The sequence below is a fragment of the Convolutriloba macropyga genome, chromosome 15 (assembly GCF_964194025.1).
Source record: "Convolutriloba macropyga chromosome 15, txConMacr16.3, whole genome shotgun sequence".
NCBI classification, from domain to species: domain Eukaryota; kingdom Metazoa; phylum Xenacoelomorpha; order Acoela; family Convolutidae; genus Convolutriloba; species Convolutriloba macropyga.
In genome coordinates, this window is record NC_134482.1 from 6,299,759 (window position 1) to 6,371,847 (window position 72,089).

Here is a 72,089-nt window from a genome sequence, read left to right on the forward strand (position 1 = left end):
GGTCTGGACACCATTGTCGTGGTCGATAACACAGTTCAAAGAATTCAATAAGTTGAATTTTCAATTAAATTTTGAACTGAAAATATACAAAAATCAGCTTGTATTTATAGTAGTTATGCGAAAATATACAGAGAAAATTTAGATTAGCTAAAAATATTTTACATGATTGTCATGTGAATAGATCTTAACTCCGAATCCCGAAGGTGACTTTCTATTTTCATCAACATTTCATGAGAATCATATATGGCTTGGGTACAATCGAGTTCATTAGTTGGAGGTCGGTGGATGTTAGATTCAGATTTCTGTTGGTGGGAGAATTTACTTCTGACGTATGATTGATAGGTCAATAAGATGATGATAGCGCCAAAACAAAATTAGAATTGAGTTTAGTTTTGTGGCCATTACTTATCGACACAGCAATAAAGTTCGTCAGGTAAGTTCTTCTTTCGTTCTTTGAAACTTTAATAAAGAAAACTTCTAAGTTTCTTGATGTTTCTTTGAAACCATCACAATTTTTCAAAACTTTGTTTCGAAAAGCTGCGTTTCAATTCGAATCGTTCAGATAGTTAAAACCCTTGAGGAGACAAATAAAATCCTTGTCATAGGTTCGCGGCTAATGAAACAATTAATCGTCCAGAATAAAAGTACAATTGTTGAAAAAAAACTATTAATTGATTAAAAATGTGCGCAAAATGACGGCTAAATTACTACTTTTCACAATAAATTCAATAACTTCTCCAAAAAGATGAAATTCGGAAAATCAATAAAACATTCTACAATTGATTGGCTTTCTAATGATATTACTCAAAACTCTCTACGATAAACAAATCGATCGGCCAAAATTGACTAACCAAAAAAACCCAGTTGAGCATATAGTCCAAAGCGAAATCGAAACAAATAATTCTTGATTCTTGAATTGTCAGCATGTAGCATTAACCACACGGTCATTTTTTTATTTACAAGTTAAATTTTTAAATAGGATATAATTAAGTAACAAAAATATTCGATGTAAGCATACTAACATTTTCAACTAAAATCATATTACAAATAAAGAACTGTTGCGCCCGACATTTTGCGCTCGATTATGTCGAATACATTTGATATATTCTTATATTTGAGGACAATTTCTTCGGACGTAGAAGCAAAACTTAAATAGCCATTCAGTAACAAATTAAGTTTTGCGTGCGCGTCCGAAAAATTTACTAAAATATCAAAACGAAGATAAAGCGATATATATGGCACAACATGCGGCTTTCTGAAAATCTATTTTTAAAGATCTTCTTGAATACCCACTCTTCATTCAAATAATTTCCGAATACGGTAAAAGTCTATCTTATTCATAACTTTCAACGTCTCGCTGTATCTTATGCGCTCTTTAAAGCTAACTTCCATGACTTAAGAACGCGACTTGTGCAGTTGTATGACATCAGATATTTTCCATTTGTGCCCCCCCCCCCCCCCTCAGCTTAGTGGGTGCATATTATTTGCACCCCCAAAACCACGTGCCATATTTTTACTTAATGATTTACAATGTAATGACACGTGCTCTGTAACTGGGGGGAGCATAACGTACTGGGGGGGGGGGGGGGGGGCACAAACAGAAAAGATCCAACTTATCTGCGACTTAAATGGGTAGAATAAAAAAGTGAAGGTAATTGAAAAATAAATTGCTTTGAACCAAAAATTATACAATAATTTGGGAGAAAGTATTGTTTTAATAACAAGTACAAGTTATAACACTGTTCTCGATATGTCGGGTGGTGGTCAGTTATTGTCAGGCTAGTCTGCATGTATTAGTAGTATATTCTCTTCTCTACTTTAATCACACACATGACAAGACAAAACAACACAGTTCATTTTAAAGGTAGACACGTTATAGCTACACACGTTATAGTACTCAGACCATCTATTATTAATGACAAAAATCACAATGAATCATAAAATCAGAAAAATTTTGCGGCTCTTATGCGAAGAGCTTTTGGGTCCCCCCCCCCCCCCCAGCCTACCTAGCTACCTAGTGGTCAATAACCTATAGCCCCCAATCATAGTAAATATACCATTATGGGGGGCTATAATGGGAAAGACCCAAGATTTTATAAATTAATAATTTATGACAATAGATGGTCCGATTAGGACACGCAAGCAACAGAGATCAGATACTGGAGTTACTGAATTAATACTGATAATTAACAAATTAATCTACTATTTGAGCAACAATTCATCATGGCTGCAATTTGAGATATTCGTCAATGAAAATAGAGGAGGAAATTTTGACACTAAATAAATGTATTGCAATATTCTCAATGTATATTGTGCATACATCCCCAATATGATCTACACATACGCAATTTTCAATAGCAAATAACACCAATTGTGGCTAACTAGTCGCCGCTTATCCAGACCACCCCCCCCCCCCCCCCTCGCTTCCCAGAATATAACCAACTAAACGAAACCAAAAACCGTCGATTTGAATTATATCGGCGGCCTATGTAATGCATAATAAAAGATCCCAATGCACCCAGAATGTCGAGTATTAAAAATACTTCCATGATTTTGAGCCCGTAATAGGAGGCTATTCTAGATGGATTTTTAAACAAATAAGAGGGGTGAGGAAGCGGCTGTGAGGAAGCAGGACATCTCACTTTATGAGATAATTACAGTTACAGGATGCTAGAACACGTAAGTGCAATGAATGCAATAGAATAGATTGGATGACTAAAACTGCACACTAATCGAAGCCAAGTTACTTCATGATGCAATAAAGAAAAGGCGGGTTTTTGGGTTTGAGGTCAACCAAATGTTTCGTACAATTATGGCGCGGGTATTAAGAGAACTCGATAACGGGATCTTTTCCGTTGGTGCCCCCCCCCCCCCCCAGTACGTTATCCTCCCCCCAGTTACAGAGCACGTGTCACTACACAGTAAATCATGTAAAAATATGGCACATGCTTTTGGGGGTGCAAATAATATGCACCCACGAAGCTTGAGGGAGGAGGGGGGGCACAAACCGAAATGGGGCACATCCCGAACGCTAAATCTCAACAAAAATTCAAATAGAGCCAATATCGGCTGCTAGCTCCCAGCTTAGTCTTCAGATTGCTGTTTGTGCCCCTCCCACAATTCAGAGCACGTACCACTACATACATGCATAGGAAAGTGTTTATAGCACTTGCTCTTATGGGTGGTGAATTATACGCGCCGCGCCCACTAAGCTGTGGTGGTGATTGGGGGGGGCACAAACGGAAAAGATCCTCACACTGATGATTTGAAGGTCGTAAAGCAAATACGGACTGGTTAGTACTTGATCGAAACAAGCGCTGTAAACTTTTACATCCAACTGTTTCCTCTCAGATGTCTTCCTTGATTTTTAGCTGTTCTCAAATGGAGATTCATTTTGTAACAAATGTCTAAAAAAATGTTATCGTTTCTCTAATTCGTAGAATACCTAACTGGATAATTTGAAGAAATTCACACTATTATTCGCACATTGTTCCTTTCGATCATCATTTTGTCTAGCAAAATAAAAAACTAAAGTTAATATTGTCCTGTTGATCATTAACGGTGGGACGTGAACTCAATCACAGCTTACTCAACCGCTGAACTCAATCACTACAGAGGAACACTCAGACTCATCGATTACCATCTAACGTAATCATTCTAACGGAATCAGCCCTTCGCTAACCTAACCAACACATCAACTGACAAGTCTTGTCAATGGTTCAATACAATCCATTTCTGAAAAGTTTTAAGAGTTATGCGGAACTTCCAATTTTTCAGCACAAAAATTATCATCCATTTCGAACCCATAAAAAAAAACAATTGAGAAGCATAAACATAGATTGATCCAACAATCATGAAGTTATAACACTGAGAATGATGATTATAATAACAGTAAAATGTTTAACTGTGAATGTAAATTTGTTTAACTAGTTGCTACTGGTAATACTTTTTATTCAATTCTCAAATAAATTTACAAAAAAAAGATGAAACTCGTCAATTAAAAAAACGTCACGTGAAATTCCACAGCATAGAAAATGTTGTTTGGAGAGATGGATTTTGCTCAATTAAGAAACAAGAACTAAAAACGCAAAAACTTCGCAAAACTAGAAATGACGTGATGAGAGCCTATAGGCTTTCCTTTTGCGCATGTGCATGAAAGCACAAAAAATGTTCATCTGTGCACTCCGCACAACCAATTTCGTCATTTTTACGCTACTGTATTTAGCCTGATTCCTTTTTCAGAGCTTAAGCGACAAGTCCATTCACGAATTTTAATGCATTTGCCTTAAAATAGTCCCCTGCTTCAGCCTGGTACTGTCGCCAGTTCTGAGGTATTTTTATTAACCTTTATAAGTTCGACTATCGAAGTAAAGATCCTAGTAAAGTTGCTAGCTTCATGCGGTACAACGCAACCGCTTTTCATTTCTAAGCTCCCCTGAATTCCTAAGTCTCGTTTATGTTTTCATCATTGGCTGGATGATTTAGTAGTCCTTCAGAGCTAAGAAACTGACTACTTAGTTGTGACTAATGAAATCTCCAATCAACAAAAAGAGCGTCATGTGAAATTTGACTAGCGGAACGAGACCCAATACAAGCGTATAATATTGAAGGTTTATCGAAATTGATTGCAATGAACAGGGAAGGAAGATGTGACGGTGGATTGGCTTCTTTTGTTAAGGAAAATGTTGTTGAAAATATTTTTTGATTCATAAACACACAACCATCTTAACATTTTACCGATTTAACTATAAACATGGACGATCTTTTCGGACGAATCGACTTAAATGATAATTAGGTTTTTATGTGAGGAGACTCACTCTCGAAATCAAAGACACTGCAGAGAAAAAAAACTATGAAAAACTGTTGGACATTTTCAGCCCTAGGAACCAGGTCATGGAACGCAAGCGAATTAGCAGTACATCGGACTTTTGTCTAGATCAAATTTTTCCTTTAGGTTAAAAGTAGCTGTTATTAAGTTTAGCCTTAGTGATCATTTCGCTGAGCAATTTATCAAAACTAATTTTCCCATAGAAAAATAGCATCCTCTATGTTTCTACCATTCAAGAATCTCAAACTGAATGGCAATCGATTGACCATGAATTTTTAATACTCTTTTACACTCTTACACAAAATACAAGAAGTCAGTTCAAAAACGTTGAATGAGAATTTTGAATTGGCTAATGAAATTTGATGGTTTTTCATAAATTCTGTCCAATAAATTATAACGCCGACGAGAAAAACAAGGTTGGATAACGAAACTGCATCAAGAATCCACTAGGGAAACGAGATAATATAAAACAACATTTCAAGGAAACTGGCTTTCGGAACGAGTAAAAAGAGAATCAACAAAAATTAGGAAAGAGATACTAACTTGAACATCGCAATAACTTGTTGTCGTACTCAAATGACCCAAAAAGTTTCAACATCTTTGAAAAAGTATGCGGGAAATAGAAAAATGCCACAAGTTCGAGTTGCTGAATGCTCATTTCAGACATGTAGGTGAAAACGTTTCAGATGTCGGACAGTAATATCTATCCTAGTCCTTTTTACTAAGAAAATTCATTTATAACACCGGCAGACGCTACGAAAGTTTCTGATTTCACACGGAAAATGGAAAACAAGACTTCTACTTATCAAAATATGAGAAACGAAATTTTCAAAAATTTTAAAGCATTCGTTTCTTGTGGATTATTTCAATGATGCGATAAAAAAGTGCGCCATTTTCCGGTAGCTCTCAGGATAGTAAAAATTATTACACTTAAAAAATTTGGAGACCTGCACACTTGCTCCTATTGTACTTAGCGGGCATCATTGTAAGAACTTAAGTAGTTAATGTGATATCTTCGCTGTTAGCAACGTTTTCTTGCAGTGCATCAAAATAAATTCAAATTTCAATCCAACATTTGAGTACAGAGAACCTAAATTCTTCAGTCCTTTTTTAGGAAACAAAACCAATCAATATAGACTATCTTATGTAAAAGAAGACAATTCTATTTTCGATTCACCAAGCTTAACTTAATACCCGCACTCATTAATATAGAACATGTCGAAAATATCAGAAATGTGTCTTATTTTGGAACACTGTTTAAGTGCCGAATTTACATTACAAATTATGCATTCGTTTTCAGGCAATTTACAAGTTGTTTTTTGTGCATTCGTTTTAATTCCCATTTCATAACATTACTTCCATCTACTGGCATTCAACTGAGACTATCGGTAGCAAAAATTAGAGAACTCTTCTCAGCAGAATTGATGGTAGTCAGTTTCCTAATGTTCCATAATGAATCTTTACTCAACAATTCACTTTTGACTTTGGCCGGTAACTTCTGAATACATTCTCTTCGTTTGCTGCAAGGCGTAACATGCTCGATAGTCCAATCAAAAATAGAGCTCCTAATTGACTTCGAAATACTCGCTGCAAAATCTTCGCTTCTAATTACGCATTTATCAGCCAACGGGTGAAACGACACGCACTTCAAATTGCTTCTGATGTAGATTGTAATCAAACTATTTGAATGGATGTAAAATGAGTAAATTACGTAATTCAACACCTCAGAAGTTGCGCTTTCATGGTTCCCTTCCGGTTCTGCATTTTGAGATCGAATTAATGATGATATAAATTCTTCACTAGCTTGTTTGAGCTGATCAAAGCTTCGAATCGCGAATAAATAGATATGCACTTGTGGATGAGATTGAGATTGCAAATTTGGGTGGAAACTACTTACATTAACTGCAGAACTGTAAGTCAATTCTTTCGAATCGTACCATTTATTTTGAACACTTTCCATGTTGGCTTCCTTAACGTTGACCGGAAATGTATTATACAGAATGTCGCAATAAGAACCGGCTGAGAATTTCAGACTGTTAAATTTGGACGAATTTTGTTTAAAGATGTCATTCGATTCATGCAAGGAATCAACAAGCATTTTCAAGTTTTGATTAAGTCGAGCCTCTCTTTGGGCAAAGTAAAAACTGTCAGTGTTGTCCCTGCTAAACTTTTGGGCCATTTCGTCCGATGGAATGTAAAACACATTGACCAGCTGGGATAGTTTGAGGGGCAATCGTTGCATAATCTCATGAACATCAGAAATGCTAGAACTTTTCCCGCAACCTTCAGCAGTTCTGAAAGGCAGGTGTTCCAAGTTCGAGTTCGATTTGAAGTCTTGACTTTCCACTTTAGTTGGCGTCAAAAAGGGGAATTTGGCCACAAACTTTTTGCTGTGCAACATTGGCTCAACTGGCAACGGTTCCGCGTAAATCTGGGGAAGCTTCACGCTTCTCGAATTGTCACAATTTCTTTCCGATTCGATGGATTGGTTAACAATATTGCAGAATTGGTCGTCATAGCAAGACTCGTTAGTTAAGGAGGACAGTTTCACCTCGGGTTCGCAAAATATTGCATCGGCTAGAGGTTCAGGAATGAATGGAATTTGTCCTGGAATGTAATCCCACATGAACGAATTATGAGCACCCAACCGTCTCGCCGGGATAATTGTGGCGGTCGAGGGCCGTTCTGCGTCAGAGCTAATCCGATCGAAGACTCGGAACGATTCGTTGCCAAAGGGAGATGAAATTGACAACGTCAACTCCTCGTTTCTCCTATTATTTTCTTCAGCTTCTGCCGAATCTGAGCCGCGGTCTTCTTCGATATGAACAAATCTTTCCTTGCCCGACAGGTAATAAAGATCTAATTTATTGCTGCTACATTCTGTTTGTTTATTTTCAGACTTCTGTAACTTCTTTTTTCTAGTTCCTTTTCGTTTTGTATTTATCAAACTGTTAAGAAGTAATTCTGCCGCGTCATTACACCGCTGTGAGGGAACGTGCTGTGTTTTCACCTCTTTGTAGACCAAAGCATCGTTAGACTGGGATTTTGATCCAGAAATTCCGTATTCAATTGAATCTAGAACTGGTTTGTACAATTTCTCCGAGGTAAATATGGTGGGCCTGTTTTCCAACCATAGAGCTATGGTTCTATAGCAAGACACGATTAAGGAATGCAACGCGGTTTTATGATGCCTCGGAGGTTTCTGCAGCAGTTTCTCGATAAGTTCACACAGTTTCGGAATGACAATAAACCTGTAACTCTCATAAGTGAAGTTAGATCTCGCTAATGTTCTCAGAAACGCCAAAGCTGTCAAAATTGCCTGACCCTGGCTATCTTCACTCCACTCCGAGAAAGCCCGTTTGATAAGTAAGTTGATTAGCTTGCTATTGGCAGATTCGCGGTAGTAGATCCCCTCAACACTAAGCATTGAACCCAGAAAGTCGCGGTTGTTTGACATCTCGATCAAAGAATGAAGTAAAGATATCAGAAGTGAAATGCTCGCAGGATCCGTTTCTTGACTCAATCTTCTGTAGCAAAAGTTGGTAACTTTATCAAGATAAGCCGGGAATGGTAACTGTTCCGAATGTATATCGTTGAACTTGATAAAATAAGGAAAAGTTGTAAGTAGAACATGATAACACGCTTTCCAAAACATGGAACTAGAAACGTGGCATCTAATCGAACCACCGTTACTTGCTTTCGATTCCGACGATTCAATGGATGAATGAAAACTCTCCTCTTCGGAGCAATACTGGAAAATCCGGTTGACGTACGTTGGCACCAACTGGTTGCAAAATCTCGCTCCGTTGCAGAAAAGATTGCACGAGGATAAAATTACGTAACAAGTTACGTCACAATTCGCTGTTTCAAATTGCAAATTTAGTGCTCTGTAGATACAACAGTTAAATATCGAGTAGTATTGCAGGCTTATGGTTTCGGTGTCGCGTTTCCAACCGAACAATCTCAAAAGACAAGTTAAGGCTTCTGCCTGTGCATACACTAGTTCGTTAGCAATGCCAGGTCCTGTTAGGCAAATTTTGAAGAGGAAATCGCCAAAAGCATTGAGAAGACTTTCAACAGAAGTTTGAACCTCGGAGGATGTTACAAACAAAGGGTAACTCGATACTTTTGAACTTCGAACTTGCTCTATTACTGTTGCACTAGCAGCCAATGCATCATTCACGTTTTTAAAAGAAGCGTTATTTCTGTTGGAACGGCGGCTAGAAGCTGAGCTGTTAAAAGCTTGGTTTGTGCTTTGACCAGACGTAGCTGTTGGTTGAGTGCCTACACCACTATTAGTACCATTAGGCAAATTGTTGACAGTCGAAATGGACGCTACTAGTAACTGAGATCTTATAACGGAATCGCTTTCAATGCCCATAAATTGATAAACAGCGCTTGCAACTGTGCTTGCAACTTTCAGCGCCAACAACGAGTAAAATTTGACTTGTTGTTCCTCATCCTGTGGAATTTGAGCTGCCAAATGGTCAGGAAATTTGAACTCCAAAAGTAGGGCTGGATTTACAGGGAAGTGGAAAAACCGGTACCATGTATGAATTAACTGCTGGGAGTTAAGAAGCTCAATTGCTGTAACTTTAGCATCATTTTTCTCAACCTCAATTCCATGTTTGCTAATTTGCTGGACCAACTTTTGATTTAATTTCAGGAACTGTGAACTCCAACTTCGCAACGTATTGTAGTGAAGCGAGTTATGTTTCAAGATCCTGTCCAAGGATTTCCAAAAAGTGGATCCGGGATACTGCTTGCAGCACGCGAGAGTCCAGATGTCGAAGATGTTATCCAGGAACTTATCCAGACCATCCTGGGCATTATGGCACTTACTGGATCCGAGGGCTTTGGCGAGAACTTCGAGCAGCAGCAGAAAAATGGATTCCCAGGTTTCCTCGGATAGAGAGGGAGATCTGTTGTTGAGAGATGGCAATTGGTTGTCACTGACACAGTTGGACGAGGAGGTAGTTGATATGTCATCTTGCAGAGAGCTCTCCTGAAATAAAAGCCAGAATAATAACAACACAGTAGTAAGAATGCCAGAAAATAGCTGTGATATCTTTATAGACCTGTAGACACAAGACACAAATGAAAGGATGAGACTTAAAAATTTTGAAAAACAGTTTCATACAAATTATCGGTAATTTTTTAGACTTAAGTACTCTTATATGCAGCCCTCAAATAATCCTCAGTTAGGTTAACATATTCTCAGTTGACCATAACTCCTCTAATTAAAGTTAGAGCAAATCAATTTGAGAGGAAACGTCAATTTGAGATAGGTATCGCACGTATGAACAAAAAATATTCACGCTAATGAACACAAAATTCACTCGAATTAGTGGGAAAATATAGCAGAACAAGTCCTAAAACAATTCAAAAGAATTTTCATTGACTAAACAAATAAACTGGACCTAGAATGGACTATAAAAGGAGTAAAAACCACCAGCCAATGGACTATAAAAAGAGTAAAAACCACAAGCCAAAAACTTTTGTTCTTTGAATTTTTGTTCAAAGAACGTTTTCTCACTACTTTAAAACAAAGACAGCGCCCCAATACAATTCAAATTCTTTGAATTGTAAAAACAACGCCATTCACGCAACTCAGTTAGAAAATCCCACGCATGAATGAACAAGTTTGTTTGAAGTAAGCGCAAAGTCACGCGATCGCAACAAAATTTTGACCAAAAAACATAGCAGGACAAGTCCTGAGTCACAATTCAAAGAACTGAACAAACTAAACGCCGGACTATCAACCTCCTTTAAAGAACACCTTTCGATAGTAATCATCATATAATACATAAGGAAACATTAGAAAAATCTCTTGAAATATACATTATTTTTTTTCATAAAATAGGGTTGTCAGAGTTTAGTTCCGATAACAACAGCCTCATAAAATTCCAGCAGTAAAAATTCTTTAGACAAAAAACTGTATAAAAGACTGAAAACACAGTGAAATGAGGCGACGCGACATTTGCAGAAATCAGCTTACACTAGTGTCTTTGAAAATAAGTGGCGTCAAAGTCAATAAAAAAATGTTATATCATTTAGAGCATATAAAAGGTTTATTCAAAAATAATTCAAGATACGATAGAACAAGAGCAACAAATGCAGGCAACAATCAAAATTCGAAAAAAAATATGCAAAACAAATGGTGTCACAGCCAACAGAAGCTGCCATCATAGCACAGAGACAATTATGACTCCTCAAATGAGAGCTATAATTATTGAGACTTCGCGACAGACACAAGAATACTACAAAAAACACATTTTCAAAAAAACAGGTATTAAAACCGTTGAAGTTAGAATTCACAAAAAATCAAATCAAAATACAACTAAGAGAGCGTATGAGGCCTCCCATAAGGCCATGTGACAGAAAAACAGCAACTACAATTTCAGAAGTCAACCAAATTTTAGAAACCAGGTCGTGTCAAATTCAAATAAAACATAGCCACAGTAGTCAGAAAACAGCCCCAATGGCTTCGCAGATCTGCAGTCTCAAAAAGATGGTAAAAACAAACCAGAAAAAATTCTTTTATTATATGCTGAGATAAATTTTTTCATTTTTTTGATTAAGAATTAAGAATTTGATAACTTATTGCGGCTTCTCATAGCTATACTTAAATCATTTTCAATTAGAACGATACAAAATAAAAGAAATTGGACGTTATTTTTCAGAGTGAGGTAAGTCATATGTGACCAAAAATTTACAAATGAACAAATTTGCAAATGAACAAAACAAGTCGCTCCACTAAGGGCGGAAAAATGACGTCAAAAAAGAAGAGAAAAATTATTGAAAAGAATTTTGTACACACAAAATTTTAAAGTGCGAACAACTTTGATGTCATTTTGGAGCTGAACATACTCCTGTTTCCTAGTGAGACAACACAGGGTCTAGTACCAATACCAATAAGCATTTGAGATGATAACTAAGAACAAAGTTTGAGCAACGTCTTAAAACCATTAATTTCCCCATGATGCGATTAAATAACAACAACCGCAACTATCCATTATTGGAACACCTGTGAATCACCATTTAAAATTACTTGTACAGAAAACAAAAAAAAACAGCGAACACAGAAGTTAACGTCATTGTTGCACGTGCACAAAAATTCGCTCACAAGAACGAAAAATCTGTTCCAACAACAATTTCTCACTCCTCTGCAGAATCAGTTTCAAACAAATTGACGCCTTAAGAATGCTCGCTTATCGCTCTATTCGCTTATCCAGCGTCACTAAAATTATTGCCCCAATCTGACGTCTCTTTGAAAAATGAATCGGAAAAAATGTGAACAATCTTTAAAAAAAAAGACAGCACAGCAACACCACTCAAATTGGCTGCACTTTAAAAAAATCCAGACAAGTCCTGAAGTTCAATCCAAAAAGAAACTGGATGACACACAAGAAAACCCTTGATGTGACCAGCTGAAAACTTAACCAATACGAGCCAAACAGAAAATTGTTCGACTCTGTCAAATCCCAATGTGAGTGAAAATCAAATCTCTTCTTAGCAGAGGCGCGCTGTCATCTTAACGGGCTTTAGTTGCTACAACTTCCGGCAGGAAAGTTACGCCATACTTCTAGTTTCTCACTTCATTAAACCGTTGTTCTAATCACGCTAGTTGCAGGGTAATCAAGGTACAAAAAAGATCACGCATCAACATAGTTGATCTCGATTATTAGCTGACAGATTTTCCTTTGAGCTGCAATATATGTTGCGCCTTTTAGATCTAGATTCCGGCAAAAGCTATTTCTAGCTAGTAAACCTCAAGCTATATCATATACCAACCACGAAACAATGTTATGTCAGAGATGAAATAGAAATACACCCTATTTGAGGTTCTCTACTTTCAAATCTGAGGTTCTCTAAAAAAAGAAGCCATTCACTACATCTGCTTTATTGATTTTCAAGGCAGACTTCTAGACTAAATTCATAAGCCCCCGATAAAAAGTAGATCTGAGAGCCCTAAGCAAATCATTCTTGCAAAAAAAACAAAATATCTCACAAATAGAAACTGTCGAGAAATATGGTCAACCTACCTGTTGCCGAATCGAAGACACAACACCTCGTTTAAAACTTTTTCGAAAGATCTGATTGAAATTGACAGCCAAGCAGGTCATGGCAGTTGAAAAGAGTTCGAACAAGTTTAACACAGTTTTATTTTCAGTTGCTAACTGAACCAAATTTCCCACCAAGCAAGTTTTACTATTAAAGCAGTTCGCACGCTTCATGTAATTTACACAGCAACTATAAACACGCGTCAAAAAGCACTCGTGATCTTTATATAAAACAGCTTAATGACCACCACTGGTGGGACCTCCAGCAGTGCGACCAATAAATAGCTTACTAATTTGAAATAAAAACAGCAATCTATCAATTTTTGGGCTCCGCTAATTGCTTATCTTGCATGTGGTAACTTTCATGTTGGTCAATATGAAGAGCTTTTACGGAAAAGATGTACAATTTAGTGTCTATGGCACTTACTTCATAAACTCAAAACTGCTGAACCGAAATAGGCTGTAAAATTTAACGAACTGAACCAAATATATTCGTCTAAAACGCTACAAAATCTGTAAATCTAAAGCTCTAAACAAAACCTAGTTCAAAACCCAACAGCAATCACGTGTCAAAATGGGACCAGATTCTAATGCTAACCAGTTCTGCTCAAATATCGCCGATCATATCTTAGAACTGATCTTTTGTTTAGAAGAACTAATAGTCGAATGGAAACTTTTCAATTCCCCCGGTTTCCTTTCCTCTATAATTCACATTTTAACAGTTTAATAATATGAGATATAAAAAACACGATTGACCTGAAAACCTATTCAAAAATCAGTCAAAACGGACGTAGCGCAGCTGCCGGGGAAATAGACGTCATCAAAAAAGTCGCATATGACTTTTTGGCGCGTGATAAATGGAAAGCACTATCGGCTCTGAACGCCTCATTTTTTTCAAAAATCTCAAACTAGCCTATCAATAGTTGATTACATCTATGATGACACGCTAAAAATATATAAACATAACCGACGAAAAATATATAAACATAACCGACGAATGTCAGCAGCCAGCTACAACTGGAGGTTAACTGTCGTCTGCATTAGCGGACGACTGGTAATAATATCACACTGGGGTTAAATTATGTTAAGGCTTCTAATTGAATTGACCGTAAAAAGGATTGAAATATAAAAGGTAAAACAAAAATTGGCAGAGTTTGTCCATTAAGTTCTTGAACAGAAAAATGAGAGGGAGTTCATTATTAAGATGATGCCCCGTTGATTATAGGGCCTAGAAGGCCCGTCGAGCGTATAATATCTTAATAGGTTTTTTTCGAATTTGATTTTTTCTCGACTCAACCTTCTTCATTTTTTACGTTAATTTTGTTCACTTATACAGGAATTTTTAATTTATTGTTGCGTAAATACGGTAAAATTAAGTAATAATACATTTACTTGTTTATTATCTACTTTTTTATTATCTAAATTATTTGCAAACTCTTAAAGGTGAAACCCCTCTCAATTTTCGGTTCAAGAACTCGATGGACAAATTGTGCCAATTTTTGGGTTACCTTTTATATTTCAATTTTTTATGGTCAATTCAATTATAAGCCTTAAGATAATTTACCCCTGAGTGAAATTCTTACCAGTCGTTAATCACAAAAGCTATACGGCATTATACAAACCCTTTTTCTGCATTGTGTAGCAATGTTTTGCTAACTTGGCACCGTATCAGTTAACTTCAGCTACTGTTGGTACCATTTTATACTAAAAAATTTTCATTGAGAATTGTTCCAAATCTATACTGCAGAAATAAGGGGCTACCCAAATACTGCTAGATTTGCACGGAATCAATCTTTGGAGGTTAATAGATGCATTTCATCAGCTTTAGTCTATTTCTCTTGTTTTTACTGTTTTCGCAGACTATCATGATTGCATCAAATTTGGATTAAATTTTTAGAAACAGGTTTCACATTACTATTATCTCTAGTTAGTTTAATCTTTCATAAAAAATGCGATCTTATTAATTGCTGGCTTAAAACATACCCGGCAGATTGCCGGAAAATAGCCGCCGTTGATTCCAATAAGCATAACTGGGATTGAAATAACAGAAGATATCGAAAAAAAAAGATTTTCGTACAAAAACATTTTTTTAAGTCCGATTTATTTTGATGGCATTTCGTAGTTGAACATACTTCTGTTTCTTAGAGAGAGATTACAGGGGCTACTATCAATAACAATAAGCATTAGAGAGAGGTAACTAATACCTATAGGACCGACGTTCAAATAGCGGGCATCTAAAATTGGGCTTTATGGGTTTATCCCGTTTCTATTTCTGACTTCAATTTTTTATACTGACTGTTCATTTTGAATTGCTTTGCTGAGCAACTGATGTTCAAAATCACTTTTAGCAGAATGAGAGAAGAGAGAAACTAGCCTAGAGAAGTCAAAAAATTTCACGCAAAATGTTGAAAAGGCGGCAAAATGAGGTAAAGCGAAACATTTTTTTATTCGACGAAGTAAAAAAAAAAATAGGAGCGCTATAATAGCCGGCTGAGAAGATGAGGGCGGCTATTAACAAGCCCGAATTACAGGGTTTGGATAAGAAAAATACCGAGCAGTTCCTAAATTTCTTTTTGGACTTTTCTATCTTTTCGTTTTAAAAGATCGAATTCATTCACTGGGCTATACACCCCTATTAACGAAATAGTTTCTTCGGCAATGAATTGGATTTCACCGGAGCAACCTATAATCATTCAGATTAACGGACAATCTAGATAATTATGAAAAACAGCCAAAATTCATGAATAACGGCTACTATAGGCTAAGTAAATCAGATTCATTTTTATTTCATTGGGATCTCTATCAAACTTGACACTACTGAGACTAAGTGACAAGGCAAAACAAGGGCAAATAGTAAAAATCAATAATTTTCGGCAATGAACTGAATTAAAAACCATGAGCTATCATATGAAAATGTCAAATCGCTTCACCCTAGCTTCATCAAAAAGCCAAATGTACTTATTGAGAATTGAGACTAAGGGATAAGACAACAAAAAGAACGATAAATAAGCGCAAAAGTCATAAAATTATCAGTTTTTCATGAAAACGATTTTGTTTAAATGATATTTTAGTCAGTTTCCGACATTTCCTTATTTATTGATCTTTTTGTTGTCTTATAAATTAATTTCATCGAGGACATCCGGCTTTTTGTTGAATTGTTTGGAAGTTTTTAATTCATAGCTAATGGTTTTACTTTGAAAACATTTTCAAAAATATCCATCGACTTTTAAATTTTTAACCATGTTGTTCTTATTGATACCTCCTCTCTTCAACAATAGGCAATTGAATCCATAAGAAAAGTTTCTGCAACGTAAGCGCTGTAAAAATAAATTATCGAGTAGATTCATTAATGCTTGAATATCAATCAACACCTAGACTATGTACCAACATAAGAAAACAAACAGCAAATACACGCAAATACGACTTCAAAAATTACCAAATAAATAGTTAAATAAGTGTCAAGAGTGTCTAAACTGGCCGCCTATCAACTGGTACTAATAAATATTCTGGAAAATTCCTCATTACTGTAAAACATATCATTACTGAAGCTAAGTGACTGAACAATAAAAGTACACCAAATACGGACAAATTAGCAAAAATTTGAAATTTTATTTAAAAAAATTAGCACCGAAGTTATAAATACAGTAAAATAAGGACTGAACTTTCTTTCTAAAGACTTATCGGTGGCATATTAGAAAACCAAAGGCGCTTTCATTAATGAGAGTAAATAATACGACAAGATCGGACAAATTCTCATTCCACTTAGCTGAAAATTGAAGTTCATAACACCCACGTTTACAGATAACGCCTCTTCAGTCGAAAGAACAAATTCCAGTACGATAGAAATCCCTTGGATTGTTAAAAACCTTGATGAGACCAATCATAGCCTCGTTGAGTTAATAGAAAATTCAATTAAATCTTTTAATACTCAGAAGCTAATCAAATTACAAACTATGAACTAATCTTTCTTTTGCTTTCAAATATCGAATTCGGTTTTCTTCGAGCTGTGATGAGATGCAGTTGGAACATTTTGTGCGCACGCACATTACCGAGCCTCCTTTTCGAAATAAATTTCCTATAAAGATCTTTTCACTCTCTGACGGATTTGAAGAATCTTTTTTGACTCTGAAAGAAAACTAACGCCATTGAATTCCACTAAAAAAATCAAGTTGAGCGAGTAAGGCATGAAGTCACATATGATCTTAAGAAAATGTCAAACAATTGACCTAAAAATCACATCAGAACGTAAAAAATGAAATGAATTCAATTATAGACGAGTGGAAATGAACAAAATTCCTTGTTTGTTTTAGTGCGTGATTAAACAACTTAACGAAAATGATTCAGACAGCGACTTTAGCAAGGCATTGAGAAGACCGTTAAAGACAATTGATTCAGAGAACACACATTTTACAACTATACAACGTTTTTAATTATTACAAGACCGATTCCATATAACATATAGAAAACTGAGGAACATAAAATTGATCTCTAAAGTGCATTTTTTTCATTAAAATTTCACATTTATTTTTGACTACAAGTACTTCACGAAAGATTTATTCATAGCATTATTTTCTAATTTGAGATTTATAAATTTCGACATCTGAAGTGAGACAGATTTGAGCTCTGCCTCAAGCGCTATTGCTCTACTATCGTACTAAATCAATCAACTCGCACGCATTTTTTTCGGCAGAGACCACAATGTAAAAAATTCTTTAAAATCAGCGTTTTGAGTAAAAACCAGAGATAGAAACAAAAAACGTAAAAGACATCGTAACACACTTTAGAGAAAAATTGGTGATGAAAACAGAACCAAATGCACAATGCGCTTACGGTGTTTGACCCATGATCCGACAAGTAATCGCAACTTGACAGCCGGTGTTTTCCCTTCCTCCTCAATTGAGGCACTCCATTAATCGGGGGAGCCACATACTGACCCGGCTGCACTTCCTTGCACAATTCCTGCACTTGTATCAACACATGCTGACATAAGAAATCGCGTCCGAGGCCAGAGATGTTATTGGCAACGTGGCTCAAGTTTGAGAGAAATATGCGAGCGTAGTATTGCGGGTCCTCGCGTACGGGAGAAGGAATGCCCTTTGCTGACCCGTGAGGGGACAAAACTGAGAGCCATTTTACGTAACAGTAAACACAAGTACGAAAAGTATCATAATCAGGCGGATTCTTCAAAGCGTAATTAATAGCATGCAATGACCACTCAAGCTGTTCTTTGTCGAAACATTTGTCAGCTTTATCTTGATTGCCATCTGCTTGCGTTAGTTCGCCGATGAACCCTGCTACCTTCTGGGAAATCTCGGCCGCAAGGGCAACTGGGAAGCAATCGAGGGAAGTTCCCTTTCTCTGCTGTTGAGCAGATATTACAGCATCTTCAATATTGTCGTACATACATGAAAACTGAAAACAAGCATCTTTTTGAAGCCTTGCCTCTTGCATTTTTGAACAATAGAGGGGGGATAGGGACTATCGGAAATGTCTGTGGTCGCACATTAACTTCCAACTCAAAATGTAGTTCCATTTCAAAAGTAAAGTTTCAACTAAAAAATCAACTCGTAAAGTTCAAACTCCAAATAAGAAAAACTTTGCGACAGATTCGGATCTTGGACAAAAACCCTCTTTGATCAGTCTAGCGAAAAAATTTTCATAGATTAGCGCAGCCTAAACAGTAGAATATATTATGAATTTTTTAACATGGTTGGCAGGTTGCCAGAAAATAGCTACAATAGCTTTGAGGATCTGCAGTCTCAAAAAGATAGTAAAAGAAACAGACCAAAAGGAGAAACTTCTTCATTAGAAAAATGAGATGTTAAATTTTAATTTTAAAAATGCTTTAACTTATTAAATGCCTCTATTAGCTGCTCTCAAATAGCTTTCAACTAGATTGACACACACTAACATGACTATCTCTTTGAATTAAAGTAAAGGAAAATCAATTTCAGTGTGAGGAAGTCATTTTTGAGAGTGAGGTAAGTCACCTGTGACCAAAGACTTAATCACGCGAATCCATAAAAAAACTCGCTGCACTAAGAGTGAAAAATGACGTCGCGCACGCAATTCAGTTGAGATTGCATGAACGAATGAACAAAAAGCAGATGTGATTGTGACGTCATATGGTCGTAACAAAAATCTTGACGACGAATTAAAAAACAGCAGTCCTGAAAAACAATTCAAAGAATTGAATGAAAAACTTAGAAGTACTCTACCTGAACATCAGATCAATTGAACAATGCCAGCCAAAGCAGAAACAAAATCGTCTCAAAAAATTGAGAAACAAACAATCAAACAAACTAAACAAAAATATAATCATTGCTAAAACTTTGAAGCCTTTACCCCTAGGGCAAAATTTGATCCCTTTAAATAAACCTATTTCAAAAATACGTTCAAAACCAATTTTTGTTTCTGAAATTGCTGCAGTATTAAATCTGCAAGGCTGAAAAACATTGGCCCTTGAAGATCGGTTAACTCGAAAATGACCAAAATTTTTTTTAAAAATCAATTGCAAGTTTTAATGAAATGTTCCCGAAAATTAATCTTGATATTAATATCTTAAGAATCATTTCTGTATCTCTAAAAGCTATCCAGTAACCCAATTCTAAGCCTTAAAAAATTAATTGGTTCAATGATCGAAATGCAACAATTTTTGTATAAAAATTTCAAATTTCAAAAAATAGAAATTCGTTCTATTAAAATGTTGAAAACCATTCAATTGCCCCCTCATCTATTTAATAACATACTATCAAACCCTGTATGAAATTATCTGGATACTTCGGCAAGAAAAACTGAAAATACAAATGTTTTGAAAAACTAAAAAAAAATTGCGAATTTTATCAGAAAATTTTTAAAATTCGAAAGATTAAATTGATGAAAAGAAATCCGTTGAAACTAACAACCATGCAGTATAATTGACAAAACCTTTAAGAAACAGATTTTATCAACAAAATGCCAAATTCGAGACATTTAAATGTTGAAAACCAATCCATTGTTACTGGAAACTATACAGTGCCCTACTATCAAACCTTAAAAAAGTCCCTGGACCCTGAACCTGAAAAAACTCATAAAATGACAAAAATTTTCAGAAACGTGAAAAAATTGCAGAAATTAGTATCATTTTGCTTGTTTGTGTTTGTCTTACCAAAACATATAGCTCATAAAATGGTCATAACGAGTAATTTTGTCTCGCAAAAGGCCTTCATCAACTTTTAAAAACTTCAACTTCAGACTAATCAACAAAAAACTTAAAAAATCACAGAACATGAAAAATTGCACCATTTTGAGCCCAAAAACTCCTTAAATGACCTTCTATCCTTAAATTGAGGCCATCCCAGCAGCTCCACCACTCTAAGCACTTGAAGGACTACAAACGTCCGCTTTGGGCCTCTTATGAAACTCAATGCCCGCTGGGCTTTACCTGTTTATCCCGTTTTGAAAGATCAAAGTCATTGAAAAGTGAACACATTTTTAAAAAAACAACGCTCCAATACAATTCAAATTCTTTGAATTGTAAAAAAAAAACAAAGAAAGACTTGACCTAAAATTCCAATAAAATTCACTGTCTAAAAAACTAGGCATGGAATGGACTATAAAATAGTTCAAAATGACGCATGTGAACAAACAAACCACTAGCGACAAAGCGAAATTTTGTCCAAAGACCGCTTTATCACTCGACCGCTTTCAAATTCGAGTGAAAAAAAATTCGCGCCTCAAAACCACTCGCTTTTTCGCTCCACTTCCTGTTTCAGCGTGACCAAAATCAATACTGCAATTTGACTTCAAAAATCGTCAAAATGTGGGAATAGATCTTAAGACCGTGGCTCAATGCATATCAAACTCTTTTTGAACTGTAAAAAACCATGAGAAGGCCAAAATAGCCCCAGCTATTGCTTCTCGGCTATCTATATAAAAACAATTTTTGCTGAAGCTTATGCCTTTACAACATTTCGTTTGATCCTCATCAGACTTGCGTATTACAACCAATTTATACAATGTCGATTTGTATACAATTTATACAAATTGTTTTCTGTGCGCTATAAACATTGTCTGCTAAACTAAACTTTTCATCAGATGCAGAAGAGCAAGAAACCTGCATACTTTTATTCGGTAATAAGTTCTCTTTTTGATACAGTAAAGTAACAGTAACTGTAGTATTGAGAGGGCAACACAATTAGCTTTTTTCCGCATAGAGGCATCAAAAAATAATTATCGCACTTTTGAAACTACTAAGTACAGATCCTGATTGAAAAACATAGGCTCAAAAAATACCGGCAGAATGTTTTGCGTACACTGGAGTGCAGGAAATTCTCAAAGCAATTATTGAAAAAACGCATAAAATTTTGCTTTCTTTGAAAAATTAGGTTTAAAAACTCCACAACTGGCATGAGTTTCTTTCTTTTCTTTTCGAATAAGCGCTAGCCATGGTATTTTCTGTCTGAGGTACAGTAAAAACAATCAGTTGGAAAAACAGCATTAATTAAAACCAATTATAATTACATAAGAACGGCTATTGCAGCATAATAGGTTTTCTTAAAAAATTAGGTTTGACATACTTTTACAAGGTAACGTTATTTTTTGCTATCTCTGGAAGACTTAAATTTGAGATGCTTTAGAAACAAAAACTCATCTACGATTTGAGATCTGGAAATAATATAACCTCCTATTTATTTTTTTCGGAATGAAGCTCAAACACTATTTAAAAAAGAAAAAACACGAAAAAACCTAAATTCTTGATTCCACAGCATTACTTTGAAGCTTTGGATAAAAAACGCAGAGCTTCTGAGAAACCGCTGTGTTAATTCCCAGCTCAAACTACTTGCAGATCACAAATATAGGTGGCAGATAATGCGACATCTTTACTTGATTTATGTAAAGCTGCCTTCAATTAGAGTACACCAATTTAACTACAAAGCTGGAAATATTGCCAGAAAATAGCCGTGTTAGCTTTGTAGATCTACAGTCGCAAAAAGGTGGTACAAAACAGCCAAAAAAACTGAAATGTTATATTTTGATTACGAATCTCCGTCACTTCCACTAACTGCTCTTAAACAACCTTCAATTAGAGCTACACATACTCATCTGACCTTTTCTCATTAAAATTAAGTAAAGAAAAGTCAATTTAAGAGTTAGGAAGCCATATTTGAGGAAGGTTAATCACGTGAGACAAAACGTCATCACGCAAATTAACAAACAACTCCTTCCAATAAGCGTGAAAAATGCGGACACCCAATTCAGTCAAAATTCCATAAAAGAATGAACAAAAAGCCGCTTTTAAGTGACTGCGACTGGTCATCAAAAGGTGACAAGATAAAGAGAAGTCCAGTAATAGCACCGCTCAGCTATCGCTGTCAAAAGCATAAAAATAATTTTACTCTCAAATTACTCTCAAGCAAGAAAAGGGCGCGCTACCTTCAGCTGTAGGCTGCTTTATGGGATGGGAGTTTAGCAGCCTTTAAACACATCATTATAGCATTCTTTAGAGCGTTACTAAGACTTAGAAGGAAATGAAACTAATTTCAGAGCACCTTCGATTAGATTTCATTATTTGCCACGAAAGTAGTTTGCATCTTAAATTCTGAAAGACCAATGTATATCACGCAAAAATCAATGGGCCCAGCGTAAAAAAGTCACTTGAAATCTCAAATCGCTCAAGCGAGCTAAACAAACATACCCTGCAGATTGCCGGAAAATAGCCGCCGTTGATTCCAATAAGCATGATTGGGATTGAACGAATAGAATATATTGAAAAAAAAAAGATTTTTGTACAAAAATATTTTTTAAGTCCGATTTATTTTGATGGCATTTCGTAGTTGAACATACTTCTGTTTCTTAGAGAGAGGCTACAGGGGCTACTATCAACACCAATAAGCATTAGAGGTGGTAACTAAGACTTATAGGAACGACGTTCAAATAGCGGGCATCTAAAATTGGGCTTTATGGGTTTATCCCGTTTCTATTTCTGACTTCAATTTTTTATACTGACTCTGTTCATTTTGAATTGCTTTGCTTAGCGACTGATGTTCAAATTCACTTTTAGCAGAATGAGAGAAGAGAGAAACTAGCCTAGAGAAGTCAAAAAGATTTCACGCAAAATGTCGAAAAAGCGGCAAAATGGTAAAGCGAAAAAAAGTTTGACGAAGTAAAAAAAATACGAGCGCAATAATAGCCGGCTGAGAAGATGAGGGCGGCTATTAATAATCTAGAGCAAAGAGCAAAACGGCCAAGCAGAAAAGATCAGTGTAAGAATGACACCCATTTTGAAATTAATTGCTTCAAACTTCGTTCGAGAGCAATTAATAAAAGTCTTCAATGGTTGAGTTGGTTCTCATTACACGAAGTTAAAAAATGAACTTGCACTTAAACCTTTGTAAAACAGTAGAACTTTACAAATCAGAACCAATTGTTTTGTCAAAGCAGTCGACTAAGAACCGAAAACATAGCCAACAGATTGCCGGAATAGCTGTGGCATACTTGCGTGCCGTATAACTGATAGAAACAGATAGAGATCTAGGTTGGAAAACAATCGAAACCATTCCGCTAAAGGCTATGTAAAAATCATTCAGCGCTAAACTAATAAAGCTTTTTTAATAAGCTATACTAACAATGCAGCAGCATTAGGGACCTTTATTACACATACAAGTTAATAAAGGTTCCTTTTAACTTTAATTACAGAGTTCCTTTTACCTTAATTTAAATGAAATTAAACTTAAGTTTAAAAGTACAAAGTCATTTCATGGAGTGAGGTAAGTCACGTATTATCAAAACCTATGACTTTAAAACCTCTACCGAGAACGCAAATTTTGGCCAAAAAATTAACGCCGCAAAACCACTCTTTTTCGCTCCGCTTCCTGTTTCTGTGTGACCAATATCATCACTCCAATTTGGCTTCAAAAATTATGAAAACGTGTGAATAGATCTTTAAAGACAGTGCCCAAATACAATTCAGATTCTTTGAATTGTAAAAAAAGCGCAAAAATCTGCTGAGAGGCTCAGCACGGCTACTAAACAAAACATACCCGGCAGATTGCCGGAAAATAGCCGCCGTTGATTCCAATAAGCATGATTGGGATTGAAATAACAGAAGATATTGAAAAAAAAGATTTTTGTACAAAAACATTTTTTAAGTCCGATTTATTTTGATGGCATTTCGTAGTTGAACATACTTCTGTTTCTTAGAGAGAGGCTACAGGGGCTACTATCAATATCAATAAGCATTAGAGATGGTAAATAAGACTTATAGGAACGACGTTCAAATAGCGGGCATCTAAAATTGGGCTTTATGGGTTTATCCCGTTTCTATTTCTGACTTCAATTTTTTATACTGACTCTGTTCATTTTGAATTGCTTTGCTGAGCAACTGATGTTCAAATCCACTTTTAGCAGAATGAGAGAAGAGAGAAACTAGCCTAGAGAAGTCAAAAAGATTTCACGCAAAATGTTGAAAAGGCGGCAAAATGAGGTAAAGCGAAACATTTTTTTATTCGACGAAGTAAAAAAAAAATAGGAGCGCTATAATAGCCGGCTGAGAAGATGAGGGCGGCTATTAAAAACATAATCCCCTAAAGTCGCACGAACTCCTCTCAAACAACGTCGCGCGAATTCCTCGACTCGTAGAAAAAGACAGCGCTCCAATACAATTCAAATGCTTTGAATTGTAAACACCAAGAGCACCGCAATATAGCTTCGTTCAGCTTGCAGCTATAATAAATGACGTATTCAAGATAAATGACGCACAGAAAATTTTGGTGATAAGCGGTCGAAACAACTGAAGAAAATTACTGTTTTCAGCCTTTGAAACGTAATCCAATGGAAACATCATCGCGATTGAAACGTCTCAAATGACAGAACATGAGCTGCAAAAAACCTTGCTCGGGTTGGCACATTTGATTGTTGAAATTTGCCGGAAACTAGAGCCCTCGCTTAAGATATGCTAAATTGGAATCTGAATGTGCTATTTGAGTTCTGAAGTACATGCGAACAGGAATTACTTGAAAGACGTCATATCGGTTCTGAAAGCCCAGTAAGTCTGAAATATTTAATACAGATAAAATCATTGATGCTCAAAAACAATATCTTCTTAAACGAAGAAAAACTACGTTTTGGACGGCATATTACACTCTATTCTTTGGCATTCATTACAAAGAAATTCCATCTAAATTTTCATTCACTTTCGCCAATGTTAAAGGCTTAAGTTCTTTCAAATTGATAAATCAGAAGGTAAGCATAAATATTTAAAATGATAACACATGACGCAATTATATTGAAAATCAAAACAAATCATTAACAATTTACAGCTAATTCATTACTAATTTACAGCTAAGAGTTCAAATAATAGGAACACCATAATCAGGAGTTCAATTAATCAGGTATCAGACCTTCCCGAGTTTTTCTATTCGGAACAAAACTTTCAAGAATTCAGCGCACTATCGAAGTCATAAATTTTTACGTGTCCACTTCCAAGGACAGAGGGGAGAGTGAATTTTGTATTACATTCAAGGAAGCGTAGCGAGTCGCGCCAATTTTGCTTTTAACAGCCTATGACCATGTCATAGGTTTGACTTCTGCGGTTAATTTATTCAATTCATCTGTCCATCCCAACAAGGATGCCAGCTTTTCTACTCCCGCGTCGCAAGTAGTCTGCACAAACACATCTCTGTATGCGTGGGATGAGTCGAAGTCCAGTCCAGGGTCCTTGATTCCCATCATCTTCCGGATGAACCAGCCAGAGGGCACGTCCGGATCCTGGCCCACCTACATCACACATCGGACTTCACTAATACAATTTAAGAGCACCTTCTGAAGTTTCTTTTGAGATATAGAGTCTCTGAAGATGACCAAGTAAAGTTAAACAAAAAAACAGACTAAAATTTCAACGAATTAATTTCGAGTGATGGACCGCGACAAATCAGAAACTATAAAATGAATCTTGGTATTGCAATGCCAAAAATAATATGTGAAAGCAGAGAAATTTTAACAAAGTCAATTAATCGCTTTATTGGAGAACAGATAAATGTAACAATCTGTTGATATTTTCTGAATTTAAATATTTGGAATCCACAAAAGCTCATCGAAACAATCTTTAAGTTGTAAGCAAAGGGAAGAGTCACTTCTAACCTCACAGCCGTCAACCAATCAAAACCAACAAAATATTATCTCTGAAGAAAGACTACAACAAAATTTCATGCTGATTCGACAAATCGAGATCTAACTTGGACGTTTATACCATCCTATTTGAGCAAGCTGATTTTCAAACATTCGGAATGCAATAATTCTAATTTTTGTTGCTCTTTTTCCTCTTTCCAGAGCTTGTAATGCAGTACATTTGCAATCCTCAATATCAAAGAGAGTGTGCCACAATTACTCGCCTTCATGAGGTTGATTAGAAGTCTGGGGCAGGAGGGTTGTGTGTAGTGCGGAAGGCCACAGAAGGGGTACACTTGTAGAGAAGTGCCCATTATGATCAACAGATCACACCTGCCCATGTCACTGTTGCTGGAACAACTACACCAGTAAATGCATTGAGTTTCATCTTACGTACAGACCTACACGATAGTCGCAAAGAGATACGTCAAGGTCTGGCATGTAGAAACTGATGAATCCTGTATTTTTAAGCACACCGATTGTTACAAACTCTTTACTGTGATAGAAGAACATTAAAAAAGACAATAAAGCAAAGCGTTACGAAGCTGTTACATGGTTACATAAAAATCGACGCCTATTTTTCCTATTTCATTTTGAACTGTTTACTTTTGACTTAATGATTACACACGACTATAAGAGCAAAGTGAATGCTACAGAAATACCCAAGATCCCGACCTGTATTGAGCGTATCTCCTGGGCAGAGCTTCGCCAAATAGCACCACGTCTGGTTTGATCAGGCCCAGACAGCCCTCTTTCTTATCACATGTGGGCACACCCTCACCCCCATCAAGCAGTTTTTCTCGCATCTCCCCCATGGAGTAAGCGGCCTTGCACTTCATACATGTAGATGTGCGGATAGTGCCATGAGCTTCCACATTCAATTTGTCAGGAAGTCCTAGCCAATAAATTTGTACATGAAATGCCACGCCAAATTATTTTTGTAATTCTAATGTTTCTAATATCCAGATCATTTTTTTCGAAATTAGCGGGACCTTTATTCTATTTTGTCCTGCAAATCGTGATCACTGCAAACTTATTATCGGACGCAGTAATTCGTCAACACATATTCGCGAGAACATGAGTTTTTCTCAACGGGGTTTGAGTAGATTTTAATTTCTGTTGTTATGCAACTTCAACCATTGTATACGTTGCAATACTACCAACCAACACGTGATGTATGGGGAGCGTAAGTCGACATACAATCTAGCCACATGTTACGTAATAGTTACGTAATAGTTATGTTCTCATTTCAGAGAAAAATGTTGACCGCTAAATCAAGATAGCGCATAGCATTTTCAATATATTGTATTGCAATTTAATAAAATTCGTCATTTTTAAGACATCCAGTGGTTGCGAGCCCCGGCGGACCACGATCAATGGCCATGCCTGCCATTCAGTGTGGCTGCAATCCGGAAATCGCGTTTCTGTCATCGCGGAGATGCGCGCCTACCGGTGCTACAGGGACAATTTATAACGGTATCTCAACAATTTTCAGGGTAATTGACCTCATTTTCAAAACTGATTGCCTATCGGCAAATTTATGTAAGACGTTGTTATTCAATCGATGTTTCCTTCAGCCAATGTATATTGGCGAAATGACTATAGCAGCTTTCTCAAAGGAGTTCTATCTAGAATGATCAATATCCTATAATATCTAAAGAATAACCCTTTTGAAAGAAAACTTCTGCTGCCGTAAAAATGACGCAGTTAAACAACTTAACCGTGAAAAAGGAAAACTGTCACAAGGTAAAGCTGGCAAAGCGTCGATGCTATTGGACACTTATAACGAAGAAAGTTAAAAGGCGCGCACACAAATGCTCTTTAAAGTCGGTGACTGGAGAAAAACAAGGGCTAGAAAAACCATTGAACGATCACACACCATCGTTTCCACAAGACTTACATTTGATCAAGTTAAAAATACACTGCTCTTGAAGAACGAATTTGGAAACGAGAGAAGATTGCAAAACGCTCAGCAAAAACACAAAAGTATCTCACCTACTGAAGGTCCAAATAGAACATAGGTTCAACTCAAACGAAGTAAACTTGACAAATAAATCAGTTCAAAAAAGAACCAGCAAGCTAGAAAAACCATTCAACGATCACACGCCATCGTTACATAGTTTTGCTTTGTGCCATGCATAAGCCTCACATTGGCCACCAAAAAGAAGAGAGTAGAGTAAAGGGAGCTCAGAAGACGACATGGAGAAGGGAACTGAATGCTAATAGGATAACATACCCGGCACATTGCCGGAAAATAGCCGCCGTTGATTCCAATAAGCATGATTGGGATTGAAAGAATAGAAGATGTTGAAAAAAAAAGATGTTTGTACAAAAACATTTTTTAAGTCGATTTATTTTGATGGCATTTCGTAGTTGAACATAACGTACTTCTGCTTCTTAGAGAGAGGCTACAGGGGCTACTATCAATACCAATAAGCATTAGGGATGGTAACTAAGGCTTATAGGAACGACGTTCAAATAGCGGGCATCTAAAATTGGACTTTATGGGTTTATCCCGTTTCTACTTCTGACTTCAATTTTTTATACTGACTCTGTTCATTTTGAATTGCTTTGCTGAGCAACTGATGTTCAAAACCACTTTTTATCAGAATGAGAGAAGAGAGAAACTAGCCTAGAGAATTCAAAAAGATTTCACGCAAAATGTTGAAAAAGCGGCAAAATGAGGTAAAGCCAAACATTTTTTTATTCGACGAAGTAAAAAAACATAGCAGGACAAGTCCTGACGTACAATTCAAAGAATTTTCATTGACTAAACAGAAAAACTAGACCAAGAATGGACTATAAGTGAATTGAGAAAACCATTTTAAAAAAATCAGATCAAAAAATAAGAAAAAACAGAAAATCAATGTCGCGTGTGACCAAAAAAACCACTAGCGAGAAATGAAAATTCAATTCAAACAAAAAACTAGGCCTAGAATGAGCTGTAAATTGATTGGGAAAACCATTTAGAAAAAAATCCGATCCAAAAAATCGAAAAAACAGTAAAAATCAGAGTGCAATTGCCGCATGTGAACAAAAAACCACTACCGAGAAACCGAATTTTTGTTCAAACACCAATTTCGCACTCTACTTTAAAATTAGAGCCAAAAAAATTCGCGCCGCAAAGCCACTCGCTTTTTCTCTCCACTTCCTGTTTCGGCGTGACCAAAATCACTACTCCAATTTGACTTCAAAAATCATGAAAATGTGTGAACAGATCTTAAAAAGACAGCGCCCCAATAAAATACAAATTCTGAATTGTAAAAAAAGACAGCGCCCCAATACAATTTATAATTCTTTGAATTATAAAACATAGCCGGCAGATTGCCGGAATAGCTGCGAAAGAATAGACCTGCGTGCCATATAATAGAGATAGAAACAGATAGATCTAAAATGAAAAAAAAAATCGACGCCGCTCAAAAAACTAGGTAAAAAACATTCAGCGATAAATTAATAACGATTGTTAAAATTCATTCCACAGAAGCCTCTTATTAGGGACCTTTACTGCACATATGAGTTCCTTTGACCTTAAACAAATTCAAATTAAACTTAAGTTTTAAAGTGCAAAAGTCATTTTATTGAGTGAGGTAAGTCACGTATGATCAAAATCTAATCACGCAAATAACGTAAAAACCTTTGCTAAATCGAGTGAGAAATGACGTCACGCGCGCAAATGCCGTTAGTGAGAGGAAGAAGTAATTCAGAAAATTTGACTTTTTCAGCTTTGCTGTGTGAACAAATGTAAAACGAAAAAAGAGCGTCAGACGACGAAACAAAAAAAACCAAGAGCACCGCAATATAGCTACGCTCAGCTTACAGCTTCGCAGCTATAAAAATAGGAGCGCTATAATAGCCGGCTGAGAAGATGAGGGCGGCTATTAATAATAAAGGTAATAGGATATCAAGATTCACCTTCCACAGCCTTACATTTGATGAAGTTGAACAATACACTGCTATTGAAGAACGAGTTTGAAAACGAGAGAAGATTGCAAAACGCTCAGCAAAAACACAAAAGTATCTCACGTATTGAAGTTCCGAATAGAAATTTGGTGCAATTCAAACGAAATCAACCTGACAAACCGACAACCGACCACAACTTAATGCTTGCGTAAAAAGTGACAACAAATTTAACATTGAACTATCGTGTTATAGGTCACCACTTCTAATTGTTGAGAACTTCTTTCTGAAAAAGAAAAAATCTTATTTCGTTATTGCCTGGCAAACTGAAAGAAGTTAACTTCAAAACATCAAGCAATTGTAGCTCGATAAAAAGCAGTAAAACTACAATGGTATCGTCGAAAAAACGCAGGTGGGTTGCAATTCCTTGTACTTATCAGTAGAAAATTATAATTATGGAGAAATTTCTTGATGTATATTAATTCGGAGAACACAACTGAAACCATTGCAACAGTTTATCTTAATCCGTCTATTACAGCTATTAGTTCTATTCCAGGGAGTGGAAAGCTTCAGTGAAGAGTTTTCAACATTGATAGGCCGAGAATTTAACGAAACTGATCAATCGTGGCATTTGATAAGGTCTGACTAGGCGAAAAAGTGATATGATATTAACAACTTAGCGAATCACTTATTTCGGAGCGATCTTTTCGTGTTCTTAGAGAACTTCATTAAAGACCTGAAACTCATTTTCAATTATCAAGAAATACGCATTGATTACACAATCAGCAACGAATACAGCACAGTTGGTAGCCTTCTTGCATTCAAAACAGGTGATCATTATTTTCTAAAAATAACCTGAAAAACAAAACAATGGATCATACAGTAGCATTGAAAGTGAGGTTATAACTTTACAAATGACCTAAAAACTAAGCTTTTTGCTGCTTCAATCAATTTGAAATGAATGAAATCACAAGCACGACAACTTTAAACCTCACCTGAGATTGTCTAAACCTCACCTGAGATAGAAAAGGCAGGACTAGTCTCCTTGTCATACCTTAGCAGTAGCCTCGATTTGATCAGTTGTGTTAAATTCACGCCCAATCCACCTCAAAAAATCTTCACTAAACCCTTCTATTCCCTGGAAAAGCGAAGAAATAAAACTAATAGTTATAATAGAAGGGTTAAGATAAACTGTTCCCGATAAACAGTTGTTTTCTCCGAATTGATATACATGAAGAATTTTCTCCATGATTTCAATTTTCTACTGATAAGTACAAGTGATTGCAGCCCACTTGTGTTTTTTCGACGGTACCATTTCCTTTTTTACTGCCTTTTGCATCGAGTTACACAATCTGCTTTTTGTATCTCATGTCGACACACATGATTGAAAAATAAAACGGTTTCCACTAACAGCAAGAAATTACGCCCGATCAGACTAGGAGAACACTTTAAAGCATTTTCTCATTCAATATAAAACTTTTACTTGGACCTTAGTTGGTCAGAATCAACAGATCTCAAATACTACTGGCGAAATTTCAACTTGAAATCTCTGCAGTTAAAAGCAGGAAAGGTTAAGATGAAATAGAATGTTGAAAAAATATTAAACTCAGTGAACAAGAGATTAAACCGGTAAAAACAACAGTAACACAATGTGCCGTGATCTGAGGGCTTCAAACATTACTTAAATGAACAAAATATTAATTTCTTTACCCAAGACCTAACTATACTAAATCGATAATTGAGAAAGCGCTTATTTTCTCTAGAATCTATTATTAATATTTTAAACTGTATGCACAATTGAAAACAACTAGTATGATTCTAAACACGACTTCTAATTTATCCAATAATCCTAGCATAGAGACTCAAAAACCTTTTGATAAAGAAACACCATTTGGCTTTTCTCCCCAATTACACCATTGAGACGGCAATTTTACAGGCCAGACTGGTGAAAAGCAGTTACACTAATCAAACTGAATGATTACGGTTTCCTTCAGGAAACAATTCAAAATTTGAGAGGCACTATTTCTTAAAACACTGGATAAAATAGACTGCCCAAGCATTAAGAAGAACTGTAATCTATTAAAGATGAAGCGAGCATTGAGGTTGATGGACATAATTCAATTTTATTACAAACTGTTAACGTGTTCAGGTCCTCCTTCTGCTCGCCATTTTCTTCTATTTATAAAAAGAATCTTCAGGTTATACGTAACACATCAAATCAGAAATAAAAACTTATGTTCATGATATAGTTAAAACTACATCTCATGTTCATGATATCACTGCGATCACAAAAAAACATGCAAAAAGTTTCTGGTTTGAGCTCACCTTCCAAGAAACAAGAATACTAATGACTGCAGTAGAAAAAGAATTTCACCAATCCAGTAAATTCTAAACACTAAAAAATATTAGGAATAGTGCTTGAAATAAACTAAACCGAAGAAACAAAAGACAAATTGCGCAAATTTGATACCGAAAACTTAAATCAATGCCATCACGTGCAAAAAAAACGACAAAAATTCGCGACTTGTAAGAAACAAGCTTATCTACCATTCGATAACTTTCCCTCCGATAACTTAATGCCGCTCTACGATAACTTAATGTCATCCGGGTGTTATCTGTTTATCCCGTTTTTATGGACGAAAAGTCAAAAGGGTCAGATGACAAATCGCATTAAAAAACCACAGGACTTTTATGAGTGCTAAAAAAATAAAGACGAGTAACGGATTAAGGGTCAATGTAAAATTATCATGGAACCCCGACCTTTTAATTCGAATAAGAACATACCGGCTTGGATTTCCAGTCCGTCCACATTTTGAGAGTAATTCCTCAGCAGAAGTCCTTTGTCCGACAACAACTTAATAAAGCAGTGAGCTTTTGTTGGTTTGTATTCTCTGTCAATCAGCTGACGAGCAATGTCATAAAACGGCTCAGGATGCCTCTGAAATGAGAAATAGATCATTCTTTCAACACTAAGTTATATCAGACTAAGTTCATTTTCATGCAAAGTTTATAATAGGAAGCACATATATGCTCAAAAGTTGTACTCATAGCCTCACTTTTTTTGCTACTCATTTTGAATGCAAATTAAGGTCTAGAATGCAATGATTTTAACTGCACAAATAAATTTTCGGCTGGAAAAGACATTACAGACAGAATCACGCTGTCTTTTGGGGTTATCTCCGATCGTAACCGATAGCTGAATTAATAATAAGAACAAATGCTGGTATTTGTTGTCAGGGATTTTCGGACTCTTGTGATCTGAAGGCAAATTGGTCAATTTTTATCGTCTATGATGAAAAACTCGTGAATAATTCAAAGGTTCGAAAGAATATAAATTGTTGTGTTCAAATTTTTCCAAAGGAAAGCTTCAGATAATAATGCAAAGTGATCCTAGATTGATGGGATTGAGAGCTGAGAAAATCTTTCTGAAAAAAAATCAAAAACATAAGATTTAAAACGAAAATTATCACTAAAACGAAACTGTCGTAAAACGATGTATGTAACATGCCCGACTCCGTAATTGGAGTCACCCCTCTTCGAGAGCATATGACAGCTAACACAATTTCGTGTCGTTTGCGCTCTTTGGTTACCACTTCACCGATACTTTGGTTACTAATATTCACATGACTTCACCAGCCAATATTCTCACAAACAACGGTACCACGCGACGTTCCTGTCACGTGGACAAGGACGATGTCCAGTCAAGCTAGCAGCCTCCCTTTTTCGACAACGAAACCTACTAAAAAGTCGAGTGTCACGCAACTTAAGCGTCCTAGAGTTTCGAACGCACAGTAGGCAGCTCAATAGAGCAACAAACTATATTTTGTTATCAGGTGAGTCATTATATCGGCATCCCTCTCTATCCTCATACTACGATGAGAGCCTTGAATGGAGGGTAAACTTCCAAGAACCACCCTTCACGCCATAACTATGTAAAGTGACCCTAGATTGATGGGATGTTTGATTGAGACCCGAGAAAACCTTTGAAAAAAACAATGACATAAGATTTGAAACAAAAACTTTTACTCAAACAAAATGGTCCTAAAACATGTATGTAAGAGGCCCTAAACATGTATGCACAAGTCTTACCTCTCAAAGATGAAAAAAGAAGTAGTAAAAATTATATAGTTTTCTGAATCCAGTAAGCAACAAAAGACAAAAAAAGCCAACAAATATAAAACAAAATAATGTAAAATTTAAAAAATCACTTAAAATTTTTCGACAAAGAACGTCTAATAGTAAAAATCATTAGCTTTAACTAAAATACTGATTGGATAAAAAAAACCAGATTAGTAGGTCAATAGTTGTTATTTTCTTGAAACTCAAAATGGTTTCATTGAGAGAACAAATAACCAACAATTACGGTCACCACCAAAAATTCACGATTCTTAAATAAACAGTATCAAATTAAAACGTCAACCTCAAAAACTCTATTTTTAATAAACAGGATTAAATAATGTTATGTTAGAAAGTAGATGATTCTTTAACCAAAGATACTAAGCCAGAAGTCACAACAGAACGACAGAACCGCAGTTCAAAAATTATTCATTGGTTTTTAAAACAAGTAAAGTCATTTAAACCAGTATCTTAAACCAATGAAATTGTGTATGCTAACTCATTCAAATCCAGAAAACCAACTTAACCTGTTAGCAATTACTTAAAAATAACATTACAAGAAAAATAACAGATACAGTCAAACCTCAACTTTCACAAGTGTCAGAGCAATAAAAAACCATAAGCCACAGTCAAAACATTCAAACAATTTCGAAAAATAAGACGTTCATTTAGCCCTCCTTATAGTTTAGTCGGCTGAGCAGGCTCTAGGGCAGTGCTTATGAGAAACGAGTAGTTTTTAGCTGAAATAACTGATTGGTGTCGGTTTTCATTTTAAAAAGGGGGTAATTTACAATAAAAATTAGCAAAATATTCTCAAAAATAGTGAACCAAAAGATCCAGCATTCCCGTCTCATCTTAAAAAAAACACCGTTGTCTTAGAACACAAATTATTTCAGCAAATAAATGTTAGGAAAGATTCAAATTGAGCAAGTGACAAAAACCGTGAAAACCAGCCACTGTTCACCAGTTTTAAGCCCTGACAACTCCTATGAAAACACGAAAATCGAAAAAAGCTTATACATTGTACGTTTGAGGGGATTTGAATGATCGCAGTCAAAACTGCCTATATTCTTTAATAAACAGGATTAAATAATGCTATGTTAGAAAGTAGATGATTCTTTAATCAAAGAGACTACGCCAGAAGTCACAAAAGAACGACACAGAACTGCAGTTCAAAAATTATTCATTGGTTTTTGAAAACAAGTAAAGTCATTAAAAACAGTATCTTAAATCAATGAAATCATTGTGTATGCTAAATCATTCAATTCCAGAAAACCAACTTAATCTGTTAGCAATTATTTAAAAATAACATTACAAGAAAAATAACAGATACAGCCAAACCTCAACTTTCACAAGTGTCAAAGCAATAAAAACCATAAGCTACAGTCAAAACATTCATATAATTTTGCAAAATAAGACGTTCATTTAGCCATCCTTATAGTTTAGTCGTGTGAGCAGGCTCTAGGGCAGTGCTTATAAGAAACGAGTAGTTTTTAGCTGAAATAACTGATTGGTGTCGGTTTTCATTTTAAAAAGGGGGTAATTTACAATAAAAATTAGCAAAATATTCTCAAAAATAGTGAACCAAAAGATCCAGCATTCCCGTCTCATCTTAAAAAAAACACCGTTGTCTTAGAACACAAATTATTTCAGCAAATAAATGTTAGGAAAGATTCAAAGTGAGCAAGTGACAAAAACCGTGAAAACCAGCCACTGTTCACCAGTTTTAAGCCCTGACAACTCCTATGAAAACACGAAAATCGAAAAAAGCTTATATATTGTACGTTTGCGGGGATTTGAATAATCGCAGTCAAAACTGCGTATATTCTTTAATAAACAGGATTAAATAATGCTATGTTAGAAAGTAGATGATTCTTTAATCAAAGAGACTACGCCAGAAGTCACAAAAGAACGACACAGAACTGCAGTTCAAAAATTATTCATTGGTTTTTGAAAACAAGTAAAGTCATTTAAAACAGTATCTTAAATCAATGAAATCATTGTGTATGCTAAATCATTCAATTCCAGAAAACCAACTTAATCTGTTAGCAATTACTTAAAAATAACATTACAAGAAAAATAACAGATACAGCCAAACCTCAACTCTCACAAGTGTCAAAGCAATAAAAACCATAAGCTACAGTCAAAACATTCATATAATTTTGCAAAATAAGACGTTCATTTAGCCATCCTTATAGTTGAGTCGTGTGAGCAGGCTCTAGGGCAGTGCTTATAAGAAACGAGTAGTTTTTAGCTGAAATAACTGATTGGTGTCGGTTTTCATTTTAAAAAGGGGGTAATTTACAATAAAAATTAGCAAAATATTCTCAAAAATAGTGAACCAAAAGATTCAGCATTCCGGTCTCATCTTAAAAAAACAAAAACACCGTTGTCTTAGAGCCCAAATTATTACAGCAAATAAATGTTAGGACAAAGATTCGAAGTGAACAAGTGACAAAAACCGTGAAAATCAGCCACTTTTCACAATTTTTAAGCCCTTAAAACTCCTATGAAATCACGAAAAACAAAAAAAGCATATAAATTGTACGCTTGACGGGATTTGAATGATCGCAGTCAAAACTGTACTATAAATATATGAATCGGCTAAAATTGACAACAAAAAACAGGTAATCGTATAGCTTCAAACCCCCCCTCACTAAGTTTGCTGGGAACAATTAGTTGAGTTAAAGCTGTCACATACATTGACACTTCGGGCGATTGATCTTGTTTCGAAACTTTCTGTTATAGTAAGGTTTCAATATCAATGTATAACTCGAATGATTGACGATATGAACTCTATTTTTTGACATTTCAATCAGTAATATAATAGATCCGGCTTCTGAGAACTCTTGGGGTGCTTCAGCACCCCTGGTTTCAGTAATAAAAATTCTCATTTCTTTGAGCAGTGTACAGTAAAACAGCCCTGGCAAACGATCCGAAAACTGTTCGTAAGCGAAAATTGTTTTTCCATTATAGCAACTCCCATAGTGGTGTAAAGTAGTTCATGTTCGGATGGAGGTATGGCCAATGAGAAAATTGTTTTTTTTCTAGATGCATGCTTTCAAATGTTTTTGAGCTTAATTGAAATACATGCAATTTGACAAAAGAATCGGTAAAGCGAAAAATCACAAAAAAATGACCAATAGGAGTAATACAATTGCTACGAATTTCGTTTGAGACCAATTAAAAGCAGTTTCCTCGGGGAAAAAATCAATTAACAAAACAATCAAATAAATCTGATGAATTGCAAAAATATGTTCTAATGTTCTAACAAAACATACATCGACAAAGCAAAAAATTGAAAAAAAGCAAAAACAAAAAAATTATTGAATATAAGTGTCGTCAAAGTTAAAAGAATACGTAACAAGGTACCAAAATCCTTCGAAACGTCATCTCTCAATGATGAAAAAGAAAAAAGGAAGTAGTACAAACAATATGGTTTTCTCAATCCAGTAAGCAGAAATGCCAAAGAAAAGTCAACAAACATAAAAAACAAAAGAATGTAAAATTCAAAAAATCACAAAACTTGTTTGACAAAGAACGTCTAATAGTAAAAATCATTAGCTTTTAACTAAAATACTGATTGGATTAAAAAACACAGATTAGTAGGCCAATAGTTGTTATTTTTTTGAAACTCAAAATGGTTTCATTGAGAGAACAAATAACCAACAATTAGGGTCAACCCCAAAAGTTCACGACTTATAAAATAATATCACGAAAAATCAACCTAAAGAAATTTCTATTACCTAATAACACAATTATTTGATGTTGTTAGAAAGCAGATGAGCCTTTTATCAACGACACTAAGCCAGAAGTCGACAAAGAAACGACAAATAGAAACGCAGTTCAAAAATTATTCATTTGTTTTTGAAAAGAAACAGTCAAATAAACCAGAAACTGAAATTAACTAAAATCAAAAATTGCACCTCAGAAAACCAACATAACCTGTTAGAAATGACCTAAAAATGACATTACAAAAAAATAACAGATACAGCCAAACCTCAACTGTTACAAATATCAAAGCAAAAAAAAACCATAAGCCACCGTCACAACATTCAAAAAATTTTGCAAAATAAGACGTTCATTTAGCCCTGCTATTAGTTTACGAAGACTGTCGGATGAGCAGGCTCCAGGGCAGTGATTAAAAAATTAGCAAAATATTCTCGAAAATAGTGAACCAAAAGATGCAGCATTGCAGTCTCATCTTAAAAACCAAAAACATCATTGTCTTAGACAACAAATTATTTCAGCAAATAGGAACAAAGCTGGCAGATTGCCAGAAAATAGCCGCAATAGATTCGTAGATCGACAGTCTAAAAAACAGTAATTTTGTTTTAAAATCTGTATAAATTATTGCTGCCTCTATTAACTTATTAGACCTCATCTCCCATTTGACCTTATCTCTTTGAATTAAAGTAAATAAAAGTCAATTTCAAATTGAGGAAGTCAATTTTGAGAGTGAGGTAAGTCAAGTGTGACCAAAAATTTAATCACGCGCATGAACGAAAAAACTCGCTCCACTAAGAGCGAAAATGACGTCGCACATGCAATTCAGTTGAAGTTGCATGAACGAATGAACAAAGGTGGCTGTGACGTCATATGGTCGTAATAAAAATCAAGACGACGAAATAAAAAAAACCAAGAAAAGGCCAAAAATAGCCCAAGATATCGCTTTGCAGCTATTAATAAATGTTAGGAAAAAGATTCAAAAAGTGAACAAGTGACAAAAACTGTGAAAATCAGCCACTGTTCACTGTTCAATTTTAAACCCTGGTGACTCCTATGAAAACCATTAAAAAACAATGACATAAGATTTGAAATGAAAACTTTTACTTAAACAAAATGGTCCTAAAACATGTACGTAAGATGCCCGAAACATGTCTGCAAGATGCACAGGGGTGGGGTGAAGTTGGGGGAGGGGGTCAACTTCCAAGAACCACCCTTCACACCATAAGTATACGTCTCCAAAACCGTTTGTGAATCGCACACTTGGAGACTAGTGAGCTGAAAGGCTCTAAGGGAACTTAATGCCCGCGGGGTGCCACCTGTTTCTCATGTTTTTGAGGACGAAAAGTCAAATGAGCCAGACAAAAAATCGGTCAAGCAAAAAATCACATGAAAAAGAGCAACATGACTTATAATTGCTACAAAATTTGTTTGAGATCAATTAAAAACATTTTCCTCGAATAAATTAAATTAATATGAGTTAAATTCAAATTATTAAATTAACAATTAATTAGAGCAATGGGTCTGTTACTTTTTTCAACTCAAAACGGTTTCATTGAGAGAACAAACAACAAACAATTACGGTCGACACTAAAAATTCACGATTCTAAACAAACCGTATCAAATAAAAATGTCAACCTCAAAAACTCTCTAATTTTTAATAAATGGGATTAAATAATGTTATGTTAGAAAGCAGATGATTCTTTAATCAAAGAGACTAAGCCAGAAGTCGACAAAAGAACGACAAATAGATCCGCAATTCAAATATTATTCATTGGTTTTTGAAAATATGTAAATTCATTTAAACCAGTATCTTAAATCAATTGAAATTATTGTGTATGCTAACTCATTCGACTTCAGAAAACCAACTTAACCTGTTAGTCATGACTTAAAAAAACATTACAAGAAAAACAACAGATACAGCCGAACCTCAACTTTCACAAATGTCAACGCCATAAGCCACTGGTTCAAAACGTTCAAATAATTTTGTTAGATAAACTCCGATAACTTTAAACCCCGATAACTCCTATGAAAAGACAAAATTCGAAAAAAAATTGTATATTGTACGCTTGACGGGATTTCTAATGGTCGCAGCCAAGACTGTACAATAAACAAATGGATCGGCTAAAATTGACTGAACAAAAAAAAATGTTGATCGTATAGCTCCTTTCACCCCCCCCCACTAATTTTCGTGGAAACAATTAGTGGAGTTAAAGCTATCCCATACATTGACATTGCGAGCGATTCATCTTGTGTCGTACCTTACTGTTATAATAATGTTTCAATATCAATGTATAATTCTTATGATTCACGATATGAAGTCTTTACTTTTCTTGATACTTCAATCAGTAGTATGGTAGATCAGGCTTCTGAGAACTCCCGCGGTGCTTCAGCACCCTTGTTTCCTCAACAACCTTCCTTCCTCTACAATGGTTCCTATTGACGCTTCTACTGCAGGGCGCCGGCCAATTGAACGTTCGCCACGTAGGGCGAGTCTGGAGCTACGCCAAAGCTCAAAACTTATTTTTGTCGTCATGTACGTGATCACGTCAGAATATGAATCTTATAGCAACACCCATAGTGGTGTAAAGTAGTGTATGTTGAGAGGGGGTTATGAGGCACCGACCAAAAAAAATTGTTTTTTTTTCCTAGACGCATGACTTCAATTGTTTTTGAGCATAATTATAATCTCATGTTCATGAGCTGGTTCATCAGTATCAATAAACTGATCTAAAGATCTGAAATTTTTGAAACCCATACATTTTTGAAACCAAAGTAAGAATGAATTAAAATAACCTACCTTGAAGTAGTGAATTTCAAACATTGCTTGAGGGAAAGGAAGGTTGTACTTCCCCAGATTATCATAGAGACCTGACCCCGGACTTCTGAAATCAGGGATACCAGCGGCTGTACTCATCCCAGCTCCAATCATTGTGATTATATTTTGGCATTTTCCCGACTTGATATAGTCGGCAACAGACTCTAAAGTTAAATCGTCCAGGATTTTTTCCGCTCTAGATGAACTATAGCTGGATCCCATAACTTTGATAATGTGATTTTACATCATCACTTTCTTAAACTAACTTATCAAATAGATGGTTTGTTAAATTTGATGCTAAACAATCAAATCAGTTAAATCAGACCACGAAGATGTAATATGTCGACGATTTAGACTGTCCCAAGGCTTACCATCAGAGAACTGCCGAGACAGTTTGGTCAACAAACGTTCTGTGTCGCCATACAGGCGTTGCGACATGTGATAAAATTAGTGAACAACAAAAAGGGACTTTGATCGAACAAATCTGAAATGCGGCGAGGTAACCTTGAACTTCACTTCGTTAGGTTAATTATAACAAATTTCCCCGAAGTCCGAGTTGTCGCTAACAGTAACAAATACATAGGCTGAATTACCTGTTTGCATCGCAAGGGACATTCAGAGCTTCAAAATTCTTCATGTTTTCTGCTCTTAGGTAGATTGAATTAGCAATTGGCAAAAGTTTGCACAAAATTTTGAAAGCCAAATTAATTTTTATGTCTAAAAATTATCTACTAGAACGAGAGTAATGCATTCCTTACTAAAACTCATTTGTCAGGTGCAAATTAATTTGAAAAATAACCGTTTTCCAATTTTGAGTTTGTTGCTAGGTTGATTTTATCAACATTAATGTAGAAAAAACTGATTCGTCAATTTAAAACTCTAAAAAAAACGTTTTCGAACTTTACTTTCATCGTCTGGTTAAAACTATTTCACAAACTGTTTACGGGTAAAATGAAAAATGTAATATTAAAAATTGAGACCACAAATTAATCAATTCCAGGAAAAATAAATACAAAAAACTTCGAATCAAAAATCTCCGTATACACATATTAGCCTATTAACAGTCTCATATTTACATCTTATCACTTTCATCATATATTTCCCTATTCCGCATTTTTCGATTTTGGACGTATTTTGTATTCCTAGGGTGCAATCCTAGGTTTCAACATTAAGTTCAGCAGAAAAATAGATACAACTTTTGAGCGTCATAGAGTGACATCAAATTTTCAAATTTTAGGTGGTGAATTCAAAATCAATAGAAAAAGTAAAATACATATACAAATTAAAATCAGTCATCATTTCTTATGTACAAAATGCATAGTAGTGTGCGTGAAGAAGCAAACGGAAAATTTTCTACATCAAACTTTCTATAATAATTTAAACTTTATAGATAAAAAATGGTTTCTCAGATGTCATTCAGGGCAGCCTTGTAGGCGTCTTGAGCATAGCTAATATCGTAACACCAAGTTCTCTACACAAATCTGTCTTCGAAGAAAAATGCTTGAAGTTGAAACCCCTAGTAGAGGCTTTTAATCTGACTTCCAAAGCTAGAAACCAACAAAAAAAAGTACAGAAGATCCTTCAAGAACATCCAAACAAAGCATCGGGCACGACGCGGGCATGCGCAACATCACAATCATCGAACATTATTCTGATCTCCAAATATCCCTATCTGCCAATCAGCTAATTCAAAAAGTCCGTGTTCTACCAGATTGTTGGCATAGTTCACTGTCAAACAGTTATTCTTGCTAATTTGAAAACTCTGAGCATTCCTGTTGTCAACATTGTGCGGGATTTATCAAAGTCAAAAGGGAGTATTCTGAATTTCTGGTAGAATTTGTCGAACTGAATCAGATAAACTACCTCAAACTACAGTCTGAGAGTAATCCAGGATAACGGAGTTGATGTCAAATTGCTCTTACATGACAGCAGAAACCTTGCACAATTAGTTTGCTGGGTTACATTGCCCAGTTTCAAACCTAAATCTATATTTCACTTTCTGTCTCGGCAATCTACAGACGTGTCAAAAATTACCATAATTCGCTATCGCGACAAATTCCAACAGATATACCTTCGTGTCATGTAATGTAAGTTGAAAAATTTTAAAATATGCGCTTTGAGCCCTCTTGTATTGGCCTTTCTTGTGTGACAAGTATTGGTATCAAAACTTTTGCGCCCCTAGCAAAGCTATTATTTCGTCACATGCTCAAAAACAAAAGGAGAGAAGCAAGCAATAGTCAATGGAAGAGAAGTTGCTCGTAAAAAAAAGGGAAAAATTGAGGGATTTGGTAAACAACATTGACTGATGCTTCAAGGGTTCCAGTTTTGCAGACGATAAAAACAATAATATGCGTCTATATGCTCAACAGTGTTTGAAATTTTATCAAGTTTTTCAATTTTCGTAGACAAAAGGTTGCGCTTAACTGCATCTCCAAGCGCTGCACCTAAAATAACAAGCTGGTCTTTAGCTGTCACTTCTATACCCGGACACACTTTTTGAACTTGTTGCAGAATTGTTATGCTGCGTAACAGTAGGATTTCCCAAAAAAAAACAGCTCACACTTAGAAAAATTTAGACTCAAACCAAGATCGTTTTCAGAGCTCATAACCCGCTTAAGATCTTTCAACACAATTTTGTAATCATCGGCTAAATTTCCATCACCTAATAACCATTCATTAATTTTCGTATCAAAAGTTTTTGAATTGTCTCTGCAAAAAGGGTAGGGGCTTCAGGATCCCCCTGCTGCGTCACCTCTTCAGATGAGATTGTATCGCCGTAGATCAGGTAACTAGGCTGGCTGTAGGCTGAAAATCCAAAGGATACACACTGGGTCTTATAGCATGCACATGTTTTAACATAGTCTCGCGGTTCAGTGAATAAAAAGCATTTTTGAAATCCAACTTAAGCAAAACCTGCGTTTTAGGAGACGACTTTTCATGTATGTTTCGAAAAAGATGGGCCACGATCCCTGCTCCTTTGCGAGTGCCTTATCCAACTTGTTTTTTTCCAAAGTATTCCTTTCCTTCATCTGAGACATTGGATCCAGCACATTTTGCAAAAACTCGCGGCAAGTTGTTGCTTATGGCAATGGGCTCTAGACCACCATATTTATTAACTGACGAGATTAAATTAGATCCAAAGAAAAACGGTCTAAAGTTCTCTGGGACTTCCAATAGACTTACACACAAGATCGCTCAAGACTTGAGGAGCCAAGCCATCGGGGCGAGCGCCAGACCCACTAGGAAAAGATGTTACACTTTTATAAAAGTCGTACTCGCTGGCTATAAAACTTTCTATATTTTCAAGGGCAGGAACATTGATAGAACTACGCTTCGGATGTTTTGAAAGCAATTTCTCAAAGTTTTCAGTGTTAAAAGGTGCAAAGGAATCATCAGAGCTAGCTAAACTTAATCCCGCTATTAAATTGCCTTCATCTAATTAAGCTGAAATTAGTTTAATACGCTTTCCAAAGTCCGAGTTGTTTTTACCTTGGAGTCCTTTTTATCAGCAGTCGGCAAGGTCAGATTTTTGCATCGTACCTTTTGATTGAGTACAGAACTGATACTGTTATTTTTACCAGATCTTTTGGGCTGGCACAAAAAAGACATGATGACACTAAAATATCAACAAACTACGACACACCCTCGGAACTCAATGGAACAACCAATGCAAGAGTGAAAATCTAGTGGCGTACAAAATCCATCACCTGATTATTGACCATTTTAATTGTGAACACTAGAAGCTTCGTCGGCTTGGATACCAGAACGAAACGCAAATTCAGATTTAATCCCCAGATTGAGATATCTTGGATTGGGGAAATATATTATTATTAGAAGTAAAGAACTTAAATTCCAACAAACGGAATGCATAGTAGAAGAAAAACATGACAGTACAAATTGACAAAACAACGTAGCAAATTAAGATCTGCAGTTCACACAGCGACCTGTAAGAAAATACTTACATGGCCAATAGTGGTTAAAAGAAAGTGTTTTGGCTATGAGAAAATTATCTAAATTCTTACAAAAAATTTTAAAAGATGACATAAAGTCAATGACGTTGATAGAAATTAAGTAATTGGCGGCGTGAGTAGTTCGAAAAGAAAACAGTTGTCAGTTTTGAACTTTTTGTTCAACGGTTGTTCAAAAAAGCTTTTGACCGATCCTCGGGAGCTGAGTGTCGTTCTATTGACATGTAGCTTGATGTCACTCTCCATTGTTCCATACCAAGTTTTCACAGTAGAATAAGGTCACCTCGCGCGATTTGATAGCAAATTGGATAAAAATTGAGTTTTGTAAGTGTCTCGTTGTAGTCCTCAGACCTAATAACCCAGCGCAACACTTTGCGCTGAAAACTTTCTAACACTTACAAAATACCAGTTGTAACACACCAAGCTTTGAAGCAGTAAAGTAAGACAGATTAAATCATCGTTTGGTACAACGTTTTCTTGCGGAGAATAGAAACTTGAAACGGTATGCTTCTTTTCAAATAATTAAAAATTTTAATACATTTCGCAAGTTTCCTCTTAACATGTGTTGTCCAACAGAGATCTTCAGTAACTACCATTCCCAAATCCACAATCTCTCTAGTGAAAAAAAATCCCGCTTCTCCTAGAAGTGAGGGAGACTGGCTGCATTTAAATTTCATTGCTTTACACTTTTCTGGATGAAATTCTAGTTGACTTTTGATTGACCATTCATAAATACCATTGATGTCACATTGCAGTCCGTCGAAACAATCAAAGCATAGCAGCTTTAGGTCTTCGGCATACAAGTAAACATGGCAGTTTTGCACATAGTCAACAAGATTGTTCATGCACAAGATAAACAGAAGTGGTCCAAGGACACTTCCTTGTGGGACACCAGATGTTACAACGGAGGGCCTAGAAAAACAAGATCCTATACGGACAATTTGGTGTCGATCAGCGAGATAATCCAAAAAAAGATGAAGAAAAGCTTCGTCAAACCCAAATGCTGCCAGTTTTGTTTGTAATCTATGATGCGGAACGGAATCAAAAGCCTTTCTGGTATCAAAATAGACGCTAGCTTAAGGGAAATTTTGGTCAAGATTGTTGTAAAGAACATCAAAATATGAAATAAGTTGAGTAGTTTTGCTGAGTCTCTTCATAAAACCATGCTGAGCGTTTGTGATTAGCGGCCTAACTAGTGGATACAAAAAACTGAACAACCATTTTTCAAAAACCATAGAAAACTTTGGAAGCAAGCTGATCGGACGATAGTTGTTAACGTCACTTGTTGAACCATTTTTGTGTAGTGGTGTGATATATGACGTTTTCCATTCTTTAGGCCAATGCGAGGACTTTTGAATAACTTGAAATAATGACATTACTGCTGGTGCTAAAATTTGACAGCCATCACGAAGTAAGAAAGATGGTACTTGATCTGAACCCATGGAAGAACTGTCATCACATTTGCTCAATATGTTTTCAATTTCCAACACTCCAAACGTAACATCTTGTAATTTAATACTCTGATCCGAAGCTGTTGGAACATTCTCGTGAATTTTACAACTATAGACAGAGCTGAAAAGATCATTGAATGTATTTGCCTTTTTATCGTCAGTTGAAAAAGTGACACCGTCGTAATTCATCACAGGCGGAAAACCGCTAGTCTCCTTGAGAGTCCTGAGTAGCTTGAAACAGTCATTGCTGCTCGTCAAATTAAATTTCTCAATGAGAAGACTCGTGTCAAGTTCAATTGTCTCTGAAAGCTCTTTCTGATTTTCCCTCATTTTCAATAAGTCCGATAGTGCCCATTTTTTTCCAGACTTCTCTTGATCGTCTCGCTTTTATTTAACAAATGCATGGTTTGCAAAGAGTAAAAAAATGGAGCTGATACACGCTTTCGACGTTTATTAGCTATCGAAACAGAGAACGCTTTTTTCAGCTCATAGTACCATAATGAAAAGAAATCGGAGGCTTTAAATTGGAAAGTTAGAAGTTCGTAGAGGGAAAAAAGCTCTTTTTTTTAAACGCTTGAAAACTGAAAGATGATTTCGAGTAACTAGAACTTCGTATACTTCTGTAATTATTGATGAGTGGAACTTGGAAAATTATTGGAAAGTGATCTGAGAAAAGCTCTCTTGGGAGATGGAATAGAAATGACTCTAGGGAAGTGAAAATGAGATCTAGGCAGTTCCCACGAATGTGTGTAGCCTCATTAATTATTTGATTTAGACCTAAGTCCTTGAAAAAATCCAATAATACATCATCTGAAGAACTAGACGAGGAGAAACATGCCCAAGCATCTTGGGCATGTTAAAATCACCTACAACATAGAGCTCGAAATTCGAAATCAAACCACGCTTAAAGCAGAATGTATTTAATTTTTTGATATAAAATGATATTGATTCCATCAAAATATGATTGCCAAAGAAGAATTTTGAAGACGATGGCGGTCTGTACACAACAATAAAGAACACAACTTTTTCTATTTGGACAACTGCACAAGCAGTCGAAAAGGGGTAACTGTCTTCTGATAAATCAAATACTAGATGCGACACAGCAGATGATGCTGCTATTAAAACTCCGACTTGTCCACCTTTTTTCTGTCCGAGCGTGAAATAACAGTGTGTGAGACCCACCAGGAAAGATTTCAGAATCTGTGATCTGGTTATCGAGCCACGTTTCTGTAAGGAATAGTAAGCTAATTTTTTCCACCTGTGCTACTTTCAGCAATTTCAAACGTTTTTCAAGACAATTGATAGATTGGCAATTTACAAGTAGACAATTAGAATTCATTGTTAGTCAATTTAGCGATTCATTCAAGTTCACCAGGTTACCGTGGTAGTATAGTTGTAAGTTTCTGATTCGAAAACCGTTTTTACTTTTCCCTTCACTGATCATCTGAAATCACTTTGACAGAATCTTCTTTTCCAATTCTCAATCCGATTGCGTCAAAAACTTTCTGATATACACTGGAAAGCGAAAATCTTTTAGATAATGGCTGCGTGCAAAGCAAATTTGCATGAAATGTGGACTGTTTGTTGTAATCTGAATTGGTCTATAAAGGCGTCTTTCATTGTTAGCAGGGTTTTTGAACCTTCCAAGGCGTCTTGCCTGCACAATATTTCCGTCTGATTTTAGACCTATAAAACTGATAACTTCGTCAAGAAGCTTCGTGTCAGACTCTATTTTTTTTTAAAAAATTTGCAATTTCAGGCAGATCGTTAATCAGAAACTGCATTGGCTCATTAGCCGGTTTTTTATTCGTTACAACAGCATCACGAAAAGAGGGCAAAGTCTCGTTGAAAACTTTTCCGAAATTGTCCTTGATATGATTCGGCATTGCTAGCTCATTAATTTTTGGTATTTCAGTACTGATTTAACTTTAATACATTTCGCAAGTTTTGTTACAACGGAGGGCCTAGAAAAACAAGATCCTATACGGACAATTTGGTGTCGATCAGCGAGATAATCCAAAAAAAGATGAAGAAAAGCTTCGTCAAACCCAAATGCTGCCAGTTGTGTTTGTAATCTATGACGCGGAATGGAATCAAAAGCCTTTCTGATATCAAAATAGACGCTAGCTTAAGGGAAATTTTGGTCAAGATTGTTGTAAAGAACATCAAAATATGAAATAAGCTGAGTAGTTGTGCTGCGTCTCTTCATAAAACCGTGCTGAGCGTTTGTGATTAGCAGCCTAACTAGTGGATACAAAAAACTGAACAACCATTTTTCAAAAACCATAGAAAACTTTGGAAGCAAGTTGATCGGACGATAGTTGTTAACGTCACTTGTTGAACAATTTTTGTGTAGTGGTGTGATATATGACGTTTTCCATTCTTTACGCCAATGCGAGGACTTTTGAATAACTTGAAATAATGACATTACTGCTGGTGCTAAAATTTGACAGCCATCACGAAGTAAGAAAGATGGTACTTGATCTGAGCCCATGGAAGAACTGTCATCACATTTGCTCAATATGTTTTCAATTTCCAACACTCCAAACGTAACATCTTGTAATTTAATACTCTGATCCGAAGCTGTTGGAACATTCTCGTGAATTTTACAACTATAGACAGAGCTGAAAAGATCATTGAATGTATTTGCCTTTTATCGTCAGTTGAAAAAGTGACACCGTCGTAATTCATCACAGGCGGAAAAGCGCTAGTCTCCTTGAGAGTCATGAGTAGCTTGAAACAGTCATTGCTGCTCGTCAAATTAAATTTCTCAATAAGAAGACTCGTGTCAAGTTCAATTGTCTCTGAAAGCTCTTTCTGATTTTCCCTCATTTTCAATAAGTCTGATAGTGTCCAATCTTTTTCCAGACTTCTCTTGATCGTCTCGCTTTTATTTAACAAATGCATGGTTTGCAAAGAGTAAAAAAATGGAGCTGATACACGCTTTCGACGTTTCTTAGCTATCGAAACAGAGAACGCTTTTTTCAGCTCAAAGTACCATAATGAAAAGAAATCAGAGGCTTTAAATTGGAAAGTTAGAAGTTCGTAGAGGGAAAACCATAATGGATTTGGGAACACAACTTCTTCTATTTGGACAACTGCACAAGCAGTCGAAAAGGGGTAACTGTCTTCTGATAAATCAAATACTAGATGCGACACAGCAGATGATGCTGCTATTAAAACTCCAACTTGTCCACCTTTTTTCTGTCCGAGCGTGAAATAACAGAGTGTGAGACCCACCAGTGAAGATTTCAGAATCTGTGATCTGGTTGTCGAGCCACGTTTCTGTAAGGAACAGTAAGCTAATTTTTTCCACCTGTGCTACTTTCAGCAATTTCAAACGTTTTTCAAGACAATTGATAGATTGGCAATTTACAAGTAGACAATTAGAATTCGTTGTTAGTCAATTTAGCGATTCATTCAAGTTCACCAGGTTACCGTGGTAGTATAGTTGTAAATTTCTGATTCGAAAACCATTTTTACTTTTCCCTTCGCTGATCATCTGAAATCACTTTGACAGAATCTTCTTTTCCAATTCTCAATCCGATTGCGTCAAAAACTTTCTGATATACACTGGAAAGCGAAAATCTTTTAGATAATGGCTGCGTGCAAAGCAAATTTGCATGAAATGTGGACTGTTTGTTGTAATCAGAATTGGTCTATAAAGGCGTCTTTCATTGTTAGCAGGGTTTTTGAACCTTCCACGGCGTCTAGCTTGCACAATATTTCCGTCTGATTTTAGACCTATAAAACTGATAACTTCGTCAAGAAGCTTCGTGTCAGACTCTATGCGTTTTTTATAAGAATTTGCAATTTCAGGCAGATCGTTAATCAGAAACTGCTAAGAAATGGCTCATTAGCCGTTTTTTTGTTCGTTACAGCAGCATCACGAAAAGAGGGCAAAGTCTCGTTGAAAACTTTTGCGAAATTGTCCTTGATATGATTAGGCATTGCTAGCTCATTAATTTTTGGTATTTCAGTACTGATTTTAGCAGACAAAGCAACAGCAACTTTTTTAGCAATTTATGCTAATCTAAGGTGTTTGTCAACTTAGCTTCAGATGGGAAGAGCTGATCACTATCTCAGGTATCACAAATCCATTTGAGGTTTTTCCTTGCTCCAAGCCAGTCCACATCGTCAACTGATAGAGATACACATAGACCGTGGAACCAAAGCTCACACTCCTTGCAAGATATTGCCGATTTATGAATGTCTTTGATGTTCCGTTTGCATACACTGCACTTGCAAGGGTTCGACTGTCGTGTCATTGTTTAGAGCATAACCAATATGAAACTATTTAACTATTTAATGAAACTATTTATTAAATTAACAGAACTTGCCAATATGAAGCCGAACTTAACGAGGATAGACAACTCAACAATTAGACAAATTAAAATTTTGATGCAAAAACGGAAACGGGAGAGACAAACAAAATGGTGTCCGAAGTGCCATAAAAGACATTTTCAATTCTGAACAACTCAATTACGATTAGCTTGTCCGCTGCGTCACATGAAAATTCAGGCTCATTGTCCACCCTTCGAATTCTTTTGCTTCCACTTACCCACAAAAGAAAGTAAGCACAAAAACAAGCCATCTGACTCAAAAATTATCAAAATTTGCAGCACAGCAAATCTGTGGGGATCTCAACTTGCCAACACAAATTGGACGATTCACCGGCAATGAATGGGCCGAGCAGGAGCTCTTAGGTCAGCAGAAGTGAAAACTGCACAGACAAACAGTTAACTTTGAAACCAGGGTCCATAACCAACTTGATGTAGCGCTATATAAAAAGTGTTCTATTGCAGCATTAACAAATAGTTCTATGAGGTAAGCAATTGCTCTGACCATAATGCTATCAGGATTCTCCTGGAGTGTGCAAAGCAGCTTCGTAAACCCATCACTAAGAATTTTATGGAGTGCCGATTACACTGAGGGTACCAGTACTATGCACGCGGCAATTTCGATGCCCTCTATTGCTCGAACTTCGATGATATGTGCGCAGAATTCTAAGACTATTTGAAAAAAACTCTTAGACTTTCACGTCCCTAGAAAAACCAAACATCGACAGCCTCTACCACCCTTGGCATCCCGTATTCAGACGAAAAGCAAAAGTGAAAATCAGTAGCGTAAAATTATACTAGATTGGACTGCATTCATCCTAATTAAAATGGAATCAAGAAAATGGTTTTTAGCTTAAGAAATTACAAATCAAGTGTGGGGTATCAACCTTCTGGCAGCAGCGTATCTATGAGACAAATCAAAAGGCAGTCAATAGATAATATCAATGACTGGAACATAAGTCCTCATATGGGATATAATGCGTCTGGGTGCCATTGAAAAAAATATTTTCCCAAGGGAAATTTCTCATGTTTTTAGCTTGTTTTTTCTTGCAGAAAAGTCTTAGATTTAATTAAATGTCACCCCAGTACTTCAAATTGTTTGATTTATAAAATAAAAAAAAATGATTGTTAATATATGTCTGAGATTTTGGTCTTTATACTTAAAATATCAATTCCCAGTTATAACCTACCTAATTTACTTTGCAGTGGTGTTGAAAATAATCCAGGACCCAATTTACACAAAATGCAAACATTCAAAGACTACGAAAAACGAAATGCAAATGCAAACTTTTATCCATGTTTTGTATACACAAAATATTAGAAGCGTTAACAATCACAAACACGAAAAAATTTCGGATTTCTTGAAGCAGTAGAACACACAAACATGCCTCATTGTTAATGAAAAACGGATAAACTATAATCAAAAGATACATTTGATTATTTTAAACAACAATTCCCACCTTTTTCATTAAAATGGATTAAAATTGACGCAGTTAACGAGAGTTGGTGGAGCAGGAATATGGGCACCAAATATTTTCGAACATAAAATAAGAAATGATCTCAACTCTATTAACAGAATTTCTTTTGAATCACTATGGGTTGAAAAACAAACACCGTTTAAAAACAAACCTATTATAAACGTTGCTTATTGCTCCAACAAAAACTTGAGCGAATTTCTTCAGGATGAGTTGACATCATAATTTTCAGGCGCATATTCAATAACAGATAATGTAGTATTATTCGGAGACTATAACATAATAGGCGTTCAACCGTTCCACTCCGTCCTCACCTAACTTAGGCATCAAATCGGTAAGCACCTTTTGGTACATAATCTTAGACCAATTCTTCTGATGTTCGTTGTCTGGTGCTTCAAGGGTTCCAGTTTTGCAGACGATAAAAAACAATAATATGCGTCTATATGCTCAACAGTGTTCGATATTTTATCAACTTTTCGATTTTCGTAAACAAAAGGTCGCGCTTAACTGCATCTCCAAGCGCTGCACCCAAAAATAACAAGCTGGTCTTTAGCTGTCACTTCTATAACCGGACACATTTTTTGAAATTGTTGCAGAATTGTGTTATGCTGCGTAAGAGTAGGATTTCCCAAAAAACAGCTCACATTTAGCAAAATTTAGACTGAAACCCAGATCGTTTTCACAGCTCATAACCGGCTTAAGATCTTTCAACACAATTTTGTAATAATCGGCTAAATTTCCATCATCTAAGTACCAACCATTAATTTTCGAATTCATATCATTCACAAGTTGTTAAATTGTCTCTGCAAAAAAAAGGAGAGGCTTCAGGATACCCCTGCTGCGTCACCTCTTCAGATGAGATGATTGTATCGCCGTTGATCAGGTAACTAGGCTGGCTGTAGGCTGAAAAAGCCAAAAGATACACACTGGTTCTTATAGCATGCACATGTTTTAACATAGACTCGCGGTTCAAGGAATTAAATGCATCTTTGAAATCCAACTTAAGCAAAACCTGCGTTTTAGGAGACAGCTTTTCATGTATGTTTCGAAAACAAATGGGCCAGGATCCCTGCTCCTTTGCGAGTGCCACATCCAAATTCGGTTTTTCCAAAGTATTTCATTCCTTCATCCAAGACTTTGGATTCAGCACACTTTGCAACAACTCTCCGCAAGGTGTTGCTTATCGGAATGGGCTCTAGACCACCATCTTTATTAACTAACGCGATTAAATTAGTTCCAAATAAAAACGGTCTAATGATCTCTGGGACTTCCAGTAGAACTACACACAAGATTGTTCAAGATTTGAGGAGCCAAGCCATCGGGGCCAGCGCCAGACCCATTAGGAAAAACATTTACGCTTTTATAAAAGTCGTACTCGCTGATTATAAAACTCTATATTTTCAAATTCAGGACCATTGATAGAACTACGCTTCGGATGTTTAGAAAGCAATTTCTCATAGTTTTCAGTGTTACAAGGTGCAAAGGAATAATCAGAGCTAGCTAAACGTATTCCCGCTTTTGAATTGCCTTCATCTAAATTAGCTGAAATAAGTTTAATACGCTTTTCAAAGTCCGAGTCGTTTTTTTTTACCTTGGAGTCCTTTGTATCAGCAGTCGGCAAAGCCAGATTTTTGCATCGTACCTTTTGGTTGATTACAGAACTGATACTGTTATTTTTTACCCGATCTTTTGGGCTGGCACAAAAAAGACATGATGACACTAAAAAAATCAACCAACTACGACACACGCTCGGAACTCAATGGTACAACCAATGGTTTATAAAACTTAGTACATTCCTCTTGCGCTATCGAAAGAAGCGTCGCAAAAGATGGGTCTATCAAAAGAACGTAAGTTGTACGAGGAAGGAGTTCCCAGGCTAATTTTGAAGTATTCAGTCAGGAAAGAGTGAAAATCTAGCGGCGCACAAAATCCATCACCTGATTATTGACCATTTTAATTGTGAACACAAGAAGCATCGTCGGCTTTGGATGCCAAAACGAAACGCAAATGCAGGTTTAATCCCCAGACTGAGAAATCTTGGATTGGGGAAATATATGAAATTAACAGAATTTGCCAATATGAAAACTAACTTAACGAGGATAGACAACTCAACAATTCGACCAATTAAAATTTGGATGCAAAGACGGAAACGGGAGAGACAAACAATACGGTGTCCGAAGTGCCATAAAAGACATATTTTCAGTTCTGATCAACTCAATTACGATCAGCCTGTCCGCTGCGTCACATGAAAAATTGAGGTTCATGGTCCACCCTTCGAATTCTTTTGCTTCCACTTACCCACCAAAGGAAGCAAGCACAAAAACAAGCCATCTGACTTCAACAAAATAATCAAAATTTGCAGCACAGCAAATTTGTGAGGACCTCAACTTGCAAACGCAAATTGGACGATTCACTAGTGATGAATGGGCCGAACAGAAGCTCTCAGGTCAGCAGCAGTGAAAACTGCACAGACAAACAGTTAACTTTGAAACCAGGGTCCATAACCAACTCGATGTAGCGCTATATAAAAATTGTTCTATTGCAGCATTAACAAATAGTTCTGTGAGGTAAACAATTGCTCTGACCATCATGCTATCAGGATTCTCCTGGAGTGTGCAAAGAAGGTTCGTAAACCCATCACTAAGCAATTTATGGAGTGCCGATTACACTGAGGGTACTAGTACTATGCACGAGGCAAATTTGATGCCATCTGTTGCTTCAACTTCGATGATATGTGCGCAGAATTCTAAGACAATTTGAAAAAACTCTTAGACTTTCACTTCCCTAGATAAACCAAACATCAACAGCCTCTACCACCCTTGGTATCCCGTATTCAGTAACTAAAATCTACCACCATTGATATCCAGTATTCAGAAGAAAAGCAAAAGTCAAAAGGCAGTCAGCAGCGTAAATTTATATGAACGAACACGCTGACACAATGCGTAAAACTGGGTATTGACTTATCAGATAAATTAACTATTAATCATGGTGTTCCACAAGGCACTGTGTTAGGACCTCTTTTTCTGTTCTATGTCAACGATTTTTCTGAAAAGCTGGAAGGTGAAAATGATGTTGTTCAATTTGCGGATGACACTAGTATTATATGCAAATTTGAACGTAATGAAAATATTCCCCAAAAAATTTAAAAAATATTAGAACAAACCGACAAATACCTGACAGAGAATCAACTCACATTAAACGCCGATAAAACAGAGATGTTATTCTTTACAGATCATACTAATCCGGATCCAGAAGTTTCTTTCAAAGGCGAAGTTATCAAACCAGCTCATGCATTTCGTTATCTGGAGTACAAATTGATTCAAACTTAACCTTTGAAAATCACCTGAATTCAGTTTTAAGCAAAATGGCTAATGCAATTCGTTCTTTGTATCTTGTAAGAAATCAAATACCTCTGAAAGTAAGAATTGATGTTTTCAAGTCAGTTGTACTCTCTCATATTTCTTTCAGTGGAGCTACAATGAAGCTCCACTGAAAGAAATAATGAAGCTACAGACATAAAACAATGGGAAATATCCGAAAATTTTGAAATGTTTACTTGTCGCCATAACGCCAGACAGAACAAGAGAACAAATCAAATTATTATAAAAAAGAAAACGAAAACGAAGTGGAGTAACAAATCTTTAATCTTGAAAAGCGTTCAAAAATGGAACAAATTGCCCTCTTCAATAAAAACTTTTAACAGTAAACGTTGCTTTTAAAATGTTTTAACCAAGTTTTTGCTCAATCAACACAGGAAAGAACCCGTTAATAGACAAATAGGAGCCTTTAAATCCTATTTTTACCTATAAAAACGAACAGCCACAATTTGAAAATTACTATATTAATAACAATGCTGATTAATTTATTTAACATTTTAGAGCATGTAGATATCTAACATTAGGGTTATAGTCTGAGTAATTTACATGTTTCAAAAAAACAAACACGTTGTGTTTTCCTCGACAAGCAAACCAATTTATCGGTTATTCTATATCTGGACTTCAAACTGGTGAGACCAAAACAAATCAACTTTCAATTTAATATAGCTCCATTTTCAGGGCGAGTTTTTTTTTGTTTTTTGCATGACTGACAAAAACCAATCACCCTAAAGCATAGGAAGTTATTAAGCGAGGTGGTGCAACTAAGAAATCAAAGAAAGGAGTCGCTGAACTGATCAAACATGCATCAAGAAAACAACCAAGAATTGGATAGACTTAAGCTCGAATTCGAACATCAGAAAGAACTTTTTAATCATGCTTAATCTGAGATTCAATTTTTGAGAAATCAGAATGATAAATTGATGTCAAAACTATTTAGCGAAAAAACAGTAGAAAAAGATATCGTGAAATCTACTGTCAACCGTCATTTTTATCCAAAGTGTGTTCCTCGTTTCACAAAACAGTTAATTATATCTGACAGCTCCTATAAACTGGTTTGCCAAAATGACAATAGAAATGATGCTTCTGTTCATTCTTATTCAATTTCGACAATAAAGACCTCACCAATATCATTGACAATTAACAACGCCGTCAAATGCGCCATCAACAAAAGCAGAATATCTGAAAATTCATACAGAGCAAAACTCCATTGATCAAGGTACGGCAGGAGAAGATGCTGCTAAAGTGTTGGGAGTCATTTTATTGAAGTGCATTAATACAATAAGGCCTCACAAAGTAGCGATTTGTAAATTACCCAAAGTAAAAAACAACAATTTGGGACGCGAAACCAACAAAACTGAAATAATCAAAATTAACTGGGCTTTAGACGATATAGCAGATAGTTTAAGCGGCGATTTTCATAACACCGACTGAAAAGTTCTAAATTAAAGTTTGGAAAAATCAGATATTCGAATGAATTGCATTCATTCTAATCAAAATGGAATCCAGAAAGAGGTTTTAAGCTTAAGAAATTACATATCAAGTGTGGGGTATCAAACTTCTGGCAGCAACGTTAGACAAATATGAGACAAATAAAAAGGCACTCAACAGAGAATATCATGAAGAACTAGAACAGAAGGTTTCAAATGGTATATAATTAGTTTGGGTGCTTTTGAAAAACTGTTTTCCCAATGGAAACTTCTCATGATTTTAGCCTGTTATTTCATTTAGATACAAACTAAGTTTTTAATCAAATGTCACCCCAGCACTTTAAATTGTTTGATTTTTGAGAGCAAGACAATAATTGATAATGTATGTCTAGGATTTTATTCTTTATACTGATTATATCATTTCCTAGTTATAGCCTCCTTGAATTACTTTGCAGTGGTTTTGAACATAATCCAGGACCCAATTTACACAATTTGCAAACATTCAAAGACTACGAAAAACAAAATGCAAATGTAAATTTATGTCCATGTTTTGTAGATAAAAATATTAGAAGCGTTAACCACAAACAGGTAGAATTTTCGAATTTTTTGAAGCAGCAGAAAACACAAATATGCTTTATTCATAATGAAACATGAATAAACGATAATCAGAAGATACCCCAAATTCTTTTAATCAACAATCTCCACCTTTTTCCATCAAAGTAGATTAAAATTGACGTAGTTAACGAGAGTTGGTGGAGTAGGAACATGGGTACCAAATATATTCAAACATAACATAAGGAATGATCTCAAATCTATTAGCAGAAGTTCTTTTGAATCACTATAGGTTGAAATACAAACATCGTTTAAGGAAAAATCTCTAATAAACGTTGCTTAATGTTCCAACAAAAACTTGAGCAAATTTTTACAGGATGAGTTGACTTCAGTAAATTCAAGCGCTTATTCAAAAACAGATAATGTAATTCTATTCGGAGACTATAACATAATATACTTCAATCAAAGAGAATCAGAGTTAACGGCAGAATTTGCGTTCAACAATTGACTTAATTAGTATATGAAAATACTCCAAATTGGACAACTGGAAATCATGAAACACTGGTTGATCAATGTTTAACCACAAAACACCAAAATTTTTGATACATCCGTTATCGAGCAGTTGTTTGGAAGTAATCATTTTACACAAATTTCTTTCCGTCACTGGAAATTGAATAAAAAACAACAAAACGCAGTTATTTATAGGTATACTAGAAAACATACTAGAGCTAATCTTAACAACAAATATTGCGTCAGAGGATGGGAGTCCCATGTATCAACAAAATAATGCCAACTGAAATTTAGAAAAATGTTCGATTTTGTTTGAAAGTATTCTGAATACTATAGCTCCTAATAAGATAGGAGTGCCATAGTCAAAATCAACAAAAAAGAAATGGTTATCCAGAGAAATGTTGAATCTTATTAACAAAAAGCAAAGGTTTTTCAATATTTGGAAGGAAAGAGCAGACATTGACATATTTAACTCATACAAAAAGTAAGAAACCATACAAACATACTACTTAGACGAGCGAGTAACAATTATTCACAGAAATTGTTCGAAAATCTTCCCGATTCAAAACAACAGTGGAAATACTTTACAACAAAAATGAAATACGAGGATAAAAATAGCGATATTTCTAGCATTCGGTTCAACCAAGACATTTCAAAAGACTAGAAAAGAAATCGCTTTGCATTTATTAATATTTAGAAAAACAAATTAATATTTGTTTTTGTAAATTAGATTGATGCGAAAGGGAGACAGAAAAATTTGAGTTACCGGACTATGTTTTTTTTACACAATTGTCTTTTCCTTCAGACATATAACGAGAAAAGAACTGCTCACTGTAATTGAACAACTACTGAAAACAAAGCAGCGGGTCCTGGATTACTTACTACCTTGTCCTTCAAGTGTAGAAAATGTCTATTGTAACACATCTACAGTTTGCAATAAACGAATGCATATCAAAAAATATTTTTCCCGACGTACTTAAAAAAGCATATGCAAATCCAATTTACAAAAAAGGTGATCACTTGGAAGCTAAAAACTACAGTCCAATTTCCCTTACATTGACTCTTGCAACAAATTTTGAAAGATTTCTGCTCCAACAAATGCTAGAACACGTTGAAAAGTAGGAAATAATCAACAAAAATGAATTTAGGTTTCTGAAAAGAAAAATTTCGAATGACACAATTATATCGTTAACAGAATCAGTGAAATTGATTAGAAGAAACTGAAACTGTTGTTCAATTTTTCTTGGGTTCAGCCAAAATTTTCAAATTACTCACAAAATTTTTCTCGAAAAAAACACAAAATTTGGATATAATACGGAATTAATTGCAATGCTAGAATCGTTTTTGTCTAACAGAAAACAATGCGTAAAAACCGAATTGAATATTCAAGCTTAGTGACAATCAATCAAGGAGTTCCTCATGGAACAGTTCTTGGACTTTAAACTTTTATAATGAATATATAATATTTCCCAGAAAAAAAAGAAAAAAGAGGACGTTTTACAGTTTGCAGATGACACATGCATTGTTTGTCATTCCAAATCCGATAAAAATCTCTTATGCAAAATTAACAGTTTATTTGAACAGACTGTTCTTTATATGAGTTAGAATAAGCTAACTTTGAACCAAGCTAAAACCGAAATTGTGGTTTTTTCAAAACATGATGAATCGAAAATTGAACAATTGCACTATAATGGATTTTTCATAGAGCCAAAAACAAATTCTCGATATTTAGGTGTAATTATTTATTGCAATCTAAATCTTGACATAAGCTAAACAAAATGTTAGCTAATATGGCAAATGCTATTAGGTCAATTAGTAAGACATCTTCTGCCATTAGAAGCAAGTATCGGTCTTTTTAAATCAATTGTTTTGTCCCGTTTCAATTTCAGTGCAATTTTCTTCCAATCGTTGTTGGTTATGTCACTTCAGACAGTTAATAGACAAAGAAACTGGGGAACAAAGGTTTGCCACCTGCGCAAAAACTTTGACAGTAAAGAGATCTTTTATTGAAGAAAAAATTTTACCAGCAGAGCTTTTCATTAACAAAGATTGTCTTCTTAAATTTTTTGATCTCCTCTCACAAAATAAAGAGAGCAGTCGAGAAACCAAAACTCCTCATTCAGGATTTTTGAAAAATACGAATTGACCAAAAACTCCAGGACTCTCCAGTTTTTTCCGAAGAATAAGTGCCAATCCAAATTGAGATACAGGTCACTAAGCAGAAATTTTTCTAGGAAGTGGAATAATTTACCAATTGAGATCCGAAAAAAACACTAAAAATAAATTTAAGGAAAAAAACTAAGCGGCGAAATGGTCAAACTGCATGAACGTATGCCAATAGATAGACAAGTAAGAGGCTTTAGGAACTTTTTCTGCTGAAGTATAAACACCAAACTGTTCATATATTTACAAGGCGATTTTGCAAACGTAAATAATTATTCAAAATTTTGTTGTGGTTATAGCTTTAAATTCACATTTATTGATGTTTAAAAAAACTGCAAAGAAACTGATACTAGATCTTCCGAATCTGACAAGAGTAACTATAAGGAGAAGGTGATGTCAATTTCTGTCACATATCTTCAAGCAACTGAAAAACTTGAAATCCTGTACGGTTCCACGGTCGAGCTTTGGCCAAAAAATAATGTAAGATTATAGCGGTGAACAGTGGTGAAAAAAACTTGTTTCACCGCGAAGCTCCCGAATCTTTTAGCGTTGAATGCGGTGAATTTTTGCGGTTCTTAGCGGTGAAAAAATTTGTTCTCCATATATATCGGAATTCTTGCAAAAAATAAACTTCCGTACACGGTTTCGAACCTCTTCCTCCTGCCTGTCACCAACTTCGTAATCCACTGCGCCATCTGTCACGTATTTCAATGACATTTCCTGTGAACATAAGATCAGCGTTGAAATTAGCGCGGAGAATACTTGTACGATTTGCGATTTTAGCGGTGAAATTTTTTTTCACCGTATTCTGCTGGTAGCGGTGAAAAATTTCATTTCACCGCATTCTGCTGGTAGCGGTGGAAATTTTTCTTTCACCGCTTCAGCGGTGAAAAAAAAATTCCACCGCTTAAAAGTTTTTTTGACCGCATTCATCGCATTGAACGCAAATCTTACAATTTTACTCAAATTCACCGCAAATCTTTCATCTTTTAGCGATTTTTAGCGGTGACACCTCGACCCGGGTTTTGATAAAAGAGAGTGTAGTGACACAAAAGATATAGTGTAGCCAACTTTTCTTCGCAGACAACCTAAAAGTACTGGCCTTTTCCAAAAACTAATAACAAACTTCATGAAGATATAACAGCTATAGATAATGGAGTCACTGGCAACTGGTTATGAAACTGGTTAATGTTCAAAACAAGTGTCTCAGTGAAGATGCGAAAATCAGTCACTCAGTGGACAAACTCTGAAGACTAACAGAAATTAGAGATCTCCGGGTGACAATCAGTAGCTATCAGATTTGGACAAACCATATTACTTGACGCCTGAAAAAGACAAAAGTGTTCTCTACTCAATGTACAGAAATATAGTGTTTAATGTCAAGCCGTACATAAATGTGTGACTTCGATTGGGTAGTATTGTCTTTCCTGCCTTATGGTATGAGTTGAGCACAGTTAAAGAGATCTGATATGAGAAATTCGGAAAAAAAGTCCAAGAAAGAGCAGTGAAAAAGATAACTGCAAAAAAAGATGGCCAATAGCGCTGTACAAACTGCCTCGCCCTATGCAAATTAAAATTATTGTTAGTAATCAAATAGAGGTCTATGCTCTGACAGAAAACTGAGGAAGAGGTTCTGATCCTTTTCGTTAATATAAATAAGTTTGCTTTGAATAGAAAGCCTGAAAAACAGAAATTAAAAAAATTTTGAAAACTTGAGAAAATGAGTTTCTCGTTGAAAAATGCCAGCGATTGCTATTGGTTTCTGATAGCAGCGTGTGCAGTAATAACTGGAACATAGTTCAGAAACGAATTTGGCCATGAAGGAGATCCCCTCAGCGCCCGCTGTCAAATTCCAAAAATAACAACAACAACAAACATAAACCGACACATGTCGGAAGAATTGCTCTTGAACGACAGGCGAGGCAATTTAATTCATGGTCTTTAGTATAGATCAAATTTTCTTTATGGGTGCAAAAAACCTCGACCAAACCGGGATTCGAACCACTGACCTCCCGATCCATGGCCACCCCCAATAAACATTGCGCTACGAGTCACTTAATTTTCCTATGCTGCAACCGATTTTATATTAGCAACAAGCTTTACTTCGGCGCACTAAAGATCACTCAAAAATGATGAACAAAAGTGTGAAAATGTCACTTGAGAAGTCAAAGAATGTTCTAGAAGAAAAGCGCAAAACTGTCACGCAAAAAATTTGCATAAAAAAGACACACACATTTACGATAATTGCTATGAACTGCGTTCAAGAGCAATTAAAAACAACAAACACCAACTTGAAATTTATACAAGCTATCTGCAACTTGGCTGTAATTTGTTGTTCAAATTTTGAATAATCTGCTCAATAAAGCTTATCAACCACTAGCCTATTTGGGACAACATTTAAACCTACAAAATATATTCAGACTAAAAGACTTTTTTACCATTCGTGTTTTCAGCATCAACCTATGGTCGCCAGTTGTATGTCGAGGATTTATTGATTGTTGTTGTTGTTTGTTGTTGTTGTGTTTAATGTATGGGAACTCTCCCTTTTCACAGTTAGAACTACAGAAGAGAAGGGCATTGTGCACAATCGCAGCAGACTTTCCACGTGCACACATCTTCACGACACTGCTCCCGCACCTTCTGATACACGAAGTTCAATAGTCGATTTCTCAATCCAGACTGATCCAGAAAGTTGATAACTTTCTGTAAATTGTTCGCAATTCTTTGTGTTCTAAAAAAAATCGAGCGAGAATTTGATACTTTGAGGGTCTTAGGACAATAAGCTCCGACTTGTTACATCGCTTTTTCAAATCATAGAAATCTAGGAACGCACTATAGTCACAATCGTATGCCTCATTGCAAAATTTTGGTAAAAGCAACAGATCCAATAGCTAGAGAATTATGGGCACAGGTAATAAATTAAGGACTTCTAACTTGTTCATGTAATCGGTATATCTGTAATTGAATGTCCATTTGGTAACGCGTTTTTGAAAAGCTTTCACTAGTCGGCAGTCGATGCGGGATAGAAAACAACACATGATTCCAAAAGTGACAATGGGCACTATTAATGATTAATATAAACAAAGCCTGGATTTCCAACCCACACTTTGCGGCGAGTTTTTTTGCCATCCAATACACCGAATTAGTTTTTGAGAGTCGTTTTTCAAAGTGATCATGGAAAAAGATAGGACACTCTTGACTCCAATCGCAAGATCTTTCACAATTGATAAACTAGTAATTGTCTCTCTATAAAGTATAGGGATACTGGACTTGTTTGAAAGTTTATTACGAAGCAATTGTTCGACGCTAACTGCATTCTATTTGTCTCTACCCAAGATTCAAATTTAAGGATATCTTCCTGCAACTCCGAGAGATTGTAATGGAAAAGCTACAAGTCGTCTTTAAAAAGATATGGTAGAGAGTACTCAATTTCATTCGGCAGGCCATTAAAAAAATATGAAAAATATTGGACATAATAAGGAGCCGTGTGGTAATGAAATGCAAACAAATTCTAGCCACTTTTAAGAGAAGCTCGTGCGAAGACAGAAAATGAACTTTAACATCAACTTTACTCAACAAAGTAACGTTTACTGTCCAAAACACAGAATAGTGATAGCCAAATTATATGCTAACGGAAATGCACTATGGCATGCAAAAATGCAGGAAAATAAAACTTGAACAGATTTTGGGGACACCTATATCAAAAGATCAAAAATTTTAATTAAGCTACGTTTTGAAACTAACTCAATTGAAGAACTTTTTAATTTTTTGGAGAAAATAAAACCCAACTGGTAAAAAGTAATAATAGGTCAAAACATTCAGGATATTTATGTTTTCGCATTAGCTTGCATTCTCAGGACTGCTCTACTTATGAAGCTCTACAAAAACTTGTTTATGAATTATTTTTATGTAAAAACCAAAAAAATACAACTCTACAAACTCACTTAGTTATTTTTTTGACAATTTCTCACAATTTGGAAAACTCTTATTCGAAACTCATTCATGAAGTATGAGCTTTAAAAAAATCAATTTTCAACATTTTTGTTGTCAATATTTGATTTCGGTTTTCCAAGATATTTATGAATCGACGTTAGAATCGTGTTTGAAACATTTTTTTCCAGTTGGAGTTGGTCCTTTGACCTAAACAATTACTTACTTCTCAATTTCCGGCTTTTGTAATAGCCCAAGTGTGGGCTTGCTTGCGTTGACTGTTGTGGTGGCTGTTGTCTAATCACCATTGTTTTTTCTGCGTCAGACAATTGGTCTATAAAATTTATTTTTAAAAGCTTTTAATGACCCGCTTCATTTAGCAAGATGCTCACCTAACCGGGAGTCTATGGTTCTGGTGTTTTGGAAGCCGCATGGTCAGATTACGAAATGGTTGACCATCAACGGTGACTTAAGAGCCGCTGCATTTACTTTTATAAACCACATGAGTTTCCAGAGCGCTTTCACAAATCCTCTTCAGAAAAGCTAGGCCATTTTTTTCTTTATTACAAAAAAGAAAAATTACGAGAAATTGAGAGTTTCTTTTTGAACTCACATTCAAGTTTGCCAAATATTGAAGAAAAAATGGTTTCGTTGGATTAACTCTTACTCTCATTCTTTCTTGGTCTCTGTTTCTCTGCGTTCTGATGGTTGCTTTGGAATGTTTTAAAATTTCTCATTAACCAAACTCTAGTGGAAGACTTTCACACACTGATTCGGAAAAAGTTCATTCCAGGTAGTTAAAGCAAAACACTGATATTTTGAATCTTCCTGTAAATGCCTTGATCGAGAAATACATCGTCAAAAAATCGCTATCTGGATTTCTGGCCATCAAATTTTGTTAGAGAGATCATTGAAAACATTTTTAAGCTATCCACAAAGAGCACAAAAAACAAAAACTAAGAACAGGAAGAACAGTTAATCTTCTGAGAAAAACAGCTAAGCAGGTTCTCTTTTAGAAGAATTATTACAAGAATCTGACAATTTCTTTGAAATCATAATTATGCTTTACAAATATTGAAGAAAAAAATGGGGTTATCAGATAAGCTCTCGTTCTTATTTTGTCTAAGTTTCTGTTTTTTGTGATCTTTGATGGATGCTTAACACTGTTTTCAATTGTCTCATTAACAACACGCAATGGCCAGACCTCCAAAAAATGATTTTTTTACGAATTTTCCTCAATCTAGATAATTGCTGTAAGATATGCCCCGTTTCTTCAGAGAGATCCAATTTTTTGGAAAAATTACGCTGACGATATCATGTGCGCGGTTTTCCCATGTATTTATCTGGAAAAATAACCAATGAATTTCAACTGCCTCCAAGAACATTTAGATGACATAATAGAGAAAGATGACTCCGAGATGCCGCCAAAAGAGCAGCGCTCTCAACCCAGAAGCAAACCAAATCAAAATCTAATTTATTGCAGTGAGGAAGACGGCGATCGAGACACGACACCACATAATGAAATCAAATCACCAAGTACTTTGTACTACTGCAGGATGTAAAATATGGACAGGTATTTGGCTGCCGGAGAAAATTAACTTGGATGTTTTGAAACAACCGAACACATGCGGATTCTGTACTGCAGAGAGAATCGAGTCGCTAGTCGCCAAAAACAGTCGACTACAACAGACGATCCGACTACATACTCCAGAGAAGCTGCAACAGTCATTCGCCAAAATTGTTCAAAAACAAAAGGCTGAACCCAAAAAGGATGACGAAAATCGGATGACGAACATCATCCATAAACGAATTTCGATTGAAGGAGAAATAGCAGAAAGCGAAGGAATGTAACCTGATTATTGTCAACCCCCCGAACAATGAAAGTGAAACAGTGTCAAAAACCGTTTCATGCATTTTGACCAAACTCGGAATTACTGAGCAACCCGTCAAAGTTGAAGAAGTTACCAGAAAAGAGAAAGAGAATAGTTCACGAATGCTCCTGGGGCAGATGGCAAACAGTAAAATTAAATGGCATGTCATAAGCAAAGCAAAAGACCTCAAAAACAATACCCATTTTCGAAAAACATACGTCAACCCGGACCTTACAGCAGAGCAAAGAAGACTAAATGCACAACTCCGTAGAGAATTGAAAGATAAGAAGGATGCAGACCCAAATGGAAAATATAAAAACCACAGAGGGAGGGTCGTCAAACAAGATTCACTACCCGACGGACAACAACGACCGCAAGTACTGCCATGGAATGTGGAAGACATCGATTTTTCAGATCTGACTATTTTTGTACTAGTGGAGACACTGAGTCTACAGGAATTGAATAAAGAGTCCTTTAAATGTATCAATCAAAAAGCAACTACACCACTGAGGGGTAGACCGAAGGGTTGTATAGCAGTCGGGATCAGCAAAAAGTATCAAGTCAATTTTTTCGAAATCAAAAAGTCAAAACATATACTCTCCATGTAACTGCAATTCGATAGTGTATGCATTTTTATCATAGCTTTATATTTCCCACCTCAAACAGATGTGTTCGAAATTTTGAGTGATATCACAGATGCCATCCCCTCTCACGTGAATATTCCAATTCTGCTGTGTTGAGATTTCAATTGCCGATTGGAAATAACAGGGACAGAGCAAGTCAAATTTTGGATATGCTACAACATTTGGACCTGCATTGCATGAATGACCCCACGGTACATACGTACCACGCACCGAATGGAAAGAGTGTGATTGACCTATTATTTGCCAACCCCAACTTAGTAAACACGATGAAATTATCTATTCAGGCTTCAAACGTTAGAAAACACCACAAAGTTTTAGAAGAAATTACGATAAAAAGCAAAAGTGGGACTCTCGCTTACCTGCACTTAGACGCCTGGACCGGTCGAAGCTAGAACAAGCATTTTAGAACATGGAACTTTGCGGACCAGAGTCAGATAAATCAGCTTACTTCCAATTATCATGCCGGCAACGGGAGATATGCCGCCTTCCTCATAAAAAGAGGAAATCTAAACCATGGTTCAATCAGCACCTTTACGAGCTATATAGAGAAATCAAAAAAGCACGCCAACACCAGCTATCCGAGCAGCACTCCTTGAAAAGAGTATAACAGTGCAATTCCGTATGAACGTGCAATTCGGGCGACGAAGAATGACTACTTCCTCCAAAAGTGAGAAGAAGTACTGATAACAGCGGAAACAGATAGGCAAAAATTCTGGAAAATCATAAAATTGAACAAAAGTATCACTGTAATCAGTGCAATTGCCATATATGAATGGCAACTCTATTTTTTGTAAACTACTCATCACCAAGCGACCAGAGCTTACTCTCCCGAGAATCTCCTTTGGAATTGTTGATCCAATTTTGAACCTCCTCTTTATTTTAATTTAGCCCAAGGGGACCAACTCCTGTTTAAGAATGACAATATTGAATTTGTGAACAATTTCTGCTATCTAGTAGTTTTCCTATGAACAACTTTGTCAGCAATACAACACCTACAGCACACCAAAACAAAAGTTCTTAACGCAGTCATTTCGCTCATAGCTCAACATATCGAAGATCTCTTTATTTTTATGCAATCGAGTCCTTACGCAACGTGTGGATGGGACATATTTTATGATGTATCCGATTATTTTGATGAAAACTTCACGCTACATTAGCTGATGTTAACTATAATCTTGATTGTTTGAATATGCAAGTTTAAGTGAGTGGCAACGAGATTTCTGGTAAATGGTTCCAAAGACCATCCAAGACTGAATTTTTCCAGCAAGTTTCTCTGGAATCATAATTCGAACCTTAACTATTCATTTAAAACTGATAATGATCAATATTGAAATTATCCGATTGAAAGCTTCACTTGATTTGATAAATTTTTAGTTTTGAAATATTCAAAGCGTGATAGAGGTTCAAAAATTGAAATAAATCACCTCTCCCAATTGTATATATTGTGCGCATTTTTTTATTTGGACCCCCTTGTGGGGAGGGGGAATTAAGTTCTCAACTGAGTGAATATTTACAAAAATGCGTTTTTACAGCAACGTGTCTTGATTATCCGTTTACATTTTCGAGTATTCCTAAATTTCTAACAGGTTTCTACCTAAAAGTTTGCTAAATTGTTAAAAGAAATTTAAAACTTTTAAAGTGACTCTTTTTCTGTATGTGTTTTGAATAGGAGATTTCCGTTTTGATCCACAATATAACGTTTGTCACAAGGCAATTCGAAAGTTTTTTTGGCAGAATATGCTTTCTGCAATAAAAATTTCAGTGTTAGTGTGTTGCTCGTCGCGTAATCAGTTGTGGCTTCCGTCTACTAATGTTAAGAGCTTCTATTGTCATAAATTTTTTTGGTATCCTTGAACTGATCAATTATCTTATAATTAAAAGCTGTTACAGCCCCACAGCATTCGACACAATGCTGTCCCGCCGTTGAATCGGTTCTTGATGCTCAGAAATTCTCGTGGCCAAATGTCAACATGCTTGTCCGACATAGGTGGAATTGCATCACAAAAACCGAGCTCACATGCCACATAAGACTTCAGATTGCTATCAAAAGTAGATCTAACGGACGGTAGGTATGTACGTAGTTTTCGCGTTATGAGGATGGTTGTCAGTTCGCACTTTTTTTTCTAATTTTTGCTTCAATTGAAGGCTGATGTTGCCTCAGTACTGCAGGAAAAATATCGGTTTAACATCTTCTGCTTGCGGTTTTTGTCCCTTCTGATGTACTTTCACGCCTTTAATTTTCAGTTAATGTTTAATTATGATTTTTTTGTAAAGCATCGTTGTTTATCTTGTAAAACCTTCAGGGTATTGATTTTCTAGCCGAATGCTTTCATTTTCCTTCAGAGATATGTCAAAAATTCGCCATGAGCTAATGCTTCTAAAAACGCGGTGAATTGTCACTTCTACAATATTCTTCTTATTTTGGATTGGTGCACAGCTACAGAAATTCAAGACAGCTCAGGAATCGGTTGGTTTCTTGTACCAACCCGAATTAATATCCTTACAGCTATTTATATTGATAGTCATGTCTAAATTGATAAAATTTCATATTTTTCAGGGTTTTTCATCGTAATTTCCAATTTCCTATGATGGGTGTTTACTTTTCTGAGCAAGATGTGTGGTTGACCATTTACCGTTTTCGATTGTCTCATTAACAACACGCGATGGCCAGACCTCCAGATATTGGTATTTTACTAATTTTTCTCATTCTAGATAAATGTTGTAAGATATGCTCTCGCTCACCATGTTCGGTTCCCCATTCACTATGTACACTTATAGGGTTTTTGTTCAGTAACTTTTGGCTGATCAATATATTCATTGTAGCGCAATGTGCGTGATATCATTAAAAAGCTCATCCAGTGTAAAATTCGGGAGTAGAAAATTTTTCTGATGTTTTTTTCTTTTCGAGGTAGTTATCAAGTCGTAAAATTTTGTAAGAAAACGGGATTTTTGGCAAGATTCTGTTCACTTTAATTGTAATTTTAGTAAAGAGACAATTGATACCATTGTTAAGCTACCAACAACGCGCGCTGAAAAACGAAAACTAAGAATAGAAAGAACAGTTAATCTTCTAAGAAGAACAGCTAAGCAGTTTTTCTATTTCGTGTGAAGGAGTTAAAATAAACAGTTCAAGAAACTGACAATTTCCTTTTAAACTTGTAATTATGCTTCACAAACATTAAAGAAAAAAATGGGGTTATCAGATGAGCTCTCGTTCTTATTTTGTCTTAGTTTTTGTTTTTCGGTGCTCCTTAAAGGTTGATTAACAGTGTTTTCAATTGTCTCAATAACAACACACGATGATCAGGGTTTCAGATATTGATTTTTTTACAAATGTTTCTCATTCTAGATAATTGCGGTAAGATAAGCCCCGTTTTTGCTGAGGGATACAATTTTTGTTTGAAAGAATACGCTGACGATATCATTTGCGCGGTTTTATCAAGCGGTTTTCTGGAGAAAATGCCAATAAATGTCAACGGACTCCAAAATCATTTAGATTACATATTAAAGAAAATTGATTCCGAGATGCCGTCAAAACAGCAGCGCTCTCAACCCAGAAGCAAACCAAATCAAAATCTTCTTTATTGCAGTGAGGAAGACGGCAAAAAAGACGCGACACCACATAATGGCTCAAATCACCAAGTACTTTGTACTACTGCAGGATGTAAAATATGGACAGGTATTTGGCTGCCGGAAAAAATTAACTTGGGTGTGTTGAAACGACAAAACACATGCGGATTCTGTACTGCAGAGATAATCAAGTCGCTAGTCGCCAAAAACAGTCGACTACAACAGACGATCTGACTACATACTCCAGAGAAGCTGCAACAGTCATTCGCCGAAATTGTTCAAAAAACAGGCTGAACCCAAAAAGGATGACGAAAATCGGATGAAGAAAATCATCCATAAATGAATTTCGATTGGAGGAGAAAAAACAGAAAGCGAAGGAATGTAACCTGATTATTGTCAAGCCCCGAACAATGAAAGTGAGAAGATGTCAAAAACCGTATCAGGCATTTTGACCGAACTCGGAATTAATGAGCAACCCGTCAAACTTGAAGAAATTACCAAAAAAATGGTAAAAATTCCTTGTTTTTTCAGAGATATCCAAAATTTTCCTTGAAAAATTTACGCTGACGATATCATGTGCGCTGTTTTATCGAGCGGTTTTCTGGAAAAATGCCAATAAAAGTCAACTGACTCAAAGAGCAATGTTGAAATTATCTATAATTTTGACTTTTTATTATGCAAATTGAAGTGAGTGGCAATGAGATTTCTTGTAAATGGTTCCAAAATCCATCTGAGAACGATATTTTCAGGCAAATTTCTTTGGAATCCTAATTCGCACCCTGTGTATTCACTTAAACATAACAAATTGAAATTATCCGATTGGAAGTTTCATTTGATTTGAAAAAATTTCAGTACTGAATATTTCAAAGAATGATGGATGTTCAAAAACAGAAATATATCACCTCTCCCAATTGTAAATACTGTACTGAATTTTTTGTTGCGACCCCACTTGTGGGGGGAGGAACTGTGTACCCAGCCGATTGAATATTCAAAAAATTCATATTTAGAGCAACGTGTCTTAATTATCCATTTACATTTTCGAGTATTCCTAAAGTTCTTACAGGTTTCTTTAAAAATTGCTAAACTGTTTAAAGAACTTTAAAACTTTTAGTGTGACTCTTCTTCTGTATGAGTTTTGAATAGGAGATTTCCGTTTTGATCCACAATACAACTTTTGTCACAAGGCAATTCGAAATGTTTTTAGGCAGAACATGCTTTCTGCAAGGAAAATTTCAGTATTAGTGTGTTACTCGTCTCGCGTTGTCAGTTTTGGCTTCTGCCTACTAATATGGTAAAAAGTTTTTCGATATTCCTGCACTGATGAATTATCTTAAAATTAAAGACTCTTAGAGCCCAACAGCATTCCACAAAATTCTGTCCCGCCGGTGAACCGGTTTTTGAAACTCATCATTTCTCGTGGCCAAATGTCAACAGCTTTGTCCGACTAGGTGGAGTTGCATCCACAACAACTGAGTTCGTAGACCACATGAGCCTTCAGATTGCTATCAAAACTAGATATAACGGACGGTAGGCATGTACGTAGTTTTCGCGTTATGAAGATGGTTGTCAAATTCTACGTTTTTTTCCAATTTTGGCTTCAATTGCAGGCTGATGTTATCTCAATACTGCACGAAAAAAGGTTTAACATCTCCTGCGGGCGGTTTTTGTCCCTTCTGATGTACTTTCACGCGTTTAATTTTCAATTGAGGTTTACGTATATTTTTTTTTGTAAAGCATCGTATTATATCTTGGGAGTAAAACCTTTAGTGTATTGATTTTCTAGCCAAATGCTTTCATTTTCCTTCAGAACTATGTCAAAACTTCGCTTTGAGCTAGTGCTTCTAAAAACGCGGTGAACTGTTACTTCTACAAAATTTTTCTTCTGTTGGATTGGTGCACAGCTACGGAAATTCAAGACAACTCCCGAATCGTTGGTTTCTTGTAGCACTCGGATTTAGTATCCTTACAGCTATTTATATTGATGTTCATGTCTTAAATGATAAACTTTCATTTTTGCCAGGCTTTTTCATTGTAAATGCCAACTTCCTATGAAGGGTGCTTACTTTTGTAGACAAGATGTCCGGTTCACCTTTTACCGTTTTCAATTGCCTCATTAGCAACACGCGATGGCCCACATTCAGATATTGATTTTTTAAATATTTTTTAGCCTAGGTAGTTGCTGTAAGATATGCTTCGTTTTTGCTGAGGGACACTTAC

At 35.8% G+C, this 72,089-nt stretch overlaps 2 protein-coding genes across 3 annotated transcripts; both read right to left on the reverse strand.

Moving 5' to 3' along the window:
- Positions 1-6,044: 6,044 nt before the first annotated feature.
- On the reverse strand, positions 6,045-18,331 carry LOC142354672 (ral GTPase-activating protein subunit beta-like). Of its 2 annotated transcripts, none has more exons than XM_075407027.1 (2): positions 17,722-18,331; positions 6,045-9,833 (listed from the first exon to the last, which is right to left on the reverse strand). In XM_075407027.1, the coding sequence occupies exons 1-2, from the start codon at positions 18,292-18,294 to the stop codon at positions 6,201-6,203; spliced, it is 4,206 nt and encodes a 1,401-aa protein (XP_075263142.1). In that variant the 5' UTR covers positions 18,295-18,331; the 3' UTR covers positions 6,045-6,200. The 2 variants fall into 2 exon arrangements, with proteins under 2 accessions (XP_075263142.1, XP_075263143.1); XM_075407028.1 differs by lacking the exon at positions 17,722-18,331 and adding an exon at positions 12,874-13,028.
- A 6,775-nt stretch (positions 18,332-25,106) lies between these two features.
- LOC142354471 (NAD-dependent protein deacetylase sirtuin-2-like) lies at positions 25,107-40,946 on the reverse strand. The gene is made up of 5 exons (XM_075406775.1): positions 40,577-40,946; positions 32,719-32,872; positions 26,713-26,932; positions 26,262-26,388; positions 25,107-25,647 (listed from the first exon to the last, which is right to left on the reverse strand). The coding sequence occupies exons 1-5, from the start codon at positions 40,814-40,816 to the stop codon at positions 25,432-25,434; spliced, it is 957 nt and encodes a 318-aa protein (XP_075262890.1). The 5' UTR covers positions 40,817-40,946; the 3' UTR covers positions 25,107-25,431.
- Positions 40,947-72,089: the final 31,143 nt, after the last annotated feature.

Bases quoted from the DNA above. Each gene is read 5' to 3' on its own strand.
- LOC142354672 (XM_075407027.1), bottom strand. From the start codon at position 18,294: ATGTACGACAATATTGAAGATGCTGTAATATCTGCTCAACAGCAGAGA. The intron at 9,834-17,721 runs GTAAGCGCATTG...CTTTTATTTCAG, and splicing joins CGGATCATGGGTCAAACACC to GAGAGCTCTCTGCAAGATGA.
- LOC142354471 (XM_075406775.1), bottom strand. From the start codon at position 40,816: ATGGGATCCAGCTATAGTTCATCTAGAGCGGAAAAAATCCTGGACGAT. The intron at 32,873-40,576 runs GTAGGTTATTTT...TTCTCATTTCAG, and splicing joins TTGAAATTCACTACTTCAAG to AGGCATCCTGAGCCGTTTTA. The intron at 25,648-26,261 runs GCGAGTAATTGT...TGTGTGATGTAG, and splicing joins TTCTAATCAACCTCATGAAG to GTGGGCCAGGATCCGGACGT.